This window comes from Notothenia rossii (genome assembly GCF_949606895.1).
Source record: "Notothenia rossii genome assembly, chromosome: 10".
Lineage (NCBI taxonomy): Eukaryota > Metazoa > Chordata > Actinopteri > Perciformes > Nototheniidae > Notothenia > Notothenia rossii.
In genome coordinates, this window is record NC_136908.1 from 12967279 (window position 1) to 13039367 (window position 72089).

The 72089-nt window shown below is 41.2% G+C and overlaps 4 protein-coding genes and 1 long non-coding RNA gene across 8 annotated transcripts in view; 3 read left to right on the plus strand and 2 right to left on the minus strand.

Annotated features, from left to right (window-relative positions):
* Nucleotides 1-11400, minus strand: part of poc1bl (POC1 centriolar protein homolog B (Chlamydomonas), like) — an 18162-nt gene extending 6762 nt beyond the window's left edge. The window contains exons 1-6 of the mRNA XM_079653273.1: nt 11223-11400; nt 7704-8149; nt 5791-5960; nt 3689-3878; nt 3372-3557; nt 2273-2390 (exon numbers count right to left, since the gene is read on the minus strand). Coding sequence (XP_079509399.1) covers nt 2273-2390; nt 3372-3557; nt 3689-3878; nt 5791-5960; nt 7704-8089 — 1050 coding nt within the window. The 5' untranslated portion in view covers nt 8090-8149; nt 11223-11400. The remainder of the gene's footprint in view (nt 1-2272; nt 2391-3371; nt 3558-3688; nt 3879-5790; nt 5961-7703; nt 8150-11222) is intronic.
* A 14306-nt stretch (nt 11401-25706) lies between these two features.
* Nucleotides 25707-30806, minus strand: LOC307021533. Its single transcript, XR_013803171.1, has 3 exons — nt 30454-30806; nt 27748-27825; nt 25707-25948 (listed from the first exon to the last, which is right to left on the minus strand). It is a non-coding gene; the product is annotated as an uncharacterized lncRNA (long non-coding RNA).
* Nucleotides 30807-32189: 1383 nt separating this feature from the next.
* On the plus strand, nt 32190-51700 carry rmp24 (ribonuclease MRP subunit p24). Its single transcript, XM_079655510.1, has 6 exons — nt 32190-32323; nt 32420-32548; nt 39511-39533; nt 39955-40175; nt 50048-50241; nt 50571-51700. The coding sequence occupies exons 2-6, from the start codon at nt 32454-32456 to the stop codon at nt 50722-50724; spliced, it is 687 nt and encodes a 228-aa protein (XP_079511636.1). The 5' UTR covers nt 32190-32323; nt 32420-32453; the 3' UTR covers nt 50725-51700.
* Nucleotides 51701-53170: 1470 nt separating this feature from the next.
* Nucleotides 53171-60863, plus strand: rp9 (RP9 pre-mRNA splicing factor). Its single transcript, XM_079656429.1, has 6 exons — nt 53171-53507; nt 53728-53758; nt 53870-53999; nt 56907-56998; nt 57458-57519; nt 59939-60863. Exons 1-6 carry the CDS (start codon nt 53362-53364, stop codon nt 60171-60173), a joined length of 696 nt encoding a protein of 231 aa, XP_079512555.1. The 5' UTR covers nt 53171-53361; the 3' UTR covers nt 60174-60863.
* Nucleotides 60864-64176: 3313 nt separating this feature from the next.
* elmo1 (engulfment and cell motility 1 (ced-12 homolog, C. elegans)) overlaps nt 64177-72089 on the plus strand; it is a 96652-nt gene continuing 88739 nt past the window's right edge. Inside the window, exon 1 of one of the 4 annotated variants that reach the window (XM_079655513.1) lies at nt 64177-64546. The gene's annotated coding sequence lies outside the window, so the exon portion shown is untranslated. The remainder of the gene's footprint in view (nt 64547-72089) is intronic. The other 3 variants (XM_079655514.1, XM_079655511.1, XM_079655515.1) reach the window with 3 other exon arrangements.

Below are 72089 nucleotides of genomic sequence, written 5' to 3' on the forward strand. Positions count from 1 at the left end.
AATAGCATCCTTAAGCAGATAACCAAACTCTAGAAGGGAGCTCATATTTATATCGCCACTACAAAGTGAAATAATGAGAAAAAAATGGATGTGAACAGCGAACTCAAAAGGATATACTAGCATATATTTTATTCATTGATCTTTCAATATGGGCTCTTAGGATCGTTTAGATAGTCACGTAGTATAATACAAATCAGCAGTTACACAGATATGGTGATCATTAACCAGGAAGTATTGTACTCTGTGAGATAAAAGGATGTGTGACACAACAACTGGTGAACTTTGACACTTACATTTACGAGTAGTGTTTATTACTTTGTCATTCAAGTTTGACCTACCTGGCAATATTTACCAGGTGGTTTGCAAGTAGCTTTTTAATGATAGTAGTATAGAGAATTTGTGAAGTAGGTAAAATAACCAGTCCAAAATGGTTAAAGGAAAAACTTATAATATCATTTTAGAGGGAAATTAATAACAATACCCAAGCAGTTAAAGAAATATATTCCTGTGGTGGGTCTACATCCACAGATAGAGAATGATGTGTATAACTTTAACCCGTAACTCTGCAGTATGATATATTAAGCCCAGAGAAGTTAAAAGGAGTACCATCTATATATGGATCTGAGAACACGGATGTGGATAATAGGCACAAATCAGGGTGTAGCGACTGAACTCACAATAGAGGCTCAAAGGCTCTTCTGTGAGACTTATGAGGACAGGTGTCGAGCAGAAGATCAATGTGTGTCCTGTTGACTCAGTAACAGGTTCCTCATGTCAGGGCAACATGGACGAAAGCTGATGATTTAAGGGCTGTTTAGAGGCTAAAGTAAACTTATTTCATTTTCAAAGGATTACAATTTGTGGTATAGCCGAAACAATGCGTTGACTGGGTCAGGGTGACTTGAACACTCAACTCAAAGATGTGTGACCCATAATGAGTATTAAAGAACTGAGGCGTCTGTCGACATGAAGTGCAAAGCTAGACCCCCACTTTAACAAGAGACGCACGTGAATTGCCGAAAATGTACTACGTTTGTTTCATTTGATTGTGAGTAGATGTATTAGTAAGACCCAGGACAGCTTGGTTATTGACTGTATTTATGTGCGTTAACAAAAAAAAAACAGCAGGGAAGAAGAACATCAAGAACTTCCATGTGCTTTGTGATGTGTAACTTACATTCCTGTGAACTGAAGTCACTGTGGGATCTCAAGCAGTCAGCCCAAAAACGTTCAGTGTCATTAGTTGGAGCATTTAAATACACGCAAAGAGAGTAACACCACATTTTCAATAAGTCTGCTTGACGGGTGTTGATGTTGTGACAGATGCAATGCTAACAAGGATAAACACAGCTCTTTAACTTCAACCTGGCAACATCAATCCAACCCTTTGCTTCTTGAGTCATGCATTTTAAAGCAGCTTGGTTTTATAGGATACATTTGCATTGTATAATTGCAACATAGAAAAAACAAAAGATTGAAAGGTTGTTAAAACAGTATTTTCTAATACTTGGCTGAGCTATGTTCCTTTCACACAAAGCTAATTTATAATCCTATATCCACGGCCAAGCAGCTGTACATGAGAGTCTCTACTGTCTTTATTCACTTGCACCATATTTTTTTTAGCACTCGGGGTTGAAAAGCAATTCGCTAAACATAAATGATGTATAGCAAAAAGTCCCAGCGAGAGGCATTTTTATATCCACATGAATAAACACATACTCAGGGGAACAACCCATCCGTATTCACACTGAAACCACACACTATAAATCATGCACCAGGAATCTACCTACCTACCTTTGCATGCTCCTGCTACAAGCTCACACATCATCCTAAAATCTGGGCCAGTTTGATTGACGCAAACAAGTGAAAAGCGACACCAACGTCACAACAACAGCCAATATCAGGGTGCAGTTTCAGGTGCCGTGGCTGACTGAGACCTGACACTGACACGTGTCCCACTCACACCAAATACCCTCTGGCTGACAGCTGTGAGGTGGATGAATCAAAGGATCTGTGTGATAGACTATGAAAAAAGGATTCTCTTTGTGAAATTAAATGTCAATCAACCTCATGGATGTCTGCTCTTCACCTCAACAACAAAGAATCTTAGTCAATGGAAGTACTGTCAGAGTGGTTTTTCGTAACGGTGCAAATGAGATGAGTCACTCTTTCTCAACATTTTTTAAAGGCCGTACTCTGGTCTCATATTGCTGCGCGGCTTTGTAATGGTAAAACAGGGACTCTGTGGTCACTGAAGGAGAGCTGGACTCACCCTGAAGGAGAGCTCCAGGTTTTCTCCCCCCCACACCTCCATGCCCATGTCATACGTGCCCAGATACTCAAAGTAGGCTTTGCTCACAGCGAATAATCCACCTGCCATTGTGGGAGACCTGGGAGAAACAGTGGAAATAATGCAATGTTATGATAGTTATTTTCATACGTTCCAACATTACCCATCCTCCTTTTTGAATCCAATGCAAATGTAGTTTCTCAACGGTCTAATATCTAATGCTGCATTAAGACGATAAGAAGTGGCTTATTAAACAAAGCCTTTGAAGAGCAGCTTTGCCTAAGCTAATAATCATCCTGCTAACACCCTGTACAATGCAATGCACACTTTCAAAATCATGCATCACAGTTGGGTGTGATCCAAGCACAACAGACCACATGAAGTGCAGCAGACTTTAACCCTTCAACACACAGAGATCACTTCAGGTATGCCTTCCCTCAAAACTAGACATTGTGTGAAGTTGTCTCTCTAAAAGTAGCAGCTTTAACTCCAGGAAGAATAACTTTATTGTTCACAGAAAGTTGCACATGTGACTTTTACCTGCCCATTTAAATGTACTGTATATATATTTAACCTTTTTCACATATCTGTATAAATGTACATTTACCTGATTAGAGTTAAACTTGTGTTATTTCTAATCATACTGTTACTACATTTATATATTCTTATTATCCCTGTGTATCTCTCATGTGTACTAGATGTGTTTATCTCTTATTCTGCTGCTATAAAACCTGAATTTCCCTGCGGGGACCAATAGAGTTCCATCTTATCTTAAGTTATGGATTGTTTGATTTACATTTTTTTTTATATAGATTGGGATGCCCCACATGTTTCAGTATGGGCTTTTTAAAATCAACACATTTTAATAGATACCTCGAATTGAGGTGGTTTATTGAACCCAGGGTTCCAATACACATTCAAACATTCTCTGGGTGTAATGTGAGTGGAAATATAGAAAGTAAGTAATACAACACGTGTATTAGCAGAGGTGTATTACATCTCTAAGAGCTACACTGGTACGGGCCAATCTGATAAAGTAATCTCCCATGCTTGAAGTTGTTGTGAAGTATCATACGGTCACCTGATGGGGTCTATGCGAGTCTTTCGCCTCTTGCGTTCCACTTCAGGGACCGAGTGCCACTGAAAGGTGAGTCTCCAGTCGAAGCCTCCGATCATTGGCTCGTCTGTTTGCATGTAAAACTCAAATGTGTTCCAGTCAATGGTGTCGATCACAGGGCACACGATGGTACTGGCATTCTCAGCAATCCTAAACACAAAGCATTGCAAATTACATTCAGCGAGCAGGCAACGTTGGTTTAGTATTTACATTTGATTTCTATTCAGGTTCCTCCAATACAAAAGATCTTCACAAAGCTTTTGCTAATCGGATGAACCCACCTTTCAAGCAGAGGCTCAATCCAGCCAGGGACGCACTCACAGTGGCAATCGAGAAATGTCAGCACGTCACCCGTGGCGTAGGTGGCCCCGATGAGACGAGCCCGCACCAGACCCTCCCTCTTCTTGGTGCGAATGAGTCGCACTCGATTGACTTCACTGACGTGTTGGGCCAGTTGAGATTTCAGGTACACTATTTTTCACAAGAAATACACACACGATCAATATTTTTGACATTAAACGTATGTTGATTCCCTGTCTTACATGTGATTTGTGGCTACTAGAGGCAGAAGTGGACAAAGTATTCAGATGTGTTTTACTAGATAAATATTACTGCTTTCAAAATGTTCATGAAGTGAGAGTATAAAAGTATTTACATCAATTTATTTTGCATTATTGATGCATTCATTTGCTTTTCATTTAAATGTTACTGTTGTTAATGCCGGAGCTTATAGTCAAGCTATATGTTTTCCGTGAATTTCCCCCAGGGATCATAAAAGAAAGCCCGCAATAACAGATGATCCTTTTTTGTTGATTATATTTAGTATCATTTGTCTAAATCTGAATCTTCAAAGTAACTAAAGTCGGCAGATAAATATTATTGAGTAAAAAGAACAATATATGGCTCGGAATTGTAGTATTAGGAAGGAAAATACTATGCTCAAAATCTTACTTCAAAACAGAAGCTGACTGGAAGTATATTTGTGGTTAATAAAGTTAAAACACAAAAGCTGAAAGGAAGGATGTCTGTCTGTCAATCACTCTGTCTCTCAATCCCTGCTGGCTGTCTGCCTGTCTGCCTGTCTGTCTGTCTGTCTGTCTGCCTGTCCACCCGTCTGTCTGTCTGTCTGTCCGTCTTTCCGTCTGTCCGTCTGTCCGTCTGCCTGTCTGTCTGTCCATCTGTCCGTCTGTCCGCCTGCCTGTGTGTCTGTCTGTCTGTCCGTCTGCCTGTCTGTCTGTCCGTCTGCCTGTCCGTCCATCTGTCTGTCTGTCTGTCCGTCTGCCTGTCTGTCTGTCTGTTTGTCTGTCTGTCTGTCTGTCCGCCCGTCTGTCTGTCCGTCTGTCCGTCTGCCTGTCCGTCCATCTGTCTGTCTGTCTGTCTGTCTGTCTGTCCGTCTGTCTGTCTGTCTGTCCGTCTGCCTGTCCGTCTGCCTGTCCGTCTGCCTGCCTGTCTGTCTGCCTGCGCGTCTGTCCGTTTTTTCTGTCTGTCCGCCTGTCCGTCCGTCCGTCTGTCTGTCTGTAGAAAGCCTTCTGGTCGGGGAGTGGCATGTCGAGCGTTCCATTTGGTCAGGGTGGTCAGAGGAGAGGAAATGATGTCATGGCAGCTCAGTGCAGACTGAAGTCATTATTATGGTGTAATGTCTTGGATGCACACAGGCTAGACTAGCTGGGACCGAATACTAATACCATTAGGACGGACAAAAAATGAAGCTAATACTAGATCTAGTTTCTGAGATGAAGTATCAATCACAAGGTTTGCTGGCGGACACCATGAGACAGGGTCAAAAGTTCAGAGAAACTGGTCAGTCAACCTTTGAATTGTCATATATACACTTCATTCCCCAATAGACACGCTTCATGGTTTGGAGAAGAGAGCATACAAAAGACACACACACCAAGAATAAGACAGCAAATGCTTGAGCAGGGAAGCAGGGAGACGGACTTGGAATGAGCTGAATAATATTTAATTACTTAGCTTTTATAGTAATGATTGCAGCAGTTTTAGAAAAAAAAATCTGCATTTATTAACCTTGCCTCTTTTCAATAACAAAGCAATCCACTTCAAGCATGCCTTAAATACCGCTACACCTTATTTCATCATTAAAAGAATGTGCACAAATTAGTTTCAGAGCTTGTTTTTCTAATTGTTTTCAGAATACATCCAGAGGCATTATGTATTAGTATTCATTGCTCCATTGATATGCATCGTTTCATTATTTATAACAGTCCTGCTTGCCCTGTTCTCTTCCACGCTGTGAATGTGAAGAAATCAAAGCAAAACTGGAGGCTTATTTTGTTAGCTTTACTAAACTAGGCCAAGGCTCTCAGTCCTCTTTAAAACACTTTTTTCTGCCAGTTGTATTGTCGTGTGTAGAGTGTCAGACCTCGGTCACTGTAGTCATCGATGAGGATGATCTCCTTCAACAGGGTGGCGGGCGTGGTCTCCAGGACGCTGTGAATGGTCCTCAGCAGGGTGGACCACGCCTCGTTGTAGAAGGCGATGATCACAGAGGTGGTGGGTAATCGCCGGTAGTCAAACTTCTTACTTCGGCATCTGAGGTATGTTCATGTGTGTGTGTGGGTGGGTGGCGTGAGGGAGGGAGGAGACAAACACAGTTGACATAAGCAACAGTACATATTTATAATGAAAGGACAGCATGCTAAAGGAAGTCAAATGATTTTCTCATATGATCAGAGCAGCTACAGCAGTTACTGTAGCAGGGGGAGGTATCTGGTCTTAATCCAGATGGCAGTCATTAAAACAATAAAGAGCCGAGAAATATGGATGGGGGTGGGGAGGGTATCGCACCAGTGAGCAACATACCACAGCAGTGCACTGAGAGAGACTACAGAAAGTTGAACAAACAGAGACGAGGGGAGCAGAACAGAGAGAGGGGACAGGGGTAACACAAAAGTACTGTAAACTCATAACTTGAAGGAATGCAAAAAAAAGGCATGAAATACTGAAAAGAAGAGAAATAAAAGTCAAACTGTGTTACGAGAGAACTCTATTGTTATGAGTCATTGGGGTAGAACACTTTAAGTACTGGCACAGGTTGAATTACTTGGCTAAACCCACGATGATGACACTGTTGGAAGTTAGCCAGGATTAGACCCAAATTGTAATTCTGTAGCACCAGTTACAACCAATCAAATAAGCTGTTTCCCTTTCTTTAACAGCAAACTGTTTAATAGTGGAGAGAAAGAGCTGTCCAAAGCGACGGATTCACCCTCCATTAACAGATGCATGTGAAGGAGGCACTCCACAAATCCCACTCCTTGTATAATAGCCCGTAATGACAGACTGGTAGTTCTCGTCTAATTATTAGTTACTTAGATCATTATAAAACATTAACAAGTAAAATGTGTTCATGCAAAAATAGCGTGGAGTATTACTTCCCTTGTAACTCCGTCATGGTATGGGCAGGCAGTGAAGCACATGAGGAACATGAAACTAAAACAGCACACCACTTGATCTCTGCTTACTCCTTCCTCACTGTGTCTATTCAGTTGTGTGTGCACTTGTCAAAAATGTCACTGCCAGCGCAAATTCCCATCATGCACTATCATAAAAGTGACCGTTTGTGCAACGCAGGGAATCTGGTCTCTAGGGCTAAAACAGAATGTGGTTTTGCTAATTAAAATTATAGTACAATTAAATATAACATTATTTACATTGCAATGGAATGGAATAGAATAGAAGGAATAAAATATGGAATACAAATCAGCAGTCATACTTGACTTTCAACCTTCCTGGCAGTTTCCTCAGCATCTTATTAGTCTACTATTGGATATGCAGACATCTTGCTGGTCAAATGGTTTATTCCAGTGTCACCAGGGCAAGATTAATATCTCTGCGCCTCTAGTTTTAGGGATAGACGGAAACATGGAAAGATAAACTATTAATAAAATTCATCATACTTTGTGTGTCATCACAGAGGCTGAGAATAGCTGCGGACAACCACTCTGGATGGAATAAATCAATTCAGCCAGGGAGCTGCTGCTTACCAGCTTCAATAAGCCCTGCAATGCATCCAGAGAGCTTTCATCCTTGTGTTTGACTGTCAGGGGAAAACTGATCCCAGTAAAGAACTCAACTTAATCTCTAGTGAGTAATTTATCCCGGACACAATTGCAGCATAGCTATCAGCTGCATGCAGGACAGAGATACACATACATGTTGGCTAGGACCTCAAAGGAAATAACAAGCAATAAAAGATGAATTAGGGATTTCCTTGAGAAACATTAGTCAACTTAGGCTCACTTTCTGACTCAGAGGCCTTTTTGCCGTACTCACTCATTCATCCTGTGGTCCTGGATGTGCCGGTGGAGGGAGATCTTATCACTGACGTAGATATTGATGGCATATCGCTCCACACTGTCCTGCTCAAGTTTCTTCTCCTCAGGGCTGAGGTTGAGGTGTGTGGCCCGCCCCCACTCCCCCAGCGCGTTGCTGTCTGGTGCTGGTTTACTGTAGAGGGGCCTAGCCAGCTGACCATCAGCCGCGGCCTCATCCAAGGACCGCTGTTTCGCCCGAACATTGCGGCCTTCTTCATCTTCCTCTACAGTGGAAGAGGAGGGGAACGAGGAGCCTGCTAACAGAATGTAGCCCAGCCACAGCACCCAGAGCAGCACACCTGCCTTGGCCAGCACACCAAGTTTTCGAGAGCAACGCCCCCTCATGACGAGAAGCCCGGCAACGTGACTGGCTGAGCTTCAGGGTGCCCCACAGGACACAAGCCTCTGGAGGACAGAAAGAATCAAATAAATAATGATTATCAAGGTTTTTATACAACATGTAAGAAACAGGAGAAGGGACAGGAAAGTGTAGACTTGTGAGAAACATCAAACCAAGGCACCGAGAAACTACCACTGACAGGAGGAGATTTACAAGATTGAACTCTTTAATCACAGCTCGCCGCATTACAACACATTCACAATCAAGTGAAGTTACACCCAAGTAAGTTAGCGCTTGCTTCTAAATTTGTGAATGCCCCCAAGGACACGGCTCCAATAGAGCAGACCAGGGGTAATCAACAGCATCATCATAAATGTAATCGCCTGCTCAGGGCTACATTAAGATGCTCATCAAATACAAATTGCAAAGATGGAAGAAGCTAAATTAGACTTTTACAGTACAGTAATGTGCTGAATAAATTAAGTGTGTGATGCATATACTCTCATTACAGCGGTGCCGTTTAGGTCCCATTGGACAAAGTGATCTTCAATATGTTGGTTTTTACTCAGGGCTGTGCATTGGCAATAATCTGGTATGTGACATGATACAGTGGTTATGATCATTCCATTTTGATACTTTGTGATACTCCATAGGTGATATATAGTAGCAGTAGAGTAGAGAAAATAAACGTTACTTTTTTAAATGCAATCAATACAGTGGGGTCTGCATTTCCATTTCTCACAGTCCCTGTAAGAACCAAAATCATAGCAGTACTTTGAGTTGATTGTGAAATGTAAACTATTGATGAAAATGGATTGATACTTTATCACAAAAAATGTTTTCCAATCTGGCAATAAGTGGCTATAAGTGTTTCAATATTTCCTTAGTTTCTTCCAAACTGCGCTGTTGTGATGTTGCACATTTACAGCGTTTTCAAATATCATGTGAATTTTCCAATTAGCCGGTTCACACTTCTGCTTCTGCACCGTAACCAAGAAACCAGCAACAGCTGAAATATTCCCTGCTGTAGTGATGAATCACATTTCCAGTAATTATAAAATGTTCCTAGAACCCACAACCTATTAAATGGCATTCACAGCTCTTGCACAATATCTTTACATCGAAATTAGCCTAGAATTTCGATTAAGAATCAGCAGTTTGAACGGTTCCTGATTTTAGGATTTCATTTCCCTTCCAATGAGACTAAAAAAAAGCAGTGGGCCAATGAATCTGGGTTAAAAAATGTGCACAAGGATGGACCAGCTGATTTTGAAATAGGATTTAGGTTGGTACTGCAGGTGCACACATTAGGCAGTGTCGACATTTGTGTCTGACAGATCGACTTAGCACGCCGGGGCATAAAGAGGGCCGCGGGAAAAACAGACCACTTAGCTATGTTGACACCGACCCGAATGTAATCACATAATTGTGTTGCATTAATATTAGAGCGAGGTGCCATTTACAGTAGTGCCAGCCAGTGCCAGAAAGGCTTAGCAGCAATACTGAAAGGCACACGCACTCTTACAGACAAACAACAACAGTGTGTTCCCTTTCTCACACCAGCGCACAATGATTTCCTAATTCTGACAAACCATGGTTATTCCTAGGAACAGTGACTGAAGACCCTGTCAGATAAAGATGTGTGTGCAAAGTTCTGTGTGGGAGAACATATATGGTACAGACAGAGTCAGAGGAAACTAAATTTCCACTGAGAGTCCTTCAAGGCAGCAGCACAGCCCTTTCACTCCAATCTGGGCCTCGGCCAACGCACTCGGGAGTCCTGAGGTTACAAAATGGAGACGTAGTCAGACAAAAAAACCTTTTATTGGCTGTCCATCACACCTTCCACTCTCTCTGAATCTGATAGCCTTACTGGGCAGCCGTTTGTAACGAGCCGTAGGGGACAGAGGCCTAAAAATGCAGCTTAAATCCGGCCCCCCCCAAAAAAAAAACTGGGTAATGGATATGATTTGCATTTGCTTCCCAAGCTGCAATCTGTTCAAACATATCACGCTAACAAGTCCTTAAAAAGAGAGCGATGAAAAAGATGGGTCAACAATTTATGTTACAGTTATACACAAGAAACACACCAGGCTTGATGTGTGAGTCACTGGATTCTCAGATGTCAGGTGAACTATGTGGCACGTGAAGGAGGCTCCAGTGCTCTCCATGGTTAATGAGCAGCATACTGTACAATACATGGCTCATTTCCTCATCAGCCAGTCAAGAGAGGAAGACAAATATCCAAGCACCATCAGACAGAAACAGGTTACACTACAGTAAAACAACCCCATTAACCGGTTGGCCCTTTTCAGTTTGTAAAGGACCCATAAAACAGGATCCACGACTCCTTTCAACAACACAAACATCTCTTTGCTGCTTACACTCTGTGTATACAATACTGACAGAAACTGTGTTAAAGGAGCCAGGCTGTGATGCAGGATGAAAGGCTAAAAGCTGAATAGAGATTTTTCCATCACTATGTGTCAGACACACATCCAAATAAATCCAAACAGACACATTTGCTTATCTTGCTTGACTTGAGCAGATTGGGTGATAAGAAATGCTGCATTTGAAAGCAAAAGTAAAACTCAATGCCGCCCATATTTAATCAAATTTCAGCCTAAAGCCTCTTTATCTGGTGATCTAACTTTTATCTTTTTGGAGAAAGAGGTGTCACAGGTGTCAGGATTAAAAGAAGAGATTAAAGAGGCAAGTAGCCAGTCCCTGTCACCAGTATAGCTACAGTCAAAACACACTTTAGCAACAGGTCTCCTCGCCTGTCACATTAAACCAATGTTAGGATTACAATCTGATTTATAGTCTGCAGACAGAAGGAAAACTCTCAATCAACGTCACACTGTGTGTGTATAGATTACCGCAGTCGTGACTCAAAAGAAAGACTAATCTCAATTTTTAAACTGGCATCTACGAAAAACTATTATAAGAAGCTTCAAAGTGACATTTTGAAGCTTTACGTCAGCATTTACGTCGTTGACAAACCACACCGACTAATGAGTGACTTTACCGGTAAACAAGCAAGGAAGTTATCGACAACACTTTGAACACAATGTACACGACAGTTGCAAAAGCGCATTTATAGTTAGATAGGAACGAAGTGATCTTGTTAGAGTTTACCTTCAAAAACAAGTTACATGTCTCGGAGTTTCTTGAAGTTGCTAAGGCCGTTGTTTGTCAGTCTGCCTGCGGTCTTCTCCAGTCAAACCTCTGGCTTGCAGATGTCAGCATACCCACATCCTCTCCTCCACGTTGGGCTTCTGACCTCGGGCAAAGCAGCCATGCTTACGATACTGGTTCCGGTCAGACTTTTCAAAATAAAAGACGGAAACAAATCTTCAATCAGGAAAAACGATATACATGTTTTCTGGTAATCCAATAAATAAAATGTGTGTATGAAATAATAACACGGTAAAGACAGTGTAAGCATGTGCTTTTTATAAATGTATAAAAAGGTGTAAGTCTGTATCACAATGTCTCAGCATATGATTTCATCGTGACACAGGAGTTCAACATATATGTTGTTTTGAATATATTCAAAAGATAGAATGAGATACACATATAATACAAATACAAATTAACATTAACAGCGATACAAATTTAGAGTAGAAAATGCACATATCACTAAAGTATCTAAACAATACACAATATGAAGAAAATACTGAATAAATGTGAATACTCTACAATAAACAATTTCACTAGGCAACAGCAAATATACTACAGAAACAGAAACATATTGACATTGTAAATGAAGTAGCTAGTATACAATAAATAGGCTACTATTTTGAGCGCTTAGGGTATTTTATCCCTACTTGTTTAAAACATAAAGAAGAATGAAATGTATTTTGACTGTTGTATAGTGGTTTTGTTAACATTAGCTTATTACTTTCTCTTCCTGGTTTCTCATACTAACTTTCACACACAAAATAAACATACTTTATTGCTCCTTACTTCCGGTGTTGGCGGCATCGCCTCCAGTTAGCTTGATGCAGCCTTCAATGCTAACCGCTGTTAGCTGTCATGTGTCTGCTGCGATTGGATATATACAATTGCAATGTATAGAACTATATAATCAGTATGTACTCTATGCCACGTCGCCACGGTTAAATATACAGGTAATTAAGTTAAACGTGTAACCTGAACATTTATGTCCGAGTTGCTGTTATACACTTAAAAAAAGTTTGTGTGTGTGTGTGTTTGTGTGTGTGTGTGTGTGTGTGTGTGTGTGTGTGTGTGTGTGTGTGTGTGTGTGTGTGTGTGTGTGTGTGTGTGTGTGTGTATGTGTGTGTGTGCGTGTGTACCCTGTGAAAAGCTCACCGTAACCTGTCAGTTAGGTCATTCATCCTTCAGGGGTGTCTGAACTATAATTATGTAATTAAAATTACATTAAAAAGTTACACAAACACACTGTCACATGTTCATGAACTGAGCGACCTTTAGCCTGTATGTGAAGATAACATAAGGCTGCTGGATTCTATTATTAACCCAAAAAAAGTAATAAACGTGTGCAATAAAACACCCAAATGTAATGGAAATGTAATAATGTGTTAACTTAATTGTGTGCTCAAATTGCAACAAGTCAGCAAATAGGCATCAACTTTATATGTCAAGCACAATCCTAAATGGCACAGAATATAAATCACTTTCACCGGGACCAAAAGCTTTACCGGAGGAATTAAGTATTTAATAGATGATTTATGAGATCAGTTAAATTAAACATAAGACATTTGTTTTGGTTTAGACTCCGGACTTGGATGCGGTGTATGAGTTTCCAATTGTGTCGCTTTAAGAATCTTATTTAGGTAGTGTAGCTCCTTTAATCACATAGCTTTACTTTAGTTTAGGATGGATTTAAACCAAATTGAAAGTCACAAAGTGTCTTAAATCCTGTCTTGATGTTCACAAGAATGGTGAAAGGATCTATTCGGGACAATGTGTCACACACTCGCACACACACACGCACACAAACAGACCTTCCCTCTGTGTGTTTGCCATTTTAAGCTTGGTTTGTTTTCCCATAGTCTAGGTCCTGCTCAGGCCAAACCACACTTGCCTAGAGTGTGCCGATGATGGTGCAGCCTGTTGTTAGGCCGACACCTGCACCTCTTGGTAATCTGCCAAAGTCTTTTATTCCTCCTTCTCTCTCCTTCTCCTTTCCTCGTCCTTTTCTTTCCCCAGTTGAAACCAATTGACATCTCCCTCTGTGAGGCTGATGTGCCCCCATCCGGACCTGAAAGGGGTCTCGTTTCCATGATAGGGATCTGGGGCTTTCACAGCAACAAGGGGGGCTCTTGTAGGCCTACAGGTCTTACGTTTCAACCTTCCCTCGCATTCAAACTGTTAATTACTTTGCAACTTGCCCTGTTAGCTTGTCATAGCTACATTAGGGGAAATTCTCTTTAAATCAATTTCGAATCAAGTAATGTTTTACACTCTCCATCAGGGGCGGACTGGCCATCGGGACGTTCGGGACGAATCCCGATGGGCCGGTACTGAAGTGGGCCGGTCGGACGATGTGGGCCGGCCGGTAACCGGAAGGGCTCGACATTAAATGGCCCGCTGGCCCGGAAGCACTATTTAGACACCCCGGGCCAGCATAACGTACTTTGCCCGCTCGGGCCACTAAAAATATTGCTTTTAAAAAATGGTCCTGTGGTATTGGTATTTTGACTAGCAATTTAGTTAAATTGTTTCGTTTATCAACGCTACAACATAGCGTTTTGTGAGTCGGTTGTCGTTGTTGGGTGAAAAGCAAACAGCTGTTTGCTGCGGAGCGCAGCGTGAGCAGGCTCCCCTGAGCGCGAGCAGGGGAGCAGGGACACACCCCCCCCCCCCCACCCCCCGTCGACAATTTACTAGCGGTATTTACTTGCGGTACCGCGGTGGGCCGGCGGTACCGAAGTGGGCCAGTCGAGAGTCCCGGGCTGATTTGTAGTCCCATTCCGCCCCTGCTCTCCATTGTGAGGGGGAAAAGGATGTTTGCAGTTAAAAGCTTTTCTACTAACCTAAAATGTATATAAAAGGCTAAAGCTTAGCCCAAGTGGATCAGTTCTCAAATTATGAAAAGGTCCCTCTTTTTTCTTTAAAGTTTTTATTGAAATCCAAAGCAATTCCAGTGTTTTTGGCCCTTTCTAAATAGGTAAAGAGGCTCTTGATTTGTTGGTCAGCGGTCAATTTAGCCTGTTGCTGTCCTTTATGATAATCTGCTGTTGGACTCAACTCAGCAGCTGCAGAGTTTATGATTAAGATCTCTCTCATTTGATGGATGTGAAGAACATGAGTCAAGCGGATTGAAAGAACCACATCAGTCAACAGTTGTCCCGATGCCAGAGGCAGTAAGATCAGAGGAAAACAGTTCAAGCAAAGAGCGCCATCTAGTGACTGCATGGAATACATCCTTTTTTAATTACTTCTTACCCAGTACAAGAGAAATGCCATTCCTCTTTAATGGGAAAAACACGGACCAAGCTGGTTGCAGAAGTGCAAAAACACAAAGAGGTGGTCCTCTCAAATAGCACGGTGGTTAAATCCCTCTGCTCACAATATAGACTGAAACTGACCTGCTAACAGTCCTGAGTCCCCACCTATGCCGTCCTTTTAAATGATACTGCAATATTATATAACGGATGAAATACTACAGTCAGGTGACCCCTACCCCCGTTTTTTTAGTAGACAATAACTCAGGGTCCACTTATCTATTTGGATGAACGGTCCATATCTTGAGCTGGAAAACACATGTAAGATTGATGAAGACCTTTGTGAGATGGTGTCTGGTTGATAAAGTTGCGTTTTATTTGAGCAAATCATCTAACCTCTAAAATTAAAAACACAGAGCTCCATGATAAGTTTGACAAAGGATATATAAGCTGCCCCACAACAGCACTGCAAGGAATGTGTCTTCTCTACAATTCAATTACAGCTCTATTCACTTGTGAACCGACTTAACTGTTGGGCCAATGATTTCATTAACTGGTTGTCCTTTGTGCTTGATGTTCATTTACTGTGTTCGAGCAATAAATCATAGCAAGTAGAGGTCACTTTGTGGGACCAGGCTCCTTTAATTTAATGGAGATGGATTCTGGCCCACACCCTCCCTTTGCTTATTAGCTCCCCATAGAGCGGGATACACAATGACCTTCAGCCATAAGGACTGAATGTGTTAGAAATGAGCCTGAAAGTGAAGGGGCTTCTTTTATGACCTTGGTTCTAATATGAATGAATGACCTATTATTACAGTTATTGAACCATGTGTCCTTAAAGTGATGGGTGTGTGTATAGCCATGCATCATTATGTGCACAATACTGGTTCATATTTTACGTTCTAACCCTCAGAGAGGTTGGCAAGTCTGCAGTCGGATTTGGAATACATTAGAGAGAGATAAGGAAAGACGGTCACTAGGAAAGAAAATGCTCTGGACAAACAAGGAAAAAGACTTTTGAGCTTTATTCGTTACAAAGGACAGATAGATAAGGCACATCGTCCAGCTCAGATTATGTTTCACCTTGTAAGGAGTGCTATTCGTTTTCAGTTTGTTGAATGGTCAGAGATAAGATGTTCGGCACACCCCTGTTGATTCTGTGCCAGAGACTGCTGCTGTGTGTGAATGAGAGGGAGGTTTCAATCAGTCTGAGCTTATGTTGCTTTGTATATACAGAATTTGGCTAAAGACCAATTGTGCTGACAGACAAATGTGCAATTTCTTTATCAAATGTGGAATTAATGACCAAATAATCAACACACAAAGCTAATTACCAGTAAACGACATAATTAGACATTCATTATTGCGAATTGTACACTCAAACACTCAGCTAATCTGCTTCATCAGAGCTGTATCGCTGTGGTTTGATCAGATTTGATTGACAGTGGCCTGGCAAAATAAACAAACATGACCAGACAACTGCGATCAAATTGACTGATTCTGAGATTAGAAACTAATGAATGCCTCATAAAACATGTGAAAATATGTGACATTACAGAGAGGCATATCTGAATTGAAATAACCAAAATACAGTTTCTTATGGAAGACCTCCCTTATAGTAAAAGGTAGGTTGACAACAATATATTTATATTGTTTATTTTATAGTTCTAAAACTCAGTGAATAAATAATCAGGTAATTTTGGCAACATGAATTACAAAAGAAAACAATTAAATGAGGTAGGGTTAATTTGAAAGTGGAACTTCCATGTGCAAATAGATGTTAAGATAAATCATGTAAACACATACAACTTACATTTGAAGTAACTAGATGACCAAGCTCTGCTGCAGAGTTCAATCATTCTGGGATGTGCCTGTTAGCAGCAAACACTGAGCAAGCTGTATTTCTTCTGTTTCTACTTCTGTTCTTCATTGTAACGGCTTGGTGTTTTTTGAGTGCTATTAGTTGTCTTTCATGACGTAAAAGTGCAGTTTTAGCAGATATTCTGTGGCAAGTTATTTACTAGCTTTGTAGGGTTGTCTTCAATACACTGAAGGCAAGTGTCACATTTAGACCAGCACAAGTATAAACAACAACATAAGTGATGACTGAATCCATTTAGCTTCTGTTGTTTTAAGGGTACTCTGCATGCTGGCTTGCTGTCAAACTGTTGTGACTGTGCTTTTCAAAGCCAAGACTTCTCCTGCAAAATGGATTTACAGTTATTAAACAAATCACGATGGACTGTTATGAAAGCAGTGAAAAAAAGACCCACTTTAATACATTTTAGGTTGGCAAAGCTTTGATTTTCTTAATCTTCTCAGCTAGTAAGAGTGGTGGATGTTAAGGTCAACTTAGCTTCATTTCCCTGCAAGCTAATTATACAAGGAGAGCCGGATCATTGTGTGTTATCGTATTAGGTGGTTGCCAACAATGTCTTTGTGTGCTTGTCTTTTTTTTGTACTGTGTATGTTGGATGACCGTTACACCATCCCAATGTGTTTATGCAGCTGAAGTGGACCCGGAGCAAAACGTGCCTACAGCATTACACCGCGCGGGAGGAAGAGGAGAGAGGAGCAGGTGCAGGTTGGGCAGGGGTTCGTCGATTTGCCAGTCAGCCCACTCAGCAGTCAGTCCTCGCCAGCCAGGGGGCCCAATGGGAGTTTTGAAACACACACATACACATGCTCGCACACACACACATCCACCTCCTCACTTTTCTCCAATCTCTCAACCAGCACCAGACTCCCCAGGCCTGTCCCTCGGTTGTCGAGGCAACACATTCAGTCCAGTGAGCATCCAACTTGTTTGTTTCACTTCTGATTCACAATGGAAGGGGATGGGATGGAAAGAAAGAGACAGAGAGGGAGAGAGGTGTGAGAGATTAAGGGTGCGACAGAAAATGGAGGAGAGGATGGTGGCATGAAATCTGAAACGCTCCACCAGGATAGGCCAAAAGTTCTGAGTAACGCCATGTCCGCCCCTTTGAAACGGGATCTGTTCAAAAAATGAGCATAACTGTCAAATTGGTATAATTGGCTGCTTCACAAATGAGTGTGACAGCTGCTGATCGTTTTTCCAGAGGGGGGGGTTTGTGATAAAGAATCTTTTCTATCTCCATTTCATTTGGGTATCAAAAAACCCGAAGGATGCGAAGACTGGAAGAGAGAGTTTTATATCAGACTCATTTGTATGGAAACAGTGTAATATTTGTAATTAGAAGCAAAACAGATATCATCATAGGGTGTTATCACACAGCTGCCAAAGATAAAAGTGCATGTCTAGACTTTAAATATAGATGGCATTTACTTAGCTTTCACAGGAACTCCCACATCAGGCAATAAGTCTTTCATTTATTTGTGTTTATTTCAGTTCAAACTATTCACATCATAAGCAGGTGTTGCTGTGAATGCAGTGTGATGAAGGTTGTATTTCACAGCTAGTTGGTAAAATGAATGCATTGTGTCTGCAAGGTCAAACCAATCAGCCGTTAAATTTATTGGAAGTAGAGATTTTTTCAATCATTGGGTAAACACAGAAACACAATTGCCTCCAACCAATCTATGAGCACCAGCACAAACAATGCACACATGTGGGTAAACAAACCACATCAGACACTGTATCCAGCGCTTTGAATCCCAGCCATTCAGCATGGGGACCCACTAATGAGGCCCCTCTAAGCTTAAGGAACCCCTTTGTCCCTCTCTGTTTGCTCCTGATAACACTGCTGGAGTCGTTTCTCAGCCACCCTTCACATTTATCAAAATCCCTGTGACAATATCATTGTTTTAGACCTGGATCCTATTACTAGTGCTTTCATGGCAGCAATGTACATCATCACCAGAGTCCTGCTTCCAAATAAGCAATTGCACCAGAAAATGCACCTTTCTGTCCACCATTCATTAGGAAAACTTGTTTTTTTCAAGGTTGGATGTACTGCAAACTAACTATTTAAATGTGGCTGGGGATAAATAAACAAAAAGGGTTTAAAATGTAATGGAAAATTGTTTCTTGTCGGAAAGTTAAATGAAAAACCTTATTTTCCCCCCTCCGGATCTTTTGAAACTTGAACACATTAAATTCACATTTCGCTGATGTATTACAATCACTTTCAGGGGTAGAGCGGTCTCTGTTGAAAACACATCATTCCAGGCTGTCAGGAAATGCAGCAATTCATCACTTCAGCTTTGTCTTCGTGGCCCATTTTAAAGCTCTGGCCCTTTATGAAACACTCTCATAATTGGCCTCTCATCATTTCTGAGTGGATCTGACAGGGTGTCAACAATTACGCGCTCCCTGCCCCATCTGGTGTTATTTCCCTCATTGAGTGTACATCAAAGCTCTTTTCTAAACAAAGCAGGGATTGGTGTATGTGCAAGAATGCTTGATTTACATCCGCCCTGCAGGGAACCTCTTTACCCTTTAAAGTTTTGTGCAAATTCAGAATGAGTGAATAAACATAATGAGTGTGCCGCAGGGAGCTGAAAGGGAACACCTGTCACTGTCAGCAGTCTGCAGCTTCCTGGCTGATTCACTGAAGGTCACCTTGTGTCTGCGGGACCTGGGCGAGGGGACTGTCAGCTGATAACTCAACGCCGGACTATACTCCCACTGAGGGTAGGGAGAGGACACTTATCATGACTGACCCCTATCTGCTGTCAACTGGAGGTTCAGTTCTCATCTTTTGAAGCTCGTATCTCCCCCTCTGTCCTCTGTCCTCTGTTTCTCCCCCTCTGTCCTCTGTTTCTCCCCCTCTGTCCTCTGTTTCTGTCCTCTGTTTCTCCCCTGTCCTCTGTTTCTCCCCCTCTGTGCTGTCCCCCTCCCTCCCTCTGCATCTCTCACAGGAACTTTTCATCTTTTTTTTTCACTTAGCACGGATTGAGTCTTTTTAGCACATATTTTTATCCTCCCATGCCTTTCTCTCTCATTTAATCTCTGTCCTCTTTTCTGTTTCCCACATTTTCAAATTACTTTTGCCTTTTTCGGGCTTTTGTGTTTTGTTCTCTACCATTTGTTCTTCCTCCATGACTCTCCCTGCCTGTCTCCGCATGATAACTCTCCATTTGTCTGTTTTTATATAAGTGTGGCTCTAAGATTGAAAGGCTTTCCTTTCTCCGTCTGTCTCTGTATCTGTCTGTCTATCTTTAGACACCCACTCCCCCCCCCACCCTGCTCACCATGAGCCCTTGAGCTGGAACAGCAGAGCTCCTGGGAGCTGACATGGAGAGACGGTGGTCAGCCAATCCAACACTGGAGAAGAGAAAACATTTTTTCTCTGATCCAGTTTCTTCCCATCAGTGGAGGCCATTTTGCTGTGAGCATAACATATAAAAGAGGTTGGATTTCTATTTACTCTTCATAAAATGCTTCAGCTCGGAGAATTAGGTTCAACTCTATTTTCACCGCACAGATAAATCCCCTTAAAAAAAGCAGCGTGATTTTTAATCCGTTCCTCATAACTTAAAATAGCAAAGAATCGATTTTGTCCCAGGTGTCAACATAGGGATGGCATATGGAATTTCATTAAGATCAAATCCCCCTAAACTACAAGCCATCAGCCCAGTGACGCTTAGCATATGTTGATGTTTGCATTATCAAAGTCACACTTCAGCAGCTTAAAAGTGATTCCAGAGGCATCACGAAACGACTGACTGCTTTCTGCGACACGGCTCGGTGGGTTTTACAGGAAATCTGTGATCGAAATCTCTCCAGCAACTCAATGAACCTCTCAAAGGCATCTCCCAGTGCAAGGAAGGACTCACACACACACGCCGACATGCACATACAACCACAAACTGACATGCAGACGCAGTATTTGCACGAGGGGGATTCATTTGTTTAATATTTAAGAGGACATTTGAAGAAACCATATCCCTATCACACCGATGAAGGTGGATCATGTAAGGTTGCAAGTAATCATTTGGTAACTCCAGTTTAACAAACATGCACTGCAGTTTGTGTTGGAATATGTATGACCTTTCTCTTGGCATATCAATGCACATGAAGCCTTGTGATGATTTTGCGGTCTTTAAAGTAATCTCTCACTGCTTTGAAAGTTCACATCAAAGTATGCCGAGTGCTTTAAAGCTGACAAACCTCATATGCCCTCCTAATGAACTCTTAACATTTTTTACAATTCTCTTTAAGTTACTATCCGTCAAATTATGTTTTTTCCATCTCTGTCTGTGCAAACGTTGTAATGTAAATGGGTGCTTTTGTGTGATGACGCTGCATTGGGTGAAAATGTGTTTTTATTTATTCTTCCTCTCTGAACGACTGCAAGCTATTCTTGCATGCAGCGAGATGTTCTTGTTTGTGTTTGCTCTGCTTCAGGTAAACAGACACAATGGAAAACAGCTTGAACACAAAGAGAACAAATAACAGAAACAGTGAGGAGAGGGAACATCCTGTATCTGAACTACTGAAACAGTCTTAGTATCCTCCACGGTCAGATTACCAAACTTTATTCAGACCTTTTTTTGCTGAACAGTTGGGCAAAGTCTTTTTCTATTGACTGATGTGTCAGTGTCGCGCCTTGTCTGAAATTCTGTGAGAAGTGGCAGCTGTCTCTCTAGAGTTGACTGTTGCTTGGTTTTAATAAATCAGGCACTCTCTCCCTCGCGTCTCTTCTTCCCGTATCTTATCCTGATGGCTTTCCCTTCACGCCACTCTCTATCTCTGTTCTCTTTCTCTCCCTTTACTTTCCCCTTGGCCTGTCTTCATCTCTGCCATGGCTGCCAATCTCTTCGTCCCTCTCCTACCATTTCCAACTCCCCCGCTTTAATACTCAGCTTCCTCTTCCCTATCTTTCCGGTCTCTCTTTAGAAGCTCTCATCATTGCTAAGTTGCTCAAAAAGAGCCACTTCCTCTGTCATCTCCTCCGGGGTGCTGGTACATTTAGCTTGTTCTAAAAGCTCAGAGCCTTTTTTTATGAAGTCAGGTACTGAGGGTTTCTCACTTTTTAAAGGTGATGGCAGAGGAAAGGTATGATTAAATGAAAAGGACTTGCTCATGCACTCTCTGACATTTCTTCAATAGGTTTTCTCTCCTCTTTTTGCCCATATGCTTCCAGTCTCTCCACCTTTGGCTATCTCACCCCTAACGTATTATATGTGAGTGTGAATAGATATAGTGTGACTTGAATAGACTGAGGATTTGATAAGGCTGCCATATGCTGCTCATAAATGATGGATATTGGAAAATTCTTCATCACAGAGATCAGGCCTGACTTTATGAGTCCTTGGCGTCCACTATTTGTCTGTGACTAAGTAAAATGCTGTCAACAATTCAATGTTCTATTCCTCTGTCTATACCTCCAGCATGAACGACTGCACTTAAATTATATTATAAACCCAGATGTGACCCGTATAAGTATAACTTTTTTCCTTTTTAGCTCTGCCTTTCTAATTTTAAGTTTCTCTTTTTTAGAGCACAACACCAACACTATATTTCTCCAAATGTCATTATCAAACAAATGTGAGTCTAACCGGGTGGGGTGCCCGGGGGTGCCTGCCATGTCATGCGCTCGCTCATCCAAATATAACACATTGTGACGAGACGCCTGTTACATGAAGACTTCCTCCCACTCCCGACCCTGTCTTCAGTCTCTCTCTCTTCAACCCCCCCAGCTGTGAGCTGAAAATGCCTTCATTTAATATTGTGGCATTACCATACCAACTAGGCCATTAGGGTGGAGATAGCGCTGCAGTAGCAAAGGGGATAACTCTCTCCCTCGATATGCACTAAATGGTGTGGAAAAATATGCGGCACAGAAAATTCTCTTTAAGACCCAGCAATCTGTTAAATCTCAGACAGATCTGTCCTCTATGTGCAGGGTGCAAATGTTTTCTTTAGCTATTTAGAGCAGCGAAAGGAATATGAACAGTGGCGGTATCTTTTTTTTAATATATTTTTTAAATTTTAATTTTTAATGAACAAGGTCAATATTATATAATTGGTATTAGTAAAATGTATAATCTACAATAACATCTTGTTTAAAATGGTGTTACGATGTCTAAAGTTACTGATAAGTCACATATGTTTCCTGACTGGCCTTGCCTCTGTATCATTACCCTCTCTCGTCTGGGCGCTAAGAGAGGAGCCCTCAACCAGTGCAGCAGCAGCCACTAGCAGCTGACGGTTGCTATCTGTAAGCTATGGCTCCGAAACATAATTTCAGCCAATCAGCGTCGTCAAATCTGATGATCACCGGGCGCCAATGTCAGCGCCCGGTGCAGGGTTATGGCTAGAAAGGATCCGTCTTGTGTAAAACTCTCGCGAGAGATTGCGAGTCACGTGGCTGAATGTTTACGTTTGACAGGCAGCCTTTCAGTTACGATCGTTAACATCAGTGGGCCACAGCAAATGAAGGTGAGAAGCTAAACTATCTATTAATTATGTCACATCCGGGGACAGATACTATGTGCCCGTGCTAAATAAACACACACACACACACACACACACACACACACACACACACACACACACACACACACACACACACACACACACACACACACACACACACACACACACTATTGTAGTTGAGTTTTGACAGCATCCATCAAACTAGATGTTTTGCCTTAATGGTCTGTTTACTAATATTTCTGTGTTTCTGAACCACGTCTGTGTCTGCATATAATGTTTGTATTTAGTCTCCTCAGGGTTCCCGCGGGGTCTTAAAAAGTCTCACATTTGATCATCTGAATGTAAGGCCTTAAAAAGGTCTTAAATATGAACAAAACAATAAGAAAGGTCTTAAATATGATTTAGAAGGTCTTAAAAATGATCGGATTTTAAAGGTACTTCTGTGTTGCGATAGCGTCTAAATGTGTTTTAGGGGAAATGTCCGGGCTGCAAAGTAACCAGTACGGTAATAGCCTTTCAGTTCCCCCCAACAATTTGTATTGAATTAAATCAATATGGAACCAGTAATCACTAACTTTGTTTCCCCCGGCCCCTTATTGGAGAACACCCAGCTAGTAACCTAGCAACCAAGCTTCAGCTTGCGGCAGTCAGAAACTCATGTATCTTCGAATCTACTTACAAATTAATATGGGGAAGTGTCAGTTCAACCGTATTTGGTTGGAAAACCTCTAATTTAGTGTTTGGTTAAAACCAGTGGAGGGGAACGTGTTTGAAGCCCGCCGCACCATTTGCAAAAGAAATAAGAGTTTGTTTTGCTAATGTAGCGTTAGCTAGTGCAGCAGCTCCTGCAACAACACCGGGGGACCTCCGGGCGACGTTTGGGTCTTCGTCAACCCTAAGGTGCTGTCGAGGCTTAATACCGTAGCTAAACACCAATCATACAACAGCAACGATGAAATAGTGTAGCCAATTTAATTTAAGGGGTAATTTCTCAAAATGTTCCCCGTGTGGTTTATTCACCATTACAATAGCCCCACCTAAAATAATTAGCACCAGCCGCCACTGAATATGAAAATATAACAACAGGAAAAACTCACTGAACGATACCTCCGCAACCCGACCACAGATAAGCGGGAGAAGATTGATGGACAGTGAACAATTTGGACTGATGTATTGGCAGAAATGCAATATTATATTAATGAATATGTTTTAGTAGCGTTTAATCTGAAACTGAAAAAAATAATTATTGTCTTTTTGTTAGTTTTGGAGCCCACCGTGTTAAACTGTCGTAGTCCAGTGAAGAATATATTAAGTCATTGCTTCTTGCCAATAAATAGTCCAGCACATCTATTGAAAACAAGTGTTTGTTTTTACACACTGTTTTATTTAACTTTTTCTTTTCCATTTTCATTAGTTAGCTTGGTAGGAATACCACTGATAGAGTAAGGCTAGCTATTTGCCTGCATTCTTTATGCTAAGCTAACCAGCTTCAGACTTGAGCTTCATTATCAGTTTACAGACATGAGGGTGTTATCAATCTTGTGATGTAAGGAAAGAAAGCACAAGTATTTGAAATAATGTCAAATCATTACTTTAAGTCTTAAACCAAAAAAGCACCCTAATAAATTTTGCAGGCAAAATATAAATTGTACCAAGAGGAAACTCTAATCTAAAAGAAAGTTACCCTGAAGTGATTTTGCTGAGGTCATAAAAAGATGAACACTCATCATAACATCACTTTAAGCCTACCTTTAAAATCAGGAAATGATCACTCCGGGAGGTTTGTCAGAAAAAAAATAGTTGCCTGCACCCTGGGCTATAAGCACATAATATTGCTTCTGAGACATCTGCACCAACACGGGGTAAACACAGTCAGCCAATACCAGCTCACGCAGCATTCAGCACACACCCTCCTTTCAATCCTTCTGGTAAAGAGTCTTGGTGGGGGGAGATTGAAAACAGCAAGAACCCGCGCCTGCATTTACATTCCAATCAAGTGGCACCCCTGCTGGAAAATGGCTTCATTTTCTCCAATCTAAAGAACACACTCACACAAGGTCCATTATTACAAAGATACACACACACACAGACACCCACACAAACAAAACTACACTTGATGTACACAAACCAATTCTACTCATCACAAACATCCCTTTTTTTGTGTTTCTGGCCAAGTCTGAGTTGCTGGAGCGAGTAAATCTATCATCTCCCCTGCTCCCTTCACTGTCCTCCTCTTTCCTGTTTTTATTGAAATGAGAACAAAGTCAAAGGCTATCTCTCTTTCTTTCACGCTCCGACCTCTTTCTCAATGCTGTCCGTTTGTAACCCGGGGCGAAGAAGAGGAAACATATAAAAAGGGATCAGACAGCCCTGGTGCCTCTGTAGCACCTGCCTGCCTCACCCAGAGGTACATCACTGCTGACCTTGTCACGAGCCATTGCATCACGATGAAGTTTTCTCCCTGGGAAAGTCAGAAGTCTTGCTTCATTTGCTGCGAGTCAAGGCTCATTAGAAAGCTATATTGCTTGCCTTGTGTTTATGGTTTGGAAAGAATAACAATCCTCGACGGTGCTAATTTTCCTTGAATGCCACACTGTGAATGTCACAGTGAAGTTATTCTCGTTGGTCTGCATCTATATCTAAGATAAGACATGACCTGAGACAAGTATTGAATTTCAACTAGAAGAACTAAGCAAACCTAATTAAAGTCGAAAACAAAGCATCTTTGAATCCCACTGATGGCATTACAAATGAGAACACAAGAGTAACATTTTGCTTTGAAGTGCTTTATTTTCTAACTGTAAGACAAAATATGTTGATTTGGAAAATTACACTTCCCAGTGATATGGGAACAAGCGCTGTAGAGTGAGGAGCAGGGTCTGCAGTCGGGATCTGTTGTGGGAGCTCAGTCCATCAGCGGTGTGAAGAGAGGCAGAGAGGCGAGACCACTGGCTGCAACACAAGACACGAGCGGGGAGGACAAGCGGGACCCATGTCCTGTGTTGCAGCCCCTGGCCCAGCCGACAGGTCGCCTTCAGCTCAGGGCGGCGACAGCTTATCCACTGTGAAGAGGAAGGAAACAGAGAAGGGAGAGGAAGGAAATGAGGGGGAGAGGGAGGGGGCAGAGAGGGAGATAGTCAACTACAGTAGATTATTGTGTGAGAGACAGAGGGAGGCGACGTGAGAATATGAGAGGGAAAAAGTGACAGGATTTGAGGGAACAGAGAATGAGACTGGAGCGGAGGGGGAAATGAACGAGAACGATACTAATGGAGAGCGCCAAAGGGACGATGCACCTCCAAAAACACCACATTCATCACCTGGCCAATGAGAGTAGCCTTTCTCACCGAAGAGGGGGTTGGCCTTCCAAGCTTCGTCTCTTAAGCACCTTGTTCTACAACCGGAGAAAAAGGCTTACGCCCAAATTGCTTGACTCAATGGTTAATGACTTTTAGTGCCACTGGAGAAAAAGATCCCTCTGAAAATGTCCATATGTTAAAGCCCTGTGGCCGATTGGGAGTGTGTCATTGGGATTAAATGTAATCATTATCGTGGTTGTGCATTGTATATTGAAAATAAATCAGATCTGCTTGGTGATTTTGGCTTAAAAATCTGAAATGTGTGCAAGCAAAATGATGTTTATGCTATCTACTGTATTGGTCTCATAGCGAAGCAGTTTGTCATCAAAGAGGGAGAAGGCATGCAATCAATTTCCAAACCAGCCCCACGTTATTCTCTCTCCCTTTCTTCTCGTATCTCTTGGGGAGTCTGCCGTGTAACTGGCATTAAAAGGTCATAGCCAAGTGAACTCAAAGCTGCTTGTACCTCAAACAAAGGTCTGAAAATGCCATGGTTTCACTGGCATGATATCTGCAGATGGAACATCAACAGGCAAAATAACAAAGCATAATCAAACACCCTTTTTTCTGTGACATTCAACCCAAATGTTTCACAGTGGTATGTTCCCCGCTAGGATTTGATCCAATCCCTCAATCCCTTTAGAGATTCTTACATCAGCCTCACTTTAAATCAGACTTTTGTAATGCAGTAGGCAATTACATGAAAATCTTTCTCTCGCCTAGTTCCTTGTATGAAAATGAGTTCAACCTAGATTTGAAACTGCAGGGATATGAACTCAGAGGACAGATGAAAGGAGTTGCAAGGACGAAAGCAAGCAAAAAAGAAAATAGAGGAGAGCCACCAGCAAATTCAATTCACATAACCCTTTCTGCTATTCTTAACTCAAACCTTAGAAAAAGAGAATATTCTGAGATTGAGTCCGAGTGAAGTCTAGGTAACAATGTCTGATAGAACTGCACAGATATTTTATCAGAGAGGAGAGATAAAGGCTGCCTAACACTTGGGAATGATGCTTTTGAAGTTTGCTCTCAGGAAAAGCTGATCTCCTACATCAAGTGCATGAGGCAGTACGAGGCATTCTTTTGTAATGGAAGTTGCAGTGTACCTCTCCCTCCATATAGGACATTAGAAAAAAAACATATACTAATAATGGATGGCTTACTACTGCAACTGCTCAAGGCATCTTGGCTGTGGTGAGAATGAGGCCACCCAGATTGTACATTCAATCGTTTACGTGAATTGCCTTTCATTACCGTGGCAACAATGAGTTTCAGACAGGACTGAAATGACTTTGCCAGACGAATATTGCAGCAGACACAGTTTGCAATTAACTGAACTTGTAATTGAAGTACTGCCGCTGAGTATTAGGGCCCAATAATTCACTATAATCAGGACAATGATCACAGAGACTGTAAGGGATATGTGCCGCCCGTGTCCCTTACAGTCGAATCGTAAAAAATGTTCCTTCGCTTTTCAGAAACTCACACAATGGACGACTCACCAATGGTATATTGTGCCAGCAGCTACAACGGTGCGGCTTCTCTAATCAGTTTGTGATATGGAGGAAGATTTCAGTTTGCTGGAACAGAAGTAGAAAAAAGGGTTTAGGGAAAGACCTACAAGGAAATTGTATGAGGAAACAGAAGAAAATCACACATTAACATAATGCCTCAACTTTATGTTTATTGATATCCTTGTATAAACATTCATTAAAAGACAGTTCATTATCACATAAGGCGAAACACATCACCGGGTCTATCCATGATTGAAAAGTGATGACTATAAAACTTTGCATAAATGAATTTGCATGAATATCCTTTTACATGAAATGTGTCAGTAAATGTGAGGTTGCTTGGCCTTTCAGATAGGCTCTGCTTTAATCAGTTTGCTGTCTGGGATTAAAGAGGGAAAAGAAAATAGTTTTCTGGCAGCCACTGGATGTGAAGCTCTGTGCTCGTTCATTCTCAATTGAAGCAAGGCCGCAGGGAGCGCCTAAACAAACTGCCACCATAACTTTAACACCATAGTTTTCAACATTACACTTCGTTTTAAAGCCTGACATCCAACCGGCAAATTTTAACGAGGACTTTAAATGACAATCATTGTATAAATCACATCAACGGGCCAAACATTTAGCTTAACCTGAGGTTTGCTATCTGTCGAACACAGAGGTTAGGCTCTCCCATCATACCTTTACAAAACTAATGTGCAAAGAGGCTTACTAACGTCTTACCATGAAATCGTAAATCTGTAAAGCTTTTGAATGCTTTTCAGGTCTTTGAACACTAATCCTCTATCATTTTATTATGAAAAAGGAAGACGGCTTTACTATTCCTCTCCTTGCTATTCTCCATGGATACACAACCTTTTACAAAGACCTAGCTGGTCCCTCCACTGGGTCCCTTCCCTTGTGAAAGAGCCACTGTTCTCTGGGGTTCTGGAGGCTTGGATCATCCTGGTCCAAAAAAACACTGTTTGTAGAACCAACATCTTTGTTCTCTTTAACATGATTATGCATGGTGTAGAAAAGCAGTCTGTCCTCACAGCTCTGCTTTCCGGGCCATCACATAGGAATGTACACACTGCCTTTTTGAGAGACACACATCCTTTCATTGCTTTACAATGACATATTTAAGGAATTATTCTCTGAAGTACAGAAAAGGAGAATAAGCTATACAACAAGGTTGAACCAGATCACCTCCTTTTGAGTTTTCACATGCTCTTCTATCAGGAAGTACAGTAACCGCAGAAAGGTTCCGCTGAAAATAGCCCAAGAGAATAATGAAGTCTCTGGGCCTGTACATGCGTAGTTTCCAGTAACAGTAGAGTGACTCAGCCGTGGAGTGGTAATCACTTGTCAAATGCTGAATATTAAATCCTATTTATCTTACAGAACTATTGGGAATTAAGCAGAATGTGAAGTCATCAAGTTAATGTTAGTGATGTGTGTTCACTCCCAACGAAGCGAGACAACTTCCGGCCTGCACACAGATACAAGTCCTATGAGTAAGTGATGCTGTGACCTTGGATTTCTCTCTCTCTCTCTCTCTCTCTATGTTCCTGCATCAGACCATTCATTCACACTTAATCTGAGGAATGGCTGGGATGAATGCATCAGAAGCAGGGGGGTTTAAAAAGTGCCAACGCTCTAAATTATGCATTAATAGGACAATTGCTTCCATAGCTAAGAAGCATGTCTGCAATACAAACAAACACGTAGAGGAGCATTAAACTCTGCACTGATTTTAATAGCACAATCTGCGCTAAGAATTTGAAAGAATGCATCAATTGCAGCCCATTATCAGGACACAGCATAACAACGGAGTCACTGATCGTATGGCCATCCATTATTCATTCAAATGGATAATTACACTCATTACGGAGTATAGACTATTAAACTCTTAAAGTAGCTGCAGATGTATGAAGCCAGAAAGTGACTTCAGATAATAGCCGCAGACAAATGTATATCTGCATTCACATCAGTATGCAGGAGAACACTGATTGAAGTGGACCCTCTTGTTGTCACACACACACACACACACACACACACACACACACACACACACACACACACACACACACACACACACACACACACACACACACACACACACACACACACACACACACACAGCATTACAGGGCATTGTGCCTTTTCTCCCAAGCTTTCTCAGCACTATTGGAGTTTGTGTTGCGTCTCAGAAGTGATGGCTCCATCGGCTTTTCCCTGCAGGTGCTGACAGGACACTTTTGGAGGTGTCTGCCTCCCTGTGAGGACCTCCATAGGTGAAAGCCGAGTCCTGTTGGCACCAGACCTGTCTCACACCACAGCACAATGGAGACAAGTTTGGTTCCAACGGTCTCAATAAGTGGTGCATAAATATATTTAGGGATGCAATATTGGGTTCCCCTGCAAACTGATTCCAAAAAGTCTTCCCATGGTCTCAAGTGCAAAACAAAACCATGAAATATCTGATGTGTGGTATCTCGGGCATCCTTCAAAGATTTACTAACACTATAATAGCGTCTGATAATGATTGAACTCCTTTGGCTTCAGGGTTTCTGTGCCCTGCAGGAAAATTGGGTTAATTTATAACTGTGCAGAAGAGCTTAGAAGTAGGCTATTCTTTGATCATGCATTTTCATAATATTATCACACAACATTCATTTATTCCAATTTACTGTGAGTGAATAATAGTCAGCCTACCTTTCCATCACCTCTTTTTCATTTCAGCAACACGCAGCAGAGATGGGAATGTCGTCGCACTTTGCGCACAATATGAACCTCTCGGTTTTTCTATCTGTCTGTCTGTCCCTCCCTCCCTAGTAATCGCAAGTCAATTCAGTCCTATAGTGAGGGAAAATCCGTTTATCCGCGAACTACACGCAAGGAGCTGCACCGCTTGGCTGTTTCAATCTTGTGAGAAAGCGCCTGCCTGACAGCGCCTGATAAAGTGGAGATTTACTCGCGGACAAAGTGAGAAGCAATCCCTCACACTTCAGCTTACTCCATCAGTTTTTGTGCGCTCTATACTGGCCCGATGATTTAATATATCTCCAGTTTCTGGTGGCACGCCCCCCCCCCCCCCCCCCCCCCCCCCCCACACACACCGAAATCTTTCTCCCCATAAACTGACACACGCGCGCAAGAAAACAAGCATTTTAACATACAAAGAACAACATTTTAAGTATGCTCCACAGCAGCAACATGTGATATATATAACATATTATTGTAGCCTTATTACACAATTATGGATGCAAATCATATATAAATAATCAATCATGAACCCACTAATAAAAGAGAAATATTGTAGGCTACTGCACAGACCTGGATATTGCACTTAAGTATGAAGTTCCAAAAGGAAGATATGAGGATGGAAATTCAGTTTTAACAATGGAAATGATTGCGTCAGAGCAGAGGCTATTTTCTGTTTTAACTCAGGTTCACATGGGACATCGATAACTCATAATGGACTAGGTACCACATAATTGCCTCCCTTAAACTAAAATTGCTGCATTTCTCGTAAATGACAGCGATTAACCAACCTACTGTTAGTCAGACTGGATATTCCGGCAAAAGATGTGCGTAAAACGCACAGCTCCGGAGATCAGTCCATGGGCACCTTGAGACGAGCCGAGCAGGAGTGTGTGTTTGTAGTGCTGAACGATATCCCCTCTCGTGTCGAACAAACCTCTGTTATGTCTCTATATCGCAGGTGTCTGTCTGACCGGGCTGCTTCATTTGGTATCAGCCCCCCAGAGGGTGCATCGATGCGCACTCAGTGAGCTCACCCTCCCTGCTGCTGCTGCTGCTGATATAGGCTGGAGATATACAATTTCACATTGTCGCTCTTTTTCCCTGACCTTAGAATTCCTTGATGCAATAATTCCACATAGCCACTGCAGGAGTTTAGACTCGAGCGATACATAACCTTCTGGCACAGCCTTTGTGTTCTTGAACCCAAGAAACCTGGTTTGTTAATGCGCAGGACACAGCAATATTGATGTAAATACAGCCCGTAATGTCGTCAGACATTAGTAATTCTTACTCTCCCAGTAAGAAATTATGACATCAATAAAGAGGAAGGTTGCAGCAAATTAATAACCGAATTACCTAATGTATCTCTGAAATGCTGTCATGAGTTAGTGTCTGACTTTTAACTTTAGGAAACGTTACCGCCTCCAAATTGTGCCTGTTATTAACCTAATTTGTGATTTCCTACCTGAACCTAGGTGCTTTGAAAGTGACCTTAAATAAGATAAAATGACAATATCATTAAAAACTACCATGATATAATCACATTTTTAAATAACTACTTTTGGTGTATTTGCTTTTATCTTGTTTAACCAATAGCCCAAACAGAAGAGCATTATAAATTACATTATGCTACCTAAACGAACAAAACAGTCGCCCCGCAGTGTACCTCTTGTTTGACTCAATCTCCCACAATGCACCACGAGCAACGTCACAGTCTTGCGACCCAACGTGGATTTGCAGCAAAAGGTTTATCGACATTCAAACGTACACATTTTTAACACGTATTGACCACTGCAGCTCCAATAGAGAGTGCGTGAAGGTAAGGTTTACTCTATTCTCACCTCAGTGGTCACTTTAACGTTTTTCAAAAGACGTTTTAACCTATGGTTTTAACACGTTGTTTGTGTCGCTCCAGTTCTACACGAGCCACTTCAGCACCCTGCATTCAAATGAAGTTTCATCAAGAAGGAAAAACAGTGGACTTCCTGTTGGACGCTTCCTTGCTGTATAAAGAAACATGCCCGGAGCTATCACGGTTCTTACTGTAAGAAACTTTGTTTAAAATCCTACATTAATTTCACTTTCTCAGGTGCTGCTTTCTGTCGTGTATTGTTGTAATGGCAGCATGTAGCCGCTAGGTGGAGGAGCCGAGCAGTGTTAGCTGTGGACCTCCTGCCTGTAACTGTTTATATGGACTGCTGGAAACAGTATAATGATATGTTTAACTTTACTAACATTAGTTTATCCCAGAGTGGTGTCTTTATACTTTCTATACTTTATCCTTTTTTAATTCTGTAAATGCTAATAGAGAGAGCCAGTGGGAAAAATAAATGCTCTGATTTAACATTTAACTTTAGATTTCTTACCCTTTTAACTAGAATGTTCCTTTCCTGTTCACTCAGCATATATGGGAGCTAACGCTGAAATAGAAGAACCTTTCTCTAGTTACGCACAGTATATTGTGATAATTCATTTTATAGACACTCACAAATTGAATAAAGATAGGTTTAGCAAAATCACACACATTTAGGCTTTTCTTATATTGAAATTGATCATATGTGCTTGGTTTACTAGCATATATTAATGAATGTAACAGACCATCAACAGTATTAGAAAGCATGTAACATATTTATTTGATGCCTAGTGTTACACTTTGTTTCAAGAGACCTGTCAATCAATTAAAGTGTAATAGCATTGCTCTTTTAACCCTTAACCACTGAAAAGCTTACTATGTACAGTTGTTTGAGAACTAGCTTTTTCACCTTTTACATTTTAAATTTGAATATGGCTAGGTAATGTGTCACATGCATATCACTCCTTTTGAAGACTTGCCCATATGAGGATAGCTAACATCCACTTTGTTGTTGGATCATTAGTGACTGATGAACATTCACAGCTTGGTGTATCAGTCTTTTTCCACCTCCACATTAAGTCTTAGTAATATTTGGCTGTTGCTTGATTACTGACTTTTTTCTTTGATGATGCCACATATTATTGTTGTTCTACGAAATTATCTTCTTATTGTGAAGCATGGCTGTTTGTTTAGTTCCAGTGGCTATTCCCATTATACGATACAATATACTTTATTGTCCCTGTAAGGACATTTGTTCTGGACTCCGTCCTGCAGTTCCGCATACATGTACATATACAAACATAGTAAACACTATACATACATATACTTTCTTTAGCAGCGGCACCATGATCCTCTCAAAACATTTCATGACAATGGATGTCAATGCAACAGACCTGAAATCATTGTTTACCTTTGGACAAGGTTTTTTGGGAACAGGTGTTATTATTGATGTTTTCCAGAGGGTGGGGATGGTGTGAAGATCAACAGATTTTTCAAATATGGGACTCCATGCTGATGTCAGTTCTTCTGCAAATGTTTTGGGGAGGAATGCAGAGATGCCATCTGGCCCTGTGGCCTTCTTAGTACAGGTGTGCTTGAAAAGTGATTGGACCTTTAAAGGGTCAATCACCACCCTTTCGTCCTAGTCAGTAGCAGAGATTGTCTCTAAAGGCCCTGACACACCAAAGAACACGTCCCGACGGAACACGACTGTTGTGTCGCCTCACGTCTCCTGCTTCTTGGCCAACAGTCGCACTGGAACACACCGCAAAGACTTTAGCCGACGACCAAGTAGCACGTACGAACTGCGCATGCGTGAGTGGCAATAACTCTCCTTACCAGCAGTCAGCGGTAGTGTGTATTCGTCATTCAAAAGAGGCAACAACCGGAAGACAGAGAAGAAAAACAGACTGTGATATAAACAAACAACAAATAGCGTGTGCATTCCATTTTCACTCTCGTCCATCGAAAACATGTCTCGTGCGGTACTGAAGATATCAGCCATTGGAGTGTTGCTTGCGGAAGACATTCTTCGTGTTAAAGCGTTTGTTTACGTCCCTCACTTCTGTTTCGCTTCTCATGCACTGATTCGCTAGCTGAACAGCCAATCAGAGTGATTTATTTGGCCCGACCCGACGCATGCGTCGGCCATGAAAGGCCAAATAAGGCGTGTCACGGCCGACGGTGCAGGATACACCAGATTGAGTTTGGGCGACAGGGCACGCTTCGTCGTCCGACTAACGAAAACGGCCGATTTCAGCCTGGTGTGTCAGGGCCTTTAGATGTCTGTACATTCAGAGGAGAAGTCCTGGGTTTCAGATCTCATGTAAAAGTCATTCAGTTCATTTGCTTTTTGCAGGTCATTAGAGGTACAGAGTTTTTTTAGCTGGAGTCATATTTGTGATTACTTTCCCAAAGTTCCTTGGAGTCCATTGTAGAAAAGTTCGGTTCAATAATTTCCTTATGTCTCCTTCTAGCTTCTCTGAGCATCTGATTAAGCTCCTTTTGCACACATTTCAGTTGCGTTTTATCCCGGTTTTTAAAAGATATATTTTTCCGATTGATTACGATTGATTATACGAGCTGGTTGTGCCCAGTGGCTCATGTGCAGTTGGATGGCCTGGGGGATTTTGTGCAGCATGTGTGAGCTATTGCTATTGCTACTGATGAATTCAATTTAAACGTACTCTTATTAAATCATGTTTATTTTCACAGTGAGTTATATTTCATTGGTGAAGTCACAGCACCTTCCTAACAAGCTTAAACATGTGAACAAAACAGAGAAAACAAAGTGCTGCCAGCAAAGACACACTTCCTCTTATCATCGGGTAGGAGAGCAAACAGAACCTCGCCTCTTCTCTTTCATCTTTTGCAAGGTTGCCACAAGGTCTCATAAAAGTCTTTCCCAACTGCCTTTATCTAATAAGCCTCTGGTAGTCAAGTCTTTTCATCCTTATTAGAATAAAACTAAAATAATTGATGCCGGTTCTTAAACTGCGTCATCATTCACAATTCATTGCTTCAATGTGTTTCTTTGCCAAAGTGTATTTCTCTGATGGCGTATCCCACACATTGGTGATTATCTTATTGTGAGGAAAGTCAAAGCTGAATGTAATTTCCGGATAAAGCCACTTTAGTCTCTCTAGTGTGTGCCACTCACAGGTGTGTCTGCGTGCTTTTCTCTATCATAATGGATATGGTGTTTTAATCCATTGAAGTGTGTAAAAGTGTGTGTGTGGACTTTGAGTTGGGTTTCAACCATGTACCCACATCCTCCAGGTTGTTTTCATTTTCACCTGAGCCAGGAAATCTTTGGGCAGAACCATGAATGGAAATCAAAACAGAGGTTTTAACTGTGAAACCCCAAGTCAGGGTCATTTTACGGATGTGTGCGAGGCCAGTGCTATTAAAATACATCCATCTATTCCCCAGATTTCCTGGCTATGGAGGAGCTGTGGTTAAAGAGAACCTTTCGACCACATTTAGCCTAACTCTGACCAGCTGTCTAGCAAGCAAGACACGATTCTCGATGTTTGGACCAGTAGCTCAAAGACCTGGCTGGTTTCATGCCAAAGTGCCCGGCTGAGAAGACACAATAAGCAGCCACAGCAAAAACTCAAAGTGTGATGAGCTAATTGAATTTTGAATTTGATCTTTAGCCAGAGTGATAATATGGAAAGCATATCAGGAGGGAAATGAATGTAATGAAATAGAGTCCCAGATTGAGATCTTGGACGCAGTGGATCAGTTAACGGAGGGGAAATGAAAATGTTTTCGTCAGCATTGCTCAAATAGCTGGCATAAGTGTGGAGTGTGTGTTGAAAATGCTTTTAGTCCTAATGAACTGTCTCTCCATGTTCCTCCGGGCCTTTCCAGCGCCTTCTCTTCTCCTGTTATGGTTTTGGTCATGCGTCACTGGAGTGTTTTGGTCGTGGGAGCGCGTCTGCACTCATAGACACTACTACACATATTTGTGGGAGATTGTGTTACTGCCTTCTGCCGCTGTCTTCACCTTCTGGCAGGCTGATTATTAACTAACATGTTTGTGTTTGTGTTTGCATCAGGGCTACAATTGGTTAGTTGTTTTCTCAGTCTTGATCTCAGTACATAAATATTGCCTTGTAGTAAAAGCGTTCATGAAATGATTCCAGGCGAATGTTTGTGACGGCCTGTTTGGTCCTTGTTTGTGAACTGACATGACTTTATTGTGGCTCAAGTTGCCCGACTAGTGAACCTGTTTCCAGTAAATTCATAGTCATAGTTGTTTGTTTGGTAACTGGAACCGGACTGGTCTCATAACCAAAGTATGCAAGATGCCTGCTTGACAAACACAAAGTTACTCAACTATTAAATAGCCTCAAGTGTTTTTGTTCAGCATTAAGCCCAGTTACATGCACTCTCAATAGAGACCATAACATCGTCTTATATTACCAATAAATCAATTATAATCTAATATTAGCCAATAGTATTGGAGTTCTGATACCAGTAGAGGTCTGTGTTCAGTGAACAATATTTAAAGCAGAGTAGGGCTCCAACTTTGTATTGATTATTTTTATTATCAAATGTTTTGACAGTTTTTTCTGAAATAATGTCACTTAAAATGTCAGAAAATAGTGGAAGAAATATCATTATGGTTTCCCAAAGCCCAGGTGGGGTGTTCCAATCCTATCCTGAACCATGCTGTCAGGCGGTCCTCCTATGTTGTTTTTACTTTCACAAAGATAATGCTACAGGAATATGTTTGGCAGGTATAGTGTTTAATATGTGTACCTCAGTTTCTTAGGTATAAGTTTAATGTGGAAGCTTGCTAATATTTGCTAATAAGCACAAAAAAGTACAGTCGAGGTCAATGGGAATGTAATTCGTTTTGCAGGTATGTCGTCATAAACCCAAGTATATTAGGTACATTACAATCTTGCCCTTATGTTGGCTATAGCTTAAAAATAACCAAACTTAACTTGAAATAAATTATTCAATCAAGGGGCAATTATTACTTTTGTCAACATCTTTTGAGACATGGTAAATACTTTGTGTTCCTCGTGTCTTACAGCCCCTCTCCGCTACGTCGACACACATGAAAGTGACTCTAGACTGTAAGAAACCTGCTGGCCTCTTTCTGTCACTTCCAGCTGTTTAATAGGAACACTGCCAGACTATGCTGTAGTAGGATACAATATGTAGTGTTCACTAATTGTTGCTGAACACACCTCTAGCCGAGCCTGGCTGTTTGGGTCGAAATATTTTTGAGTTAAGAGCCTAATTATAGTTTTTCTTTTTTTAAATACAGCAGCAGTAGCACTGTTACTCTGATGGTAGCAATAACATGTTCACACTGATTTTCATTGTGTGCTTTACCTCAGCTAGCCTTCTGTCTCTAATTGTATTATTACATTGTAGCCAACTCCCCCCCCAACCCTTTGGCATCTTTAAGTATCACTTTATGGCATTTCCCAGTTATCAACAGTTCATGTGTAGGTCCCATATCTCCAGTCACCACAACTAAGTGTGCCCTTAAAAGGAGATGCATGACAAGTATGATAATTAGACCGGGGCAATGGAAGAGTTTCTTTGCGGCGTGCAGTTCCTGAAAGCTGGTTTATCACTAGAGCAGCGGAAGGAGAGGTTATGGGAAAACAAAATCTGAAAAGTCCTCACAGTGGAGTCATCAGTGGTTTGTTCACAGCCTTGTCAAAGAGTTTGCTCCGTCAGCAGCATGAAGAATGTGTCCTTTTATGAAGTGTTTCTCAGTGTACAATTTCTGATTATTCCTGATGCAACTACCTCAGGAAGTGGCAGACATTTATATAAGCCAAAAAAGAAGAAAAGCTTTCTCAGCGATCATCAAAAGTGTTTTTGGGGAATCTTTTGAGGCCTGTGAGTTGTTATCCATCCTCTGCGGAGCCACAATGCACCACGCCAGCCTCGAACAACTCCCCTTCCTTTCCAGGGTTTTCCTCAGGGCTTCTATATAATATGACAGTTTTAAGTCACTGATTATTAAATTGTGGTGGATCGTGCGACGGTGACTCAGACTGTGTGAAAAGTGATGACAGATATGTAGTAATCCTTCTCCACCCACTTAACGTCATACAATACAATGCGCCATCTCAAATGTAGGGTGGTTAAGAAGGCTAGTGGAGAGCGTCAACAAAGCGCTGACAGCACACGCAGCTGCAGTCAGTGGGTCAACTCCAGATTAAAGTCGACCCCCCGCCCCCTCCTCCTCTCCGTGAACAGTCAGCCCCCTTTTCCTCCCACACGTGCAGCTGGACAGTACATTTCCTCTCATTGATTCAAGCCCAGGGCTAATTTAGTGGGACTTAGCAGTAGCTTAGTTTGAATATTTGCAGGAATATCTCATCGCATGCTTTCCAAAGTTGAAGGCAGCCTAGTGGTCAACGGGTAGCTCTGTAGTGGGGGGGAATCAAATGGTGTGGACATTTGCCCTGTATTGTTTTGGACAGGCCGGATGCTCTCCACATTGCTAATGGGAAGATTTGTTGGTCACAAGCTGTTTTCCAATGTGTTTATTTTCATGTATTTTAACAGCATTGTTAACTGTCAGGTCCTTTCAGCAGATTCATAAATTGAAAGTTACGTGGAACTAAATTATTCCAAGTATCCTTTCCCTATGACATTAGCTTGTTAACAGTGTGAAAGGCTGTTATGCAAATTGAAAAGGGCATTTTTTAATAAACACATTTGCATGTTGACTTATATATAAATGCTTTTCCCTAGAGAACCAAAAACTTTTTAAAAATAACTTTTACTTTATAATGATCTTTTACTAATGGTTTTTACAGGGTCGTGTAGAAGGCCAGTTGACGAAGCAACAGCCAATTTGAATTAATTGAAAAAATTCTTTATATTTGTTCTTTATAGTAAAAATGCTAAATACAAAAAGATATTAAGATGAAATACAAAACCTAATAAAAAGAGGTTTGTTCCACCTGTCTGGTGTACTATTGCAATGCTGCGTTAATTTAAAATCAATTGTTCTCATGGAAGCTAGACTTTTTCTAGTATTTATTTTTGTATTTTCGATTTAAAAAATCATATAAAACATGCTGAAAAAATTAAATTACAGTATTCTTTTCTGGTATAAAAAGCATCCGTTCAAAATATCTGATCTTGTCTCTTTTTTTCCTCCCTAGGCAGTGTCCTGTGAAGGCTAATGGTAAGTAAAACACCTCCTGGATGAATCTGACTTCTGAATTACAATGATTGTTCTGTTTTAATTTCTGCATGTTTTCATGAGTGATGCCCGGGACAATAATAGCTACAAACAGCTGAATGCAGCAGTAAGTGGAACCTTGTCACCAGCTTGTCTAGGTTGATAAATCTCACTTTACCCACAGCCAAACACACCAAGTCAGCCAGATGTAGCAGTCTGCCTGGTGGGAACACACACACACACACACACACACACACACACACACACACACACACACACACACACACACACACACACACACACACACACACACACACACACACACACACACACACACACACAGAGGTACATGCCAAACAAAGCCACATCAGTAGGTAGTGGTGCTATTTAGTGTTCACACTGTCTTTCTTTCTCTTTTTCTCAGAACAACGGAAGCACGGCCCCTCCCCTCTGCTGCAGGACACCTCCGTGTGTCAGTACTGTTATCAGTGGCTGCATCCGAACAATTACCGGATGCGACTTCGACCAAAACGGCGTCCGTCGGCACGGGTGCAGAGTGTCCTGCGCAGGAAGGCCCGGGGCAAACGACTCAGCCTGATGCAGAAAGATTTGCTGCAACGCTTCCAAAAGTCCTCCTCTGTACTGGTGAGAACACAAAGCACTACAACTCTGCAGAACACTCAGTTATGTATTGTACTGCACTGCAGCATAGTGTCCTTGCAGAGAAACACAGGGGCATATTCCTTAATTGTATCCTCAGCTGCAGTGGTGTTGAACTAAGTTAAGAAGACTCTTTGACCTAAAATCAAAAATCATATCCCAGGGGTGCAACATTTCTTATAGAATCATTGATTATCGTGACAAAACAAGCCCTGCATTGTCTCCTAATGTATTGTCTCCAGGCGTTGTTGCTATTTAGATTTATGGACTCATTCGTATTCATTCCACAGAAAGTGCCTGGTTTCATTATGGGGCTCCACTCATCATTGCAGTCTTTCTTTACAGCGGTCCCATTATGCTTAACTGTAAGATAACTAATGTTTCCAGACAGTGCTTTGTCAACACTCAGCCTGCTCCCTCCCACAGCCCTATAAAGTGTTGCAGTATTCCCTTTTGACTGCCCTCTTAATGGATGGCACCAGAATGGAAAGCTTTTTTCTTTTTTATATTAGGGCCAGCACTCACCCACTCTACTAATAAGGACATTGGTTGTGGAGTTTGTGGTGATAGGGTCATTCCCCCCCCCCGACATCAGAGAGCACTGATAAGAGAGAATCAGTGAAGAGCTGACATCAGCCCTAATGAAGAGCTCTAGTGGAAATGGTGCTGCCTCATTAAAATCCGTTTGGGTTCATTTAACATGCAGGTGTTCATGCAGGCACTGTGAGCCCACAATCCACTATATCAGCTGACTCTGAGGGCAAAGAGGAAGACAGACGGAGAGAGGGAGCATGCTTAACAAGGGAAGAGAGAAAAGTGGACGAGAATAACAAAGGAAACATAAAGGGTGAAGAAAGGAAAAAGTTAGAAGACAGATAAGAGAGGTGAACAGAAGAAGTCAAATGATGGACTGTAAGAGAAAAAGTAATCTTGTAACACAATGTTGGTTTAAAGAAGTGGCTGTGTGCGTATTCCTGTTCTTCTTTTGTGGACTGGAGTTAAGGTCAAATCCAGGTCTGATAGGGAAGTCATCTGGACAAAAAAACATTTGAGAAAATATTTACATTGAGGATGTATTTCAGCAAATAACATATTTCCAGTAATACACAGTTAAAATGATAATTACGTTTTCCAGAGGCCCCAGATTACCCTAAATATAATGATATAGCGACAAAGCATTTTGTTAGACACCCCTGTGCTGTAGAATTAACCTTGAATCTTGAAAATCAATATAATAGTGCGTACATTTGCCCTGTTAGCAGTTTTAGGTCATATGTCACTCCTTGGCAGTTCTAGTGTTAAATCGGTGTGGCTTAGTCAAACATAACTGTGTAGTCCCCTGAAGGCCTCTCTACAGAAACACATCCAGGACTGAGCACCTCTCCTCTTACGTATTTGTAAACAATGTTTTCGTCATGACTTCATCATTGCATTACTTCCTAGTAAACCAATACACCCTGAGCTTGTGCTCTGAGGTATTTTTACCCTCTGTTTGCGCGGGTCACTTGACTGTCATGTACTCGGGGTTCAAGGGGCAACGAGTTCTGCAGTGGTGTGATAGTGAGCCCTAAAAATGCAGAGCGGTGAGATAAGAGGAGGAATGTGGACTGCTTTCCTATCGTTGTCTCCGTGGCTGTTTGCTGATGAACAGAGCACAACAAACCAGACATGGAGAGGAGCCTGAATGAGATCCACTCGTCTCCTTTTAAAGAAGCAAGCGCGGGGTAGTTAGGATGACTGGATAAGCCAATGTATAAGAATTTTATTTTTTTAAATCGTCAAAGTTGTTCTTTACAGTCTACAATGTCCACAGACTTGAGAATGCTTTCAGTAACATAATGTGCCGCAGCGACCATGAACCCTTAATAATATTCTTTCTTTGTTTTATTCTTGTATTGTTTTATTACCTTGTGCTAGAGTCGAGTGTTTTGGCTGTGTACACATAGTGTTCTGCCCTTCTTACTGTTAGTCACGTTACATCTAAAGGAAGTAGTGGGAGATTTATTGGAAGAATAATCAAAACATGCTGTTCTATAAATGTCCCATTCATGCCATGTTGTGTGCAGGACGAAGCTATCGTTCATTCAGAACAAGGCGTGAGTATTTGCAGAAATCCATGTTTGCTTGTGTTCTCAGTCTTCTTCCAAGTGTCAAAACAGTTCTGTGGAATCTTTTATGGGAGGGGTTGTCGGAAATTTTGAAGAGCTAATTGTTATTATGAATGTTTTTTTTTGTATCTATTTTGATTAGTTTAAGTAGTTACTCCAGGCCAAGTTGCATTATAAAGTATGTCAAGCTTTTGTGAGTAAACTGTAGTCTTCCCAACTGTTGGGGAAATATTTTCCAAGGTCCATAACTTTGACCCAGTTTATCAGTTCTGTCCTGACTGAGCACACGCACCTGTAGCCTTGGCTGCTGAGCTCTCAGTGTTCTTTCTCCCCGTTCCTGCCTGTTGGCGTCAGCTGATAGAGGTGTTATCATTCTATCTTGTTATGCAGCATGTTGATTAGTCTCTCTGAACTAGCTAAATACATGGGTCTGGGGTAGAGTTCTTCAGAATTGACGTGGCAACTCTACCGTGAAGTCAGAACCTCTGGCTCTTGTACTTGTGATGTGAATTCTCCGGCCGAAGCTCCTATAATAAACCATCAATGTTTGACATCAAAGCTCCTGCTCTTCCCGTGTCTCCTTCATGAGTCGGTGACTCCCACTGCATTGCTACAAAGAAATGAACCCCCACACCAACAATATGTGTAGTACTGTAATAGGGATATCAATGTTAACATATCCCTGCCTGAACAAAAATAAAGCATACACATGACCAGTATAATGTTCCCCTTCATACACATGGGTGGTGTGCCATCCCTCGGGGTGTAAATCCCCTTCATTTCACACCATACTGCTCTCCCTTTAGATGTATGTGTGGGTCGCCTGCTGGGTGGGATGTCATATGCTTTCCTCAGCTCTGTGAAGCGGTGTCTTTAGAGGTATTGTAAATCATCCGTGTTTATGCATGCTGGGCAGGTTATCTAGCAATGGCTCTGGAAGTACGTTGGATTGTAGCTCCACCAGAGAAGCAGAGACCCTAAATGGAGCGAAACATACATGCATACGTCTCCTCCTCTGTTCTTTCTTCGTGAGCCTAGATTTATGCTTTCTAGCGGAGTTGTTTGTTACAAAAATATGTAGTTCAGGTCTTTCCTGAACATGTACAATATTGTTGTTTTAGATGGGGAATTTATGCCTTGTTTTTAACTCAACAGTTACTTACTTTGGCAATAAAAAGTGATGCTAGTAGGTCCCGGAAGAATAACTATTTTCGTTTTTACAAGAGGACTGAATATGTTTTCTGAATGTGTAGTCACGATGCCTTCTAAACAAGTGTTGTAAAAACAACACTCGAAACCCTTGATGGAGAACAACAACAACCCTTGTAAAACAACACTTGTTTTTCTCTGAAAACAACCTTTGCTTTCAGAATAACAGATAAACCAGGCAGGAAAAAAACAAAATGACAGTATGTAAGAGGTCGAAAAACCTTTCCCTTTTCCCGTAAGGGCCATTTCTTCCTGACGCAAGTCAACTCTCTATGTGTGATTCATGTCACCACTTCTCTGACCTCACTGGCCACCTCTCATGCTCTCGTTCACTCTTCTTCTGTTGTGTTTTACCTCAACTCTTCTACCTGACCGCCCCTCTAACATTAATCTTAATCTTGCTTCTCTCCTCCTTCCATTCTTGGCCATCTCTTCACCACATCCCTCTGTCATATGTATCTTTCCTGGAGTTATGTTGTTGGAGAATGTGCCTCATAGGGGGATGACAGGAACCAGGAGACAGAGATGTCTGGCTCTTTCTTCGCCTCTGTTTTCTCTCAGGGAACACCAAAAGCTCCGCCGAGGGTTTGGAGGCCTTGACGTTGGGCAGGGAGTGACAGGATGACAAGATGGGGACATGTTTGGGAAAAGAAAGGCCAGGAGGGAATCTGCAGCAGTGCTCGTGGCCTTGAGATACAAACACAGGAGACTTGCTGGAAAGAAGACACTCACTCATGTCTCACGTGTTTAGCGATTTAACAAAGTCTACATAAAGTATTTTAAGCAAGTTAACATAAACACAAAAGCGGCAGCAGTCCAGCTGGGACTGTCATGATTCCTTGGAAGGCTTCACACACACACAAGCCTTGCATAGTGAAGTGCGCATTGGTGTTGTTTTTTTGTCTTAGGCTAGGATCAGTTTCTGATCTCCGCTGTCATCACTTCTGTAACCCAGCTTAAGACTTGTTGCAGCTCCAGAGCAACAAGTCATCTGTCAATAATCCTGTTCAATGAGTTGCCTAGTCACTATTAAAAGCCTGCTCTCTAACTTGGAAATGGCTCCTATAGGCTCTAATGTGAGTTGGCATAGGTGTCAAGGTTTGGAAGCCGCCACTCTTTGGTTTTCTGATCCTCACTTAGCAATATATTTACAGTATATTGCTCCTGTAACTGATTCTGACTGCATGTAAGAACAATATTGTCATTCAACACATATCTGCGGTAAAGCCACACTTGTGCCATTAGTTTCCTTTTATATTGTCCACAGAGGAGCTCCAAATCTAACAGCTACACCCTGAAGCACAGCTGCTCCACCCAAGGACAGATGCATAAAACCGTGGCACCACTAACATTTTGGACCAACAAATAATATACAAACCAAAATATTCATATGCATTATTTATGTCATTTGTCAGACAGACACACACACACACACACACACACACACACACACACACACACACACACACACACACACACACACACACACACACACACACACACACACACACACACACACACACACACACACACACCTTTAACCTTTATGTAAGTGTGTTGAACCCAGTGACAGAATACACCAGGCCTTTAGGGGTACGTTTACAGGTTTAGAACAAACAAGTTCAGAATGCCCTGGACAAATGCCGCACAGGTAATATTTAACACATTTCTTTGTTCTGAAAGTTCTTCTCAGGATATTTACTGATAGGATGTTATCAAGCATTTTCCACAGTGAGATATCACTGATTTATTGCATCCCAGATGTTCATTCAAAAACTCATGATTTACTAAAGCATTTTGAAAAACCCTATTTTATTCGACCCGGCTACTTTATCCGACTTGACTGTGCCATACATCTTCATTTAAAAAGTAGATATCTTCCCTCCAGCCTTTGCTCTGGTTTGTTTTGAGGCAAACCTGCTGTACGTGACCTTTATCCAAACAAAAGAGACACAACAGATATAGAAACAGATATGAGTTATTTTTATAAATATCAGTGTGTTTGGCATGGGGTGTCTCAGTGTTTACCCTGCAGCCTGCCTCCAGACACTGTGCCTAAGTGGCTGCCTGCAACACCACGACCGGCCTCGTATTGATCCCCAAGCTGCTCTCCTGCTCTCGGCTCTATGGTGTTGTATTGATGTGTTCTCGAATCACTTTCACTCAAACACTGCGCGTAGATATGTGTGCTTTAGATCACACGCATATCGAGCCTTTAGAAAACTCTGCCACGACAATATTCAATTAAAAGGCGCTTTTAGGCCCTGAATTCTGTCACTCACTGTTACCCTACTCATATATTGCTCCTGGCTGGTATGAATCAACCCAACCTGACCCCCAGCCACAGAGAGTGAAAGGCAGGAAGGGAGGTATTTATGGAGCAGGGGCTATTAATAGAAGAAAGGGTGGAATTGATTTATGTGGGGTCTGTGTGTGTTTGGAACCCTATTTGGCACGCAACTTTTCTTTTGATTCCCAGAGCCAATGTTACATGCAAGAGTGGTCATACGCTTTAAGCATGCATGTCACAGGGTGGCAGAAATATATACCGACCTGGCATGTTCTAGACAGCGGAAGCAATGATTTCTGTGTTCATAAGTTCAGATGTATCCTCTGAAGTGTCTCTAATCTTCTTACCTGACGCAACATCTGATTTCCCACGTGGCCAGCTGGGCACAGCTTTAGCTACATGAGACAAAGCTGCAAAATCTCATAGAGTTGTTGTGTTGTGAGATATCTTGGACTCTTTTGTTCCTCGTACTTGTTTCCCTGTGCGTTCAGGTACACTTACATGGAATGCATGTCTTATTTTAAGGTTTATAAATCAAAGTGTTGCTGTTGATTGGTCGGCATGCTGGAAAGCCTTGACTGCCTAAAAAACATTCGCTCACACCAAGAGATGTCTTATCTCTTTATAATGGATTTTGAAGTGGGCTAGTTAGCGAGGTATATATACGATTTCATGCTGTTTTCATTTTAGGATTCAAGGGATGAACAGCACATGCTGGTATTTCGCACACCTTGCATCATTATTTCAAAGGTCGTCACGCCCTGTCTGTAAAGGGCAATTACCATTTAGCTCTGGAACAGACCTTTACTATTATCCCCATGTGTAGGGGATGAAGATGAAATGTATCTGTGACTTTTTTTTTCTGTAGAAGCACTGTTGGGTTGCCATGGATTCACTTTACAGAAGTCTTTATTCTGTTAACCTTTTTTTTTCTTGGAGCCTGTTATATCAGTGCTTCGGGGCAAGTCACTTCAAACATGTGGGGCTACTAGTGGTACACGAAACAGCAGCAGGTCATTCTTGATGTAAACATCCATCTGCAGCCAGGTGTCTGCTTTTGTTTGTTTCACTTCACTATGGCGCTCACACTCCTGTCCTCTAAGCTGGTGTTTCTTTGCTTTCAGCTGATAAGTCATCTGAGTTCAAACAAGTACAATCTAAGCCTAATGCCACAGCTCTATTCATAACCTGTAAACAAACAGTTCTTGTTCGAGTATTGGCTACCAGTTTCCTGTTGATATTTGATCAGATGGCACTTTAATGATCTGCTGGAGGAAGTTGGGTAATTGCAGCAGGAAATAACAGGTGGTAGTGAGGAAAGGGTTGTAAATGAAAGTAAACACAGTGGACTGCTCATCACAACAAATACAAATAAGTTGAGGTGGATAGACAAACAGGAATGAGGGGGAAATCTGAGCTATGCATTTGCACATGTTTGAATAGCTGCGTTGCTGCATGGATTTGACCCAAAGAAAAGCCTGCAGACAGTTTGTTCCCGTATGATGTGTTTTTAACAGCTTTACCATCTCCAGCTAAAATGATCTTTAGTGGATTAAAAACAGCTTAATCTGCACCGTCATCATAGCTGCTTTGAGTTTTTACGACTTGTTCTTCACAACGATTGTAATCACAAATGGTTTGCTAAGTTCAGAAGAGTTGTTTTAACTTTGGAAGCGATAAATAGTTTGATGAATAGGCTTCTACCGCTACATGTTCTCTTCCAGTATGAAGCTTCATCTACTGAAAGAAAGGTTTGCCTATTTAGGAGTTAGAAATACATTTGTGATGACATCAGTATTCAGTTATATCTTTTTAATATGAGGGAAAAATACAATGTAGACAAGTCTATCACCAGCAAACGTTTCTTACAATGATCACAATGTCCTTATTATACTTTACATCAGCTTTGGGTCATTCATCCAACGTTATTTAAATAGCTTCATTCATACATCAATGACAACTCCAAGTGCTGAACATTCAAAAATGAAATGTTTTATGGTTTTAAAATAGATTTATTTAAATGAATACAAACATTTAATGACTGAACATATAATAAAACTAATAACAGGATAAATAGCAGGTTAAAAAAATGTGTTTTTCTTTTAAAGATATCCTCACCCTGCTTCTTTTATATGTGTGCAGCAATGTTAATAACGTAATATATATTTTGGAAATTGATACAAGTAGTATCTCATTTTCTACAATCATCATGTTTTCTACATGGATTTTTTATCTACATATCTTTTATACTATTCATTCTTCTTGTTTGAAGATGCTTAAGTCTGGTGTTTTCATCCAACAAAGTAAATGTTGTTTGCAAACACTGATGTGACTATTTCAGTCCAGTTTGTGTAACAGCTTCATCACTGACGGAGCAGCAGAGTGCCGGGTGTCCCACAGAGCAGTCGACCCTTCCTATTGGTCAGCCCTCTTCTGAGCCCCGCCCCTCTGCAAAGATAGGTGGGTCAGTTGCTGGGCTGGTCTTTATAAAGCTAGACATGCACGCTCGTTTAGCAAACACTTCACACTAGTTCGAATAGAAAGACAGAGGAACTCATTACTCCCGCTTCATAGAAACCCAACTCTCGGACACCTGTCAGAATCTGAAATGGCTACCTTCGTGTCGGTGAGTTGTCCATCTCTTCAGCATTCAGGGCTGTCAACAGCTTGGCTCACACTTGCTGACCTCTTGGTCTCCTATGACCTGTTTGAATCTTGTGCAACTTTGGAGGGCTTGTGTCAAAAGTGGGATTTAAGTTTCTACAGGTTGCAAGTAAAGTTGCAGAACAGCCATTAACTCTTTGTCCTGCATTTTTTTATACAGTGAGGAAAGGACACTTTTTCAAGAGCTTTGTTATTTGCTAGAGTTTGTTTAATATTCTGCAGCCATGTAGCTTGCACTTGCGCTCATCACTGAGAAGATTTGATTGCCTCCTAAATCTGTGGCTGAAAGTAAAGGACTATTTGTGGCAATAACCATAGCTGCTGTTTTTATAATGTTTTTAGTTTTCTTTAGTTTGTCTCAGTCATATTGTAGCTACATGCTCGTTGTTTTTTTATTTATTGGGTTAGTCAGGAGTCTGGAATGCCAATTACCATCTTTAATCATGATGGTCTCATGAGCAGCTGGGTCTCGTCACTCTCATAAGTGTCTGAGCTCTTCGCCAAATATAGGGTCTTGTGTAATCTGTGTTAGGAAATTGCTTGGAATGTGTCGTGAAAGGCGCAGTTATGTGTGACTGACGTGCTAACGTAATTCATGTAAAAAAAATGGCGTGTAGAGATTAAAGTTGCAACAGACAACTTTTCAGCTTTCCCCCATGTTTGCACCGCTGCCAGAGAGACATGATTCAAAAGGAGCAAGAAACACTTTCCTGCTCAGAGTAATCGCCATCCACTGCTCTTCTCTTGTTTACCTACTTTTGGAGCTTGTATTCATTTGATTATTTGAAACGAGTAGGAAACATTTTTGCAGAGTGAAGGAACCAATCTATCATTCACTATCCATTACACTCGGCAATCAAAATTAACTTCATAATGATAATTTTTTGTGGTGCATCTTTTGCTAATTTTAGCAAAAGATGCACCACTCTATTGTAACTTAAACTAAAGAAGTTGGCTGACAGCTGTTAAAGCACCTATAGCTTGAATAGGTGAAACTGCCTGGCAACAGACCCCCCCCCCCACCCACCTCACCCACCTCCCCTCTCAAAGGCTAAGTCAATGTTTCCCATCCCGCTTTAACTAATCCAGCTATTTTCATATCTGTACAAACATTGAAAGGTATGATAATATTTGGGATGATTGGCAGGACCAATGGGAAGAGCCTCAGCTGTCAAGCAAATCATTTTCAAAATTGTTACACGTCGTGAATTGACTTCCTGGACCCCACAGTGAACTATTCCTATGTGTCTGATGTCTGTGAGGCTTTAGGCTGCTCATTGTCCCGGTGTGAAGAAGCCCCTCTGACTGCAGACCCTTCCCCGGCTCTCTGTGTTCCTGAAGGCTTTCTGTTGCTGCGCTCAAACCAGACTAAGTCGCAATAAACTCTTATGTGTCCCACAGAAATACAGATAGATGTGGCTGTACTGGCTTTATCTTTCCTCACTTAGAATGACATCAGTTGGTAGATAAACTGCTATCATACAACAACAGCTGATATGCCTTCACCTGGGAACCTTATTATATTTGAGAGGAATTTGTATTCAGGCCATGCAATATTAATGAATATGTTCCTTTTCTCTCCCCAGATGGCAACCTGCCACACTTGCAATCAAACGTCCAGACACAGAGGAATGAACAGGGAGTTTTTATCTGGCCTTGCAAAGACCCACAGCACGCCAGGGAGCGCGGGCAAATACAAGACCCCCCAGGTTACTCACAGAGCCAACATGCCTACCCCCAAGACTCCCGGCAAAGACAAGACACCTGTTCGCACACCTAGGTAAGTTATTTTAAGGTGGATCTTATTAATATCCTCAGAGCTAAAAGTTTAGGATATAACCTTCCTCGACTAAACTTGTTTGGTGTCACAGACATTCGAGAGGATGCTGTGTCAGGCCCATTAGTTTTTTGAATGATTATGTTTCATAAATAGAACTGCAGCTAGCTGTAAGGGTGCTACGTGCTGGTATCCATGCTTGCCAGATCATATACTTTTTGACGCACACTTTTAACTTTTCCTGCCGACCAACAAAATCTCAGATTTCTCTAATTTACCTCTTCTCTCCTCTCCCTTTCCCAACTTTCTCCTTCTCTCTCCAGGTCTTCCAGCTCCTCTAACACCCCAGGGTCAGGCTCATCTGCCCCCAAGACTCCCTCTAAACCTAAGAATTGGGTTGTGCAGCGTCTCAGCAAGATACTCTTGCGAGAAGACAGCCCGGGCAAGAAGAAGGGGGGCTTGAAAGATTTTCTCTCCTCACTCTGATCGTCTCTTTTGTCTTTTTGTCGACTCTTGAAAAAACATGGGGTAAGACCGACATTTGTAACCCGTTAACGCCAAAGGGAAACTTTATTTTCCGAGCCGGTGTGTGAAGGGTTACAGTCTGCCCACCAACACAACTATTGCCGGGCTGTTTGGAATGGCACTCCTGGTATCCTGAATGTATCAACTGGGAGCTCTGGCTGTCTATTTCAGCTTTGCATCAGGGTTACTGCTGAGCCAGTTGGAGGAGAATGCTTTTATTCTAACTCAGCACATGTCTCTTAAAATCTACTAAACTGGGGATGTTATTTTAAGGGCAATGTTTGAGGAATTATTCAGTATTTATCAAATAGCTTAAAACCCACAGGAACTGTGGTCTGTGGGTGGAGTTTGGCATGGGAAGCTGGTTTACATGCCAATATCTTTTTTTTTCAATTAAATATGTATATAATACATATATATATATATATAAAACTGTTTCGTATTCATGTTTACTTGATGTCTAATGTTTTGTATTTGAATGTATTTACTTTCTTTCTTTTGTATCCAGTGGGGAGATGTTAAGTATATACTTGACAAATGTATATGTAAATGCAAATGCATGACATCATAGGAACTGTGCACCTGTGTCGCCAGGGAAGATGTTTGTAATTATCATCTGACATGGGACTCATAACTTGCTGTTTACATTGAATAGGCACTCTGCCTTAACCTGTACAGAGAGACTTACAGACAATCAGTATTGTCAATGCTTAACATTTTATTTTAATATTTTCTTTGGTTACATGTTTTTGAAAGGTTACTCTTTTCATCTTTTTGTAAAGAGCAGGGATTTGGATACATCTTCTTTTGTCGTACTGCCTGATTACCTTTTCCATTAGCTGTTGAATGTACAGTATGTATTTGAATCCTGAAATACCTCACATTTGTATTCCACCTACACTGTGAATCACTCAAATAAAACCATCTTAGTCTGAAACCTTTTCCAATTTTCTGTGAAATGAGTGCTAGAAAATGTATTTTACTGCAGCTTCAGTCTTACAGAGTTTATATTAATGTCTGCAGATATAGATGTAAGGCTATAATTAATCCAGCTGCATGTACTTGGGGTATATGGGGGGTCTTTACACTTACACATCTATATTACTATCCAAGAAAATGATTGTGCAAAATATGTAAAAGAAAACCATACAAACCTAAATTAAAGTAGAACAATTTACATATAAATCTAATGAAAGTACAAGCAAAAAATGACTTGTACATCATTAATAAATACATACTATATTATACTATACTATATATATACTGGCAAGTTATTTCTGAATTAACCAATGGATGTATAAAGTCATAATTTCAGCCATAATAAAAATGATTGTTGTAAATGTAGTAAATGGCCACAAATTAAAATGTTCAAGTACAAGTACCTCAATATTGTACAGTACACTTCTTGAGTAAATCTACTGTTACTAAAGGTATGGTAGGTAAGAATGGAGAAACCAGCTCGAGTGCGCTTGAAAAATTCTGCCCTTTCCTTCAGACTTCCTTACAGAGCCTCTCCTCCAACACACACGAACGTGCACATGACCAATGAGGGCACGAGATAAATTTGTGCACGAGATGGAAGGCTGACAGGCAGGTAGGCCATTCAGTTATTTTAGCCGGGCCGGCTTTACAGCGTCACCGCTTCCACAGATGACATTTTTGTATGTATTTATTGTCAAAGCATTTAATGTATTCAAAAAGAAACACTTTTTGTTATATTCCATCCCGATGGATGTTAAGAGCATTCCATGGAATATTACAAAAAGAGTTTCTGAAGTGAATTACCTACCCCACCTTTAATGAAGGAAAGCTATAAGACATGTATGTGAATATAAATGTTTATTGTCGTGCTCTAAAGTAACTATTTGCCAACCCTGTTTATTTTACCCGCCTAATTTGTTGTTCTTCTATACTACTTTTATGTCGTTTGGTTATTTATTTTATATTTTGCTCTCTAAATTCAACAACTACGAGCCTACTTCACTACTATTTCCTTTCTGATGTTTTTTGGAGGTGTGATTCTGTTTTGGACAGCTGACCTTGAGAACATCATTGTGTTAGTCAGTAATGTACTGTTTGCTATAAATAAAGTTAGGTACTTGTGGGTTATCTGTTGCCACTTTTTAATAGCCGGTAACTGGCTCCTCCGCATTCACTTTTTCATTTCTCAAAATAACAAACATGAATCCTATGGGTGAGGATTAGGGTTATTTAGAGAGTCTGAAAACAAAGTGCGTATTTAGAGTCTGAAAAAACTAAAAAAGTGGCGAAAGATAACCCACAAGTACCTAAAGTTTCTTTTGACGAAAATAAGAATAACATGTTTTTTTTAAATGTGTCGCAATGAAATAAATGTGAGTTTTTCTAGAGACGGAAACGCCATTTTTACCACAGCAGTACTCCACGTGTCCTGCAGGTGGCGCTGGACTTTAACAAACCGGCCTGCTGCACAGGAAGTCGGACAGCAGCAGAGAAATGTCTGCTGGTTAGCCGCTGTTAGCACGCTGCTCGATGTCTCTCACTGTTTAGCTGACAAACTATCGTTTAATGCAGCATCATTTATAAGTCAATGATTGTTCGGGGGTCTATATCAGGGCAATGTCGGACAAAAAGCGAAGAAGAGAGAAGGAGGACCGACGAGAGCACAAGAGACACAAGTCATCCAAACAGGATTTGGAGAAACTCAAAACACACACGAAAAAACTCACCCAAGAAGTGAAACAACTGAAACACCTTGAGACGTTGTGAGTAAGACTACTGAGAGCTTTTCTGCTTCAGGGTCCAAACTTATGCATGAATTATAAATGCAATTGATAAGTTATCTGTTGTAGCTCATCCATAATGATTTACTCTTACGCTCTTCCGGTTAATGTTTGGTTGTACTTGTGGTATCTTGTTATGGAAAAGACAGCTGAGCTTGAAATAGTCTGCAAGAATAACATCAGTATTATCTTCTTCATGCAGCTATGAGAAGCCTCCACCAGGACTCATAAAGGTAACGTTACATTTAGTAATTAAGCTTTAAAGAAAAATAGCTGTTGGGATTTTACACATTTTGTTATCATTTACTCAAAGAAATGCCCAAAGGTGAAAGTTACTGTTGCAGGAGCACGAGGACAAACCAGAGGACTGTATTCCTGCTGAACCCGGAAATGAAGCAGCCAGGAGCTTCCTGGCCCACGCGCCCACCAGGGGGCTGTGGATGCCCCTGGGGAGGGAGGTGAAGGTGATGCAGTGTGAGTACACTTAGCACTCATTCACTGATAACTCAAGTTTGCTTTGAAAGAGATAGATGCACTGTTTGTTGTTTTTAGGGATGCATCAGTTTTTAGGGATGCATCAGTTGCACGTTTCTCAAACGACAACAACGTTTAGAACAACAATTTGGCCAATTCTATGTTTTTCTTTATTTTTCCTTTCGGCAAGGGAAACATAAATACTATACATCTTTATTATTACAAATAAGAACTGTAAGCTCTTCATGACACCACTTTGACTAAGAAATATACTTTACAAAACCTTCTTTAGCTGTGAACGGTTTTGATCACAGCTTAAAGGTGACCGATCATGCAAAATGCACTTTTGTACGTCTTTTAAACATGAATATGTGTCCCCGGTGTTCCAGGGAACTCACCAAGTGTCAGAAAACACAACCCTCTCTATTTTCCTCCATACCCAAATCTCTTAAAAAGGGGCTGCAACGGATCTGATACAGACTAATCCAGTTTTGAACACTTCTATGACGTCACAGAAGTGGAGCTACGGCTATTGGGCCATCTCCACCAATGAGGAGGAGACAGCAACGGACATTGCCGTTGGAAAGCGCTGGAGACGCTGTAGTACATATGCCAGGCCTGTAGATGGTGCTGTTCTCACAGAATCAGCCCATGAAAAGACAGTGTTAAATTGAGCGAAATGGGGAATGGCTAAAATGCATAATCTGTTTGGTATTTTGAAAAATAAAAAGTATAAATATGCCTTATATAGGTATGGTTCTACACTATATTATTCAAATATAGCATGATAGGTCCACTTTAAATAATAACTTGTTTCCTCTTAAATGTTGTTGTTGAGCTCAAGAAAGAGTTGCTGCTCACAGTTCCAAACATGCACTCTTATTCATAAAATTATGATAAACTCTCTTTAAAGCTCTTAACCTATGTTGACAGATTCCCTCATATTGGCTTTAGAAGTACCAGCAGCACCTAAAGTGTATGAACTGTAGGTGGGAGCAAACATCCATCTTGTGTGTGGCAGTGGTTTTGATGTCGGATAAAATGTAACCACAAGAACTTGTCAATTAACACCACGCCTTTTGTTTGTCTACTGCGACAGATTAATACTGGTGTTGGTGGAGATCACCTTCTGACAAAGACTTCCCTTATGTTCACAGTCCATTCATTCCTCCGTCCCACTCACACTCATGCTGCATGAACAGCCGGGGGGGGAGAGAAGAGAGAGAGAGAGAAGAGAGAGAGAAGAGGGAGAGGAGAGAAGAGAGAAAGAAGAGAGAGAAGAGAGAGAGAAAAGAGAGAGAAGAGAGAAAGAAGAGAGAGAAGAGAGAGAGAAAAGAGAGAGAAGAGAGAAAGAAGAGAGAGAGAGAGGAGAGGAGAGAGAGAGAGAGAAGTTGGCATTTGTTCTGCAGAATCGGTCGCTCTGCTTAATATTTTGAGAAAATGTTTGACTATGTCATTTGGCTTAAAGGAATAGAGAGACGCCGCTTTGAATGAGATGGATGTGAACAAAGTAAACACATTTTAAACTAATTTAGAAGATAAACAGATACTTTGTGTGGTCTCACTTTAAGACTCAAGTTATTCATGACAGCTACACTGCCACTTATAGTGTTGAACATTCAAACAGTGTGAGATTTTGACACAAACTCTTGTTTTCAGTGAAGCCATAAAGTGAAGATTTCTTTTTTGTTTGAGGAGGTTCCTCTTTTATAATGAGGCATACATGTCAAGTACATGAGCAGGGCAATTTTGAGTGTGTGCAGCGTTTCCCCTAGGTTTACTGCTTTGGGACGGTGCTGTGGATTATTGTTATTGATTAATGCATCAGTGTTTCTTAGGGTCAAAAACACTAAACTCACAGCTTAAAATTAAAGCTTTTAGTTTATGTAATAAAAGAGCACATGTTCAATGTGAAAAGTGACAGTAGATATAGATTAGTTGCAATCTGGTGCTATATATATATATATATATATATTGAACACCTTAAATTTCAGGGGGGGCTCCGTTGGCGGGGTGCAGCCCCCCCCCCTCCAAGACAATGGTAGGGGAAACACTGGTGTGACTCCTTTTCCTAACCCTAAATGAATGTTTTTCTCTTGGCCCATGGAGGAAAGAAACTACAGTTAATAACATCTTAATTCAAGGTTAACTTAATATCTTTCGTTCTTAGCTTTAACTGCAAATCTTAGTTTTCTTTGCTGTCTCTGTTTCCTCTATTCGTTGAGTTTGTTCAGTCGTCATCAAATATAGGCTTTTAGTCATGTGATAACATGTATGTGAATATATTTGTTTTTGGTAAGTATATGACAATTAAAGAGGTCCTAAAATGCACATTTTCAGGTTCATATTTGTATTTTGTGCCTCTACTGTGACATGTTTCCATGCTCTGATGTTCACCACTCTCTTTCTTTTTCTCATACTGCCTGTGCTGCAGCACCTCTTTTCACCCTCTGTCTGAAACCAGAGCCCTGTCTGCTCTGATTGGTTAGCTCGCTGGCTCTGTTATGATTGGTCAAACACCTAGAGATGTCCTGCCTCTTAGCCTATTACATACACTGTGTAATGCTATGTTATGGAAGTAAACAAAGGAGTCCAATGGAGGTGTGTCAGTCACGGTGGGGGGGGTGTGTGGGAGAGACACTCCCTGCCAAAGGAACTATGAGATTTTAGCCTTTCTCAACCATTTACATGCACAACCAAAATAACACAATGGAAAACCCCAAAAAGCATAACAGTGCCCCTTTAAGCATACTCTGATGTGATTGTGACTTTGGGTATATAAGGTAAGATTATGTTCCTAAGGTAAAGAATGTTCTTTCATGCCGATATTGAATCTATAATATTGCAGAGTTGTACCTGTCACGTCTGTCCCACTTTTAACTCTCAGATGTGTTTCCTTTACTGCAGGTTGGAGATGCAAGCGTTACGGACACAGGACAGGAGATAAGGAGTGTCCGTTCTTCACCAAAGGAAACCAGAAACTAGAGCAGTTCAGAGTGGTGAGTTTTTGAACTGCTTATTAACTTCAGTTATTTATGGAAGAAATTGTCCACAGACAAAGAATGTAGGTTGGGTTGTTGTAGGTTAAGGAGCTGTGACAGAGACAAGCGTCTGAGAGCTGAGGTAACAACAGATTTGGGCCGTATTGAGTTTACACTGAGGAAACATGTGGGCAGCAGACTCCTTCACACAGCTGGTTCCAATAGGCCTGTTTAGCATGATCTACTGCAGGAACACACAGTCTCTCTAACCATTACCATAAATGCAACTGTGTCATATTTTCATGCCTCGCGTTGTCACGGTGAGGTTTTTAGAATTGCTGACATAACACTAAATCCAGTACAATGTATGAAATGTGTTGAGGGGAAATTGAATGGACTAAATGTGAATACATGGCAACTGTTATTGTAAGTAGGTGTGTTTTCTTTAAAGTGACAGATGGCATTTTGGTGTTTTAGGCTCATGAAGACCCAATGTACGACCTCATTCGGGAAAACAAAAGGAACGAAAAAGAAACCAGGTACATACACTCATCTTTTGAATCATGAAGGTTGCTCACATCATTTGCTGTAATTTCCATAATTAACAGTCCGATTTGTTTAAAGGACAGACCAAGACGTTTTCAGCTGCTCTGACAGTTGGATCACACACTTGAGAACTTGCAGGTTTTAGTTTTTGAACTGTTTTACCACAGCAGAGTGGGACAATCTCAGCTGACCTGGAAATCCTCTCATGGTGGCTGGTTCTCTGTGCCGGTTCCTAGCTAATAGTGTTTGACACCAGGGTGTTTGAATGTGAGGTTAGTTTCCTCTAAAGGCTGTGTGTGTGTGTGTGTGTGTGTGTGTGTGTGTGTGTGTGTGTGTGTGTGTGTGTGTGTGTGTGTGTGTGTGTGTGTGTGTGTGTGTGTGTGTGTGTGTGTGTGTGTGTGTGTGTGTGTGTGTGTGTGTGTGTGTGTGTGTGTGTGTGTGTGTGTGTGTGTGGCCACACACGCTTGCAAGTGTGTGTGTTTTTGCATGCATTACAAAAAGGTTATTTAAAGGTCAGTGGCGTTTTGAAGTCTGGGTAGCGTGTGTATGCTGCAGTAATTATGGCGTCTTCTTTGGAAAAATACTGAAAGTCCAGCTTGCTTTTCTAATTGCATGAACTGTATTGTGCCGTAAGTTCTCCTCAGAAATGTAATGATGCAGTTGTAAATATAGGCTATTTATTCAAGAACTTGCATCTACTCTATTTAAGTTTTTTCTTGCAATTTTTCAAGGTAGAAGACATTTAGTATTTTACTCTTTTACACTTGTTGTTTTTTTTATCCTTCCCAAAATGACTTATTTTTGCATTGATGATATCATCTCACTACTTAACTACAATTACTTATATTTTTATTTTATCTGCGGTGCACACTCTTAATCAAAAATGACCAAACCCATAACGAGATGTCAAGGAGCCACAGGAAGACAACAAAGCCTATATATATATATTTAAAGTATTTTTGTATGGGTAAATGCAGCCTGTTGCTTTAGTGTAAAGATGTGTTGTTGTAATGTGAATTTGATGCCTGACTGAAACGCTTAGTCTCTAATAAAATCAGTGCTGATAGTTTGGATACATACATCCACAGTATTGGAGCTGAGGAGAAGAGACTTCTTTTATAGTTTAGCTATAGGCTATGAATTGCATTTATGATGGAGATGGAGTTCACTTTGAGACCTAGAGTTAAACTATCAAGAGAAGCATAACACGAAGTGCTCAGATGATCCTGCTGCTCTGAGAGATCAACACAATGAGCTCTGATGGGCACTTCTCACGAGCATGCCACCCTTTTCTCAGAGAAACCCTTTGATGGCTGAATAGTTAACAGTTTCTCAATGTCCTCATAACTTTCACATTTCTGATGTCATCATAGGGCTGCTCGATTATGGCAAAAATCATAATCACGATTATTTTTGTCAATAATTGATATCACGATTATTAAATAAGATTATTCATTGACTTTGAAAACATCCATTTATTGAACTTTAAAACAAATAATAATTTGAACAGTATCTTTTTAACTGTTTACCCTGAACGTATAATTCAACTGAAAAACCAATACAAAAATAAATTAAATAAATGATACATTTAAATAAATAATATCAAAATAATAAATACCAATAAACAAGATCAACAAATATTCTGGAGCGCACTTACACAAGCTACTAAACATATATAAATATGATAAATAGAAATAAATTAGACTAAAATAATTAAATCAAATAAGTGGACTGTCACAACCTACCAAAGCAAAATAATCTTTTTTTTCGATTATGTTGTTTTCGTAATTGTGGCAGGCCAAAATCGTAATTGCAATTCAAATACGATTAATTGCACAGCGCTATGTCATCATGTGCCAGCTCACCTCTCTGAGCTGATTAAGGGGCATGTCCTCCAGTGGCCTTTCCATGCTGTACTTTTCTCCATTCAGCTAAACAGTGAGACTCTTTCTCACGTATTTTGTGATGTGTTGAAGTTCTTCTCAAACGTTTTAAGCTGTTGACAAGAAGCACATTTTTGAGCAACTCTGATATTGACTTCTCTCCTTGCTGGACAAATGTTAGCAGAATGTATAGATTCAGTTAAGCATAATTTAATATGGTACAGAAGTTATCCAAACTATTTTAGCCATCTGAACTTCAACCTTCACAGCAGGATGACCTCATTATCCAGGTGTGCTGTAAAAATCCCCCGCACACCTGCAGTTTAACGGGTACACTGTTGGAAGTCAGTGGAAATATGTTACACCGGTAGACACTTGGCTGACAGTCCGTAAATGCTGGTACTGTACGCCTTGCTGAAGGACACTTTAGAAGCTTGCCAACATCTGTGTCTGCATCACAGTTGAGTTTCTCTCTCTGTATTTGATTTTAATCCCAAATCTCATCTCCTCCTGCCTTTCCTGTTTCTAGGATCCAGCAGCTGCAGCAGATGCTTCAGGACAGCACTTCCTCCAATTCAGACAGCTCCTCTTCTTCCTCCTCTTCCTCCTCTTCCTCTTCCTCCTCCTCCTCCTCCTCATCAGACAAACACCGCAGCAAGAAGAGAAAAAAGGGGAAGGACAAAAAGAAAAAAGACAAGAAGAAGAGTAAAAAGAAACAGAAGCAGAAGTCGTCCAAAACCAGTGACTCTTCAGATTCAGATTGAGTGTTGGAACAGGCTTGTTTACTTGTACGCTGTGTGCTTTAAACATAGAGCATGGATGAAGTAGCTGCTTACGTAGTAGTGAAGTTTTCCGCACTCTGAAGACGTTTCTAAGCCTTTTCTAAGTCCACTGTGCATGACTTCCCCAGCCGCTTCATTCTCTCCAGGATGACGACTCGCATTATACCTCCTCCCTGACGGATGGTGCAGCACGGGGTCATACGGCACGGCTGCTTAAGGAAGTGTGTGCAGCGTGTGCCACGGTGCATATGTGTGTCAAAAAGCATTAGCTGCATGGCTAATTAATCTTAAGTGATATGAAATGAGCCCGCTGGTGTAAGAGATAATGTTCTTCTACGGTGTCCGCAAATACAGTGTGTTATTAAGAGATTGTATTTTCCACCATATTTTTGTATCCCTGCCATCTCCCTGGTATTAAATACTTTGATTGTAGAGTGCGCTAAACACAGAGGTGGAAAAAAAAGTCTAAATTAAATGTTGGAGTAAAGCTAGAATTTGTCTTCCACGCAAGCCAGAATGTTTGAATGCTTGTTACTGTACAGAAATATTTGAAATTATTTGTGGTTGGAATATGCTCATTAATTTGCTCTAAAGAAAACCACAGCGATGGGAAAAAAATGTATGTGAATGTGCTCCCTTATTCTGAGAATAAAGACAGCTCTCTCTCTCAAATGTTTACTCGGCTCCAGGATTAAGAAAAACAAACATGGTAACCATTTTGGCCTTGAATGAATGTGTTATATTATATATCAAATATTAACGGTGATCTTTTGAGGACAGTGCAGCGAAACTCCACACGGCCAAGTCTGATCATTAAAAGTGCACAGCGTAGTCCTGCCGTGACCTTCCTCAGAAAAGAAAAGTTGATTTACATGTACAAGAGGCGAAGAACATTTTTCTTTTGATCTTGTCCTGCTAGCAATCTGAGGATACTTCAGAGGGTGTTTCTCAAAAGTCATTTTACAATCTACACAATGCACAGCGATCCTCCCTCTGTGTTCAACTCATCAGCTCTCTATAAGGACTTTGCAGCAGACTTGCCCTTTAGGCCACATTTGAGGAAGCCCTTTGTGTCATTTCGTCATGAGCAACACATTTTTGAGCAGGATTCCCTGTGGAAACCAACTTGAAACATTCCCATTTCCTAATGACCCTGCTGGAGAGACAATTACAGTAGACCTAAAGGGAACAAGCAAACTAGATTTCCATTTAGATTTGTGCATTAAGCTTTCCGAGCAGCTCAAATGCTGTAGGCAGTGTATGCATTTGTGAGAAATAGCAATTCTATCAAAGAGTGACAGATTATAAGGCCATGAGAGCATTTTAGTTGCAGATTGAACGCTTATTAATTCTCTCTTCCTTTTCATCTTTGCTTGGTCCATCGCCTGGACCAATAACCTAAGATAAATCAGCGTCATTGAAACAGTCTGTTCTGCATTGACTTCTCTCTCTCTGAGTGGAACAATGAATCTCCCAGATGAGATTCAGTCACAGGCTGCTCAGAGGGAGGTTGCGCCACGTAGAGAGAATTTGGTCAACGGAGAGTCTTTATTGAAGCACTCTATCTTCTTGGACCAGGGACAGGTCAGACGGAGTGCCAGGACAGACTCATTTTGCAGATTGTGTTACGACTCAAAACACATTTGCCAAAAACGAGTTAATTAAATCTTTACGAACCGAGCCCTGTGCCTAACACATGAATAATTAATCATGTTTGCCAAATGAGTAGGATGCCAGTTGCAATTATTTTGTAGTCATGTCCTGTTGTCTTCATAGCAGATGTGCAGATATAGTGAAACTGTGTATTTTAATCTAAATTGAGTTACACAACCAGCTGAAAGGTTTAACTTGAGAGATGAAAAAACATTGACTGCATTTGATGGCTGCAGAGATGCATTGTGAGGCTGCACTTTATTTAATGCATCATGCAGTAGGCTACTTGTATATTGACCATATGGCTTCAAACCACTCCACTGCCTCTTTGCTGTCTCAGATAAAACGATTATATCTTCTGTGAGCCCTCTAATGTACAGTTTGTGGATGTACTCTTGAAAGCTCTGAAGCCAAATTCAGGGTGCAAAACTCACCAAAACTCACTCAGTTCTATTCCAAAATCACGAGAACAGAACAACGAAAAAGGAGTTTGGTTTCTTGCTGGAAATCCCTCTAAAAAGGTACACTGAAAAAGCTGAACCGTTGACTTTGATTAAATGTAAATGTCAACAAATTTCACATAGCTGTATAAGGTTAGTTGAAATAAATAATATTAAGTTAAACCTTGATATTATTGCTTTTAACTAACCTAATACAGTTATGTGAAATCTGTTGACATTTACATTTAATTAAAGTCAACGTTTCAGTTTTTCAGTGTAATGGTTAGAAATGATTTATGCACAATTTAAACTGTGTGTCATATCTAGTGTGACCTTCCAGGGTTAAAGTATATAACCATTTGAAATAAGTATGTGATTTAAGTCAGGTTGAATGCTGGATCTTAACTATATCTCGTTGTATGCAGATAACCTGTTTGCTTTGTGTTTATTTTCTATCTGGCCTGCTTGCCTTTTACAGCCCTTGATCCAATTAACAATTTGATGAAGGCCACAGGCTGTTATTTAGACAGAAGTTTGAATCCTTTGTTTTTCTCAGAGAAAGACAGAGATTTCTGCTGTGTGTGTCGCTCCAGATTATTTCAGGATGGACGGGGCCCCTGTATTAATCCCCCCCCCCCCCCCCACACACACATAAACACACACTTTGGGTTTAATATCAGAAACAGTCTGTTATCCCTGACCAAATGAAGGGGAAGTGGCCTCATGTGGCTCAGTGTTGCTCTGCTCTGAGATAAACTCTTCTATCCTGTCTTTTACAATTACATTGAATGAAACTCCACCATTATGCTGTGTAGGACCACTGTTGTGCTACATTAAAAAGGCTCCTGGCGTATTGAAACATTAGAAGGTCATAATCCTACCCGCCAAACAGTTCTCTGTGTATGTGGGGACCAGAGAGCGCTCAATAGCCATGAATTATTAAAGTCATTGTTCCTGTTTGCCTTTCTCTTCTGGCTGCAAGATTGGAGGGAGTTGCGTCTTTGGGCCACTCTGTGTGTGGCACTTCACCTGCTTTATTCACCAATCTAATCTAATCTAATATTGTGTAACAATATGAATACATACACTATTCTTAAAAGGCAGTCACCAAAAAGCTCATCCGTTTTTTTTTAAACGTAGCTACATATATGCAAACTATTAAAGTACAATCCTAAAATGTGCTATTTTACAATGTTCCTCATATAGCTCAGTAAACACATATCTAACCATTTTTGAACACTTAAAGTTAATCTGCTTAGTACTATATAAACAAGTGCTCAGATATTTGGAAGAAAAATAAAAGATATTTGCTTAAGTTTGGGTAAAAAGCAGCTAAAGTTTGTACAGTACTTTCAACACGGCTGTTGAAGATGTTTGGATCTCACACAATGAAACACGTTTGTTCATTTGTTTGTTGACAAACAGATTTTAAAGAAAGACATTTTAATTGTTGTGAATTCATTTCTGAAGACTTTCATTTTAATAATAACCCTATTTATTTGACTTTTAATGTTGTCATATTTAGTAGGTTGTGTCTAAATGTATGAGATCTACATTTCTTTGCCCAAATCCTAAATGTTCTAGAAAATAACGAAAAAATGATTTGTAGCCACTGACCATTGAAAATAAGAGTAAACTAATCTTGAAAAAATAAGAACCATACCTAAAAAAAGTACATATATAATTAAACAAACATGTGTCAGTGTGTTTTATTAAGTACCTACAGGTTGAACATCAGGGAGCTGGTGACTCACACCTGTTTCTGAATGGAAGACATGAGTCGAGTAAAAAAGACTCAACAAATTCGCAATTACATGCAGCTTTTTAAAGCGGACATATATGTTAACCATGTCAAATCCTATCATCCTGAAATCAAAAATATAAACCTGAGTGTTTTTTCCCTCTGATCCAATCAGATTGAGTTTGAAGCCTGAAACGTTATGGAGCAAAGCTCGCTGACTGACTCCGGAGCTGCTAAAACCCAAAGTAGCCTCCTGACATCTTTATTAAAATCTGATAAATGTCACCACTCGTTAGGCAGTGACTCAGTGAGAGCAGCTGGCTCTCATGTTTTCATGCATCCTCTGTCTGGCATCACCATCAACCAGCAGACGGCAGAAGAAGAAAAGAGGAAGTGGAAACATCAGCACTATCTCTATACGGTAGAGAGAGGGAGGGAGGGAGCAAACACTGCTGAGTGACACTCACACACAAACTCTGGACATCAGCGCTTTAGTGGAAGAAGTGTCCTCGCCTCGTCAGGTTAGTCAAAGCTTTCTTCTCTTGCGCAAATGTTGGTGTTGAGCAGTGTTTGTAGCTTCACTTCCTCCGCGTTTGGTGCTAAATGTTGAGGATTCACGATGTTTGGCGGCTCGCTGCGCTTTTCCTCAGCAAGCGTTTATGTGTATTACATTGCAGCGAGACAATGCTGTGTTTCTCCCTCGTCTTTCCCACCCTGTGTGTCCGTTTCCCCCGGCTGTCTTTTACTTTTGTGAAGTGGCCTCAGCGGCTCTTTTGGGCGCTGTTCTTATTATTGACATGCCTCATTAAAGCATCGCAGCCCACTCTGCTTTCACGCAGAGACGCACGTTGAACTGCAGTGGAAATCAAACTGCCTTTAAATCCATTCACAGTGCTCCTTTTACTTATGGTTTGTTAAACAAGTGCGCGTTAAAGCTGCAAGTTGTGTTGTGTTTGCAGCAGATACTGTGAAGGCGCCGAGCTGCTGCTGCTGCTGCTGTTTTCCCGGATCGTTTGTTAGAGCATGCTGTTCGCTTGATACAAAAAAGTGATGCGTTCACTGATTCCTCCGATTTCACCCCGCTGCTAATTAAAGAGCTGCTTAAGGGTGTGCGGTGTGTTACTCCAGCACAGCACAGCACAGCATGCATGGCCAGACCGTGGGCCTGTCATTAGAAGAAGGGAGAGAGAAAGCTAGACAGAAAATGTGATGTTCGAGCTCTGTACTCTCCTACATAACATGAACAGCAACAATGTCAAGATGCATTATAATCTGGCTGCTGTGAATCAAGTTATCTGAAGTCTACTACTTAACATGTCTTCTCTCTACATCAATGGTTAATAAAAGTGGTTTATGGCCGTCATTTTTATGCAATCATCACTGTTGAACACCTTTTTAAGGCTTTTAACCCCTTTAAACCAAGCAATGGCCACTTATAACACCTCAACATGGTTGCTTATGTCAACGAGTTGAAACTAGTTAGCCAAATGTCTTTGTTCTTGTTATGGGATTCTTATGGGATTTCATAATTCATAATGTTCCTGCTTTGTTAGGCTGATGAGGATTGTTGTTCTACCCCTCAAATTTAGCAGGCAAACCATGAATCAAGGTGCATGGGAACCACACCTCTGTTTGATAGACTGTGTGACATTTAGGTTTTTTTATTCTAACACATCCCAGAAACAAAAACACTGTATATGAGCCATTCCCAGCCAGCGGTAGGTGTACCCCAGGGGGTACTTCTGCTGTTATTAGGGAGCACATGGAAACATTATACAGTGAAAACATTGGATTTAATCCGCATTCTTGTCTTGTGGGTAAAATAAACATGCAAATAGAATTACATATTGATGTAATGCTGAATTTGAGTATATGTATTGCCATAATAACCTAACCGCTATTACAGGCCCAGCTTTACTAACTATTTGAGTCAATTCATGATGCAATTGAGACTAGTTTAAATAAAAATAGAAGACTAAATGGCTGGTACTCTAAGTAGTGGTATAGGCTAGTAAAGGTAATCTTGACCAAATGTACTGAAGCGAAAAAGAGTCCAATGCTCAACAGTGAACTGTTATGATAGCAGTGCAATATTTTTCCTAAAGCCATCCTTTCACTCAAAAGGGTTCTTTGGAAATCATTACTGTAGATGAAAAAATTTGATGTTGTGCGATAAAACTGCCTTGAAACTGCTACTATTCCTCTTTATGCCTTTGGACCCACAGTGGTACTTTAAAGGGCCCCTGGCCGTCTGTGGACCCTATTTTAGGAACTGTTGCTCCATATTTCCTCTGTGATCATTCAGTTACCAGGAAGAAGCCACAACAGTGTTGGTCTGTGGCACAGAGCGTCTCCCAGCTCCCAACATCAGGGATTCGCTGTCGTCTTCCCTCGCTCCCTCCAGGCAGTTTCTGATGGAGTTAGAGCTCATTTACATGCCCTGTTAGCCACCAAAGACATGCCTGTTGTGATAGAGCCACACGCATGCCAGGCATCTCCGTGTCAACTCGATAATAAACACAGGGAAACACAGCCTAGAAACAGGATCATAACCACACGCTGCAATGTTTCAGATTCAGAAAAACAGGAAGTTATCTCCGGCACGGGATGAATGCGTTTTTTGTTCGTGCTGTTCTGGGATTATTATTGAGGTAAATATTTTGAGGTTATTGTCTGTTGTCTCTCTTGTTGTCCATGACGATCTAGAGTGTTATTCAATGTGAGTTTCTATCGGTGTAATGTACTTGAACTGAGAGATCGTGTTTTGCATTGTGAGGTTTTGGCCTCCATGTGCACCCTGTTGCTGTGGTTGACAGAGGGTTAGAGATTGATGTTTTTGGTTTTAGACTCAGGTCTGGCACAGCTTTAGCAGTCAAGGAACGCAATTTTCGACTCACCCTTTGGAACAAACCACTAACTTCAGCACACTCTCCCATTAAACTGGTATGGGAAGTTTAATGTGTGCTAGTATCTGTCCAGGTCAGAATTGAAGCGTACCAGAAGTGTTTTATATCAGTTTTACAGCCACCTGAGGGACCTAAATGTCAAAAGGAATGCACATGCATGCAAAAACAAGATTTATTAGCAATAACCGCCATTTCTTGTTAGCTGGCTTACCCAAATAAAGGTTCCTTTATCCCTACCTACAGGGCCTTTAAAAATCAGCAATATCAATGGAGCACTGCAACACAAGAGTAAATGAGAAGTGAGATAGAAAATACGGCAGCGTTGACGTTTACCAGAGTCATTAAGCCAAATAAAGTGATGGAATTAAACTTTAGCGCCGTGGTGTTTTATTTTAAATAGTGAAACATAATCCTGGAAATCAGATTAGTGGAAGGAGGCAGAGATCGTAGAGTTCTTTTTGTGAGAGGGTGGCTGACTCGCTTATTGCATCACATGCAAGATTCTGATTTTGTATCTCTTTGACACAGCCTACTGTTTGGTATCTTCTCACCACCTCCTGAAGTGTAACCTTGTCTCCTCTCGCCTTTCAGAGCCCCCTCCCTCCCTCCTCTTGCAACTTGTTATCTTTCTCTCATTAGCTTACTCTCTCACACATACTATCTTACTGTCTCTCTCACATAAGCATCTACCCCGTTTCTTGCCGTTTCTTCTCATTTGCTTCCTCTCACATTGCAGCACACACTTCCCCCATCTACTTTCTCACTCTCATTTCTTGCTCCTTGAGGGAAATGAAGGTATGTAAATTGTTTTCTCCTTGATGTATGCCCGGCCTATGCTATCGGTCCATCTTAATGAACTCATTTCCTCCTTTTTCTCCTAAAAGCTCAGAATGGCAACATTAGAGTAACACCAAAAACTTCAGGGCCAATGTCATGTCTTTAGGTCTTTCTATGTATTTGTGTGCAATCAGCCAGTGATAATGCATATGAAAACAACCTGCATGCAAATGAAAGTACTGGCAGCCTTGCTTGTTTTACAAACTGGAGTGCTTCACCTTCAGCAGCTTGAAGTTAGATTAATTTGCAGTTCCAAATGAGACAAATGTTGTCTTGCATAATTGCTCCCTGTGGTACAAAGTTAATTAAAACAGCAGGTACTGGAGGTGTGATGGGAAGGTGCCAGACAGCCAGACAGATATAGGTGGGTGAGGAGAGATCTCATAGGTACTAATGCCATGTTCTGCTCTTTAGTTTACTGATTATTGCCTTGGGCGAATTTCAAATCCGGGCAGCTCTTTCACTTGGGAAGAAAAAATGCAATAAATAGGAGAAACCAATGGACGAAGGTTGTTGTTTTATGACAAACCGTGATCATGGGAATACGCTCACAAATATACATCGACCTTTTGCTGTGTGCATCTATAAATGTATGTGTTTTTGTTCCTAGGGCACAGAGTCCATCCATTCTTTGAATATGAATCCGTTTGAGCGGAGAGCATCCGCAGGCGTGTTTCTCCGTCCGAGTCTAGACTTTACGCGGAGTGAAGCAGCCCTATATGACCCAGAAAGTGATACGGTTCCCTCTGCGTGCTCGCTCTGCCCGCTGCATTCCAGCTGTGGTACTGCCGCAGAGCTCTGTAAATATTGAGTGAGAGGTTAGCCAGCTCTTTTTCTCTCTGTGCATGTGTGGTGTTTAGCATTTCTCAACTAAGAGCCGCTCAGCCTGCTCAGAGCCTACTGACCCAGTAGGATAAATGGTAAGCTAGTCTCTGTCTCACCCGTATATCCCCGTTCCAGCTGTGTGAGGGGCTTGGCCTGACTTCACGCTCAACGCTGGATACTTTTTTTGGGATTGTCCAACGGGTGCGGTTATTAGAGGCTACTAGAGTACAGTGTGTGCAGCTGTTGTAGGATGTGCGGATGCTTCAGTAGCATCACACAGTGTATGATTTATGGCAGGTTTGCACATGTTCTGCACAGATCATCCAGATTTCAGCGCTGTGTCAGTTATTATGTTTCTCCAAGGCTTCCCTGCATCCTTTTCACAGTAGCCACGTGCTGGTGTTTCAGTATGACCCAGGTGCTGAACACAGGTTTACTTAGCTGTGACGTATATTGTAACTTTCCCCATGTGTATGCGTAGCCCTTTAGGTGTCGTGCATTAGTATAGGTCATTGCTTGATCTCTATGTTTCTGTTCATATATGTATGCTGGCTGTCAAGCTCCCATCTGTTCATCAATGCATCTCTTGATCCATGAGTCCATCCGTCCATACATCCTTTGGCTTTTTACCTCTTTCTCCCTGTGCTCAGGTGGTCTGGCCCTACGATGCGCACTTCCCCTGGCAGTGTACTCCCACTATTATCTTTTTTTTCTGCACAGTTCTCCCCAAATGTTGAACTTTGGTATTTATGTTGAACCATTACTTACCTGAACTTGCTGTCTCTCATGTAATAATGAGTGTTCTGTTTGATGTCTGATCTGGGGTGGAGAGGGATTTTAGGAAACGTCAAGCACATCATCACAGACAGTGCCGTATTCTTTTTGTTTTTTCACACCCTGTATAGCGGTGAGAAAGTTGAGAAACTGTGAATGTGAGCCAAACACTACTGTAACTCAAATGATGTGCATCAGATTAGAAGGGCAGGTGGGAGGTGTCATGTCCCCTGAAGCATTTATGTTCTGATTTGATGCTTTCTGGGGAAAAGAAAAAACTTTAAATGTCACAGAATTTCTTTCTTACTTTTAGTTGTTTTTGTGGTACATGTCAAATATACCTGCGAACTTTCTGCAGTATTTAAAGTTTAAAAAAAGCATGGAGCAATCAAAGCAGGCAATCTTTGCACATAAAGGGGTGTAAAATGTGTTCATATAAAAACTAACTGTTTCTGGCAGGTTAATTTGACCTTCATCTGAAAACAAATGTACTCATTAAAGGGAACTCAACCCTTCTCACTCACCATAGTCTATTGGCATGTATTTAGGGTATATGTGATTTAGTTAAATAAAGTATTTAAATTACCTAAGGACAGATACCATGGTCAGTTCAGTCTCTCAGGCACATCGTTGAGACTGCAAACCACTACATTGACATAGATATGTTGGTGTGTGTGTTTGTGAACTATGAGTCACATGTTGAAGGCAGGGTCCAACGGGAGGTGGGCTTCATGTTGTCTCTCTGCGTCTCCCAGGTGCACACAACCCTGATCTTGTCAGATCTGTCCCCTGATGAGAGTGGACAGCACACACGGATGAATGGAGGTTCAGTGAGATGGACCGGAAATCAAATCAGCCTGTTGTTTTCTGGGTATGGGAGGGGGGTGTCACAGTTTCTAAGAAACCTACAGACTTATTTGTTTCTTATTTTACAGCTTAAATGACAACATAGCGTCTCTCTCTTTTCCATCTTTAACTCTCTCTTTTCCATCTTTAACTTGCTTTCTAGTTTTCCATCTTTCTCTTTTAATTTATCAGAGTCAATCTTAGCCATGATTATAGTAGTCTCAGTTTTCTGTGATTAGTGTAGTGGTTAGAAAATGACTCTTTAAAGACTTGATTTATTCCTTGCTGTGACTGAAAGACACTTGCAAATGATGTAATTTTGTGTGTTTTCTTTCAAATGTGTAATGGTAGGGTTCCCACTGTGAGCTCCACCACAATAAAACTCCTTTTTATAGATTCTTTCTCACTGCAAACTTCATTTCAAGTTATTTCTGTTAGGAAGACTGGAGGGTAGACTGAAGAGAGAAGTGCAATAACGCATATCTAAACGTATTGCATAATTAATGTATGGGTTCAGATTGAGGATTTGAACCTATTCTGTCACGACGCAGGCCTCGGCGGTGTCGAAGTGCTGCAACAGTTTCTTTTCTTGGGACTAGTCAAGGCTAGCTCTTGAGAAAGGAGATTGAGGAGTGGAGGGTCTCTCATAAAAGGCCAAGGTCACCAGCTCACTGGTTCCCTCTGGCTGGGGAACTGCAGGCCTTGGATTGAAGGTGTGTAGCTTTATGTCAGGGCTTCCTCTGAGTCTCTGAATAAATCAAAAACACAGAAGGACATTCGAAACAAGACATATTGATATCTCCTCTATCTCGCTCTTCTTTTGCTCTGAATTTATCTCTTCATGCCTCTCTTTAAAGACTTTACGAACCGATGCTCCGTTCCTTCATTTATCAATTTCTATCTCTCTTCCTCAACACTTGTTCTGCCTCCTGCCTAGTGTTTTCAGCTGAACTTTCCATCTAAACAACTCCCTATACTGTACGCATTGCTCAAGTCCTCCTGGCCCTCTCAGCCCACAAATTGACCACAAGCATCAGCAGAGTTCAACAGAGCATCTAGAATATATTGACCTCCACAAGACCCCAGTACTCGTGTCTTGTGTTGCTATTTTTAAGTTACAGCCCGAAGTGTGTTTTCTGCTCACTGTAACCACCCAGTAGAATCAAGTCATAATCACTCTCACACTTGGACGCTATATTTCATCATCTGTAAGCAGCAATACTGTAAATATGGTCTGCGGCTGGGTAATTCCTCTGTGATTAAAAAAAACGCTGAACAAAGAAGTCTTCCTTTAGGCCCACCCCAAAGCTTTGCTCGCCGGGATTGCAATGCCCTTATAGAACAACAGGTCAACAGGTCAAGCCTAACCAGAGCTCTTGGATAGCTTTTGTTTACTTTACTTTGTCCAAGGGGTGACATTTCAACTTGCCCTTAAGTCTATTTTGTGTCCAGAGTGTTGAAAGTTAAATGATTATTTATTTGTATTGCCAAGACTGTAAATGGACCCCCATTATTATCATTTATTTGTCTTTCTGCCTGATGAGGTTAGAAAAACTAAGTAAGCAACAGTATGAGACTGTTGGCATATATTTACCCAGTACTTTTGTTATGAAAACACCCATAGGAGGACTGGATTGAGTATTCCTGGTCCTGTGTTGTGCTTATCTGTGTTTTTGCTTCTAGTCATTCCTGCCAGCTATGTTGTTGTGTCTATAGACCCAGGTTTTCACACCATCTGAGACCAAACCTCTAGGAGTTTTTTGTTGTCTGTTAGACTCAGCTGTGCCATTGTTTTTGATCTCGGGATCGTTTTTTTTGTTTTTTCTTTGTGGCCTGAGCAGATTCCCCATCTGTAAACCACCTGCCTTACCCCGTG

Bases quoted from the DNA above. Each gene is read 5' to 3' on its own strand.
- rp9 (XM_079656429.1), top strand. From the start codon at position 53,362: ATGTCGGACAAAAAGCGAAGAAGAGAGAAGGAGGACCGACGAGAGCAC. The intron at 56,999-57,457 runs GTGAGTTTTTGA...TTGGTGTTTTAG, and splicing joins AACTAGAGCAGTTCAGAGTG to GCTCATGAAGACCCAATGTA. The intron at 57,520-59,938 runs GTACATACACTC...TCCTGTTTCTAG, and splicing joins AGGAACGAAAAAGAAACCAG to GATCCAGCAGCTGCAGCAGA.
- rmp24 (XM_079655510.1), top strand. From the start codon at position 32,454: ATGAAGTTTCATCAAGAAGGAAAAACAGTGGACTTCCTGTTGGACGCT. The intron at 39,534-39,954 runs GTAAGTAAAACA...TCTTTTTCTCAG, and splicing joins GTGTCCTGTGAAGGCTAATG to AACAACGGAAGCACGGCCCC. The intron at 40,176-50,047 runs GTGAGAACACAA...TTCTCTCCCCAG, and splicing joins AAAAGTCCTCCTCTGTACTG to ATGGCAACCTGCCACACTTG.